General features: G+C 48.3%; 2 protein-coding genes and 1 pseudogene across 2 annotated transcripts; 2 read left to right on the top strand and 1 right to left on the bottom strand.

Moving 5' to 3' along the window:
* Positions 1–6,243: 6,243 nt before the first annotated feature.
* LOC124658807 (protein IQ-DOMAIN 6-like) lies at positions 6,244–8,374 on the top strand. The gene is made up of 5 exons (XM_047196826.1): positions 6,244–6,312; positions 6,815–7,108; positions 7,195–7,422; positions 7,518–7,655; positions 7,730–8,374. The coding sequence occupies exons 1-5, from the start codon at positions 6,244–6,246 to the stop codon at positions 8,318–8,320; spliced, it is 1,320 nt and encodes a 439-aa protein (XP_047052782.1). The 3' UTR covers positions 8,321–8,374.
* Positions 8,375–22,546: 14,172 nt separating this feature from the next.
* On the bottom strand, positions 22,547–29,980 carry LOC124660186 (protein PHOSPHATE STARVATION RESPONSE 2-like). The gene is made up of 9 exons (XM_047197981.1): positions 29,758–29,980; positions 28,881–29,531; positions 28,258–28,459; positions 28,101–28,177; positions 27,979–28,018; positions 27,837–27,894; positions 27,083–27,152; positions 23,107–23,311; positions 22,547–23,024 (listed from the first exon to the last, which is right to left on the bottom strand). Exons 2-9 carry the CDS (start codon positions 29,469–29,471, stop codon positions 23,005–23,007), a joined length of 1,263 nt encoding a protein of 420 aa, XP_047053937.1. The 5' UTR covers positions 29,472–29,531; positions 29,758–29,980; the 3' UTR covers positions 22,547–23,004.
* Positions 29,981–32,396: 2,416 nt separating this feature from the next.
* Positions 32,397–57,045, top strand: LOC124665127 (annotated as a pseudogene).
* Positions 57,046–71,753: the final 14,708 nt, after the last annotated feature.

The raw sequence follows: 71,753 nt of genomic DNA, 5'->3' as shown, positions 1-71,753 counted from the left end.
TTCCCAACGGACGTGTCAATCACACGCATCAGAGGCCAAGTACTCGGGTACTTTATTTCAGCCAGATGAATAGAAGCTAATCCTTTAAAGATTAAAGCTGTCCTTGACATGGAGCTTCCCAAGAGTCTACATCAGGTGCAGCAACTGGCAGGACGATTAGCAGCTCTTAGTAGATTTATTGCAAAACTGGGAGAAAGGGCCTTGCCATTCTATCAGCTGATGAAAAAATCCGAAAAGTTCGAGTGGATAGCAGAGGCACAAGATGCTTTCGACAACTTGAAGAAGGTTTTGTCAACCTCTCCCGTCCTCGTAACTCCACAGGACAGGGAGCCAATGCTGCTCTATATAGCTGCAACTGTTCAAGTCATCAACACTTTTCTCGTCGTCGAACGCGCAGAAGAAGGAAAAGTCCATGGCATACAATGCCCCGTCTACTACCTTAGCGAAGTACTCACACCAGCGAAACAACGGTACCCTCACCACCAGAAGTTGGCATATGTCGTGTGGTGGACAGCACGAAAGTTACGGCATTACTTCGCGGAACATCCGATTATCGTTGTCACCGAGGCTCCATTGAAAAACATACTCACCAACCCAGATACCACAGACAGAGTATCTCAATGGGCTATCGAGTTAGCACCACATGACATTTCTTATGTTAATCGAACAACTATCAAGTCCCAGGTCCTTTCAGATTTCTTGGTTGATTGGATGCAGTCGCAAATCCCGGCCGCACCCGACATGTCAGGTTCATGGACGATGTATTTCGACGGATCTAAGCGAAGCACAGGCGCAGGAGCTGGAGTAGTGCTAATCTCGCCACAAGGAGACAAAATTAGATATGTGCTAAGGATGAATTTCTCATTACCAACAAATAACGAAGCAGAATACGAAGCATTATTACATGGTATGCATATGGCCAAGGCATGTGGAGCTACTCGTTTGGATATTTATGGAGATTCAAACCTTGTAGTTCAGCAGTCGATGAATTTGTGCGACGCTATTAGCGACAATATGATTGCTTATCGCAAGATGTACCAATCAATGGAAGCTATTTGAAGGTTGCGAGTTAAAACATATCGGCAGAGTTAACATCGAGGAAGACGACGCTTTGGCTAATATCGGCTCTACATGCTCTTCTATTCCAGATGGAGTCTTCTATGTAGTAATTACTCAAAGGTCTATTAAAGTAAAAACTTCGACACCTCCAGAAGTATCGGTTACTGACCCGGGGGCTACGCTCCAGGAAGCTGCCGAAGATATTACTGATGGATCTAAACATCAAGTTCTTCTTCTTGAGCCTTTATGGACTGAACCTTTTCTGGCATATTTGATGGAGCAGCGGTTGCCAGACGATCCAATAGAAGCTAGACGCATCGTGCGACGATCTAAAGCTTTTATCATAATGGATGGTGACTTTTATAAATGAAGTATCTCTCGCATCTTCCAACGGTGCATCGCCATCAACGATGGAAAGGCTCTCTGTTGCGAGAAATACACGAAGGGACATGTGGTTATCATGCAAGCAGCAGAGCACTTGTAGCTAAAGCTTTTAGGGTTGGGTTTTATTGGCCAATAGCAACAGCCGATGCAAGAGACCTAGTTCGGAAGTGCGATCCTTGCCAACATTTTGCACTAAAGCCACATGCACCTGCCACGGATCTAATGACAATACCTTTGGCCTGGCCCTTTGCGCAACGGGAACTAGACCAAGTTGGTCCACAACCGAAGTCATCGCCTGGTGGTCATACTCACCTATTGGTGCCAGTTGATAAATTCACCAAATGGATTGAAGCCATACCAGTCACCAATCAGACAGCCAAAACCACTGTCAAGTTTTTCAAAGGAATAACTTGTCGTTTTGGTGTGCCTCATGGCATCTTTACAGACAACGGAACCAACTTTGATTCTAAGGAATTCCATCAATTCTGCAACAGCAATGGTATCAAGCTCAAATTTGCTTCACTTGCACATCCTCAGACCAATGGGCAAGTGGAAAGGATCAATGGCCTAATATGTGATGGCATTAAAAAACGCCTCACAGGTGCATCTGAAGCTTGGGTTGAAGAATTACCATCAGTATTTTGGAGTTTACGGACTACACCAAATAGATCAACGCAATATACTCCCTTCTTCCTTGTCTACGGAGCTGAAGATGTTCTACCTGCCGACGTTTGCTTTGAAGCACCTCGGGTGGCCGCATATAGAGAGACAACCTCTGTTCAAGCACTGCAAGATGTTGTAGATCTTCTTGATGAGGCTCGAGACATCTCCTTAGCAAGAACAACATTATATCAGCATGCGATACGGAATTACCACAGCCGAAGAGTTCGCACTCGAAGTTTTAGCATTGGTGATCTAGTACTAGATTGAAGCAGGAAAGAACCCTAAAACTTGAATCTCCATGAAAAGGACCATTTATCATCACTGAAGTTATCCCAAGAGGAGCTTATTGCCTCAAGAATCCTACTTTGGGAAAAGATGTTGGGAATCCATGGAACGTCGCACACTTGCGACGATTCTATGCGTAGGACTCGACCTTTTTCTTTCTTACATTAAAGGCTTCTTAGCCAGTTACGTATTATGAATGAAACTTCTGGTTCAGCATATATGATTATCTCCTCACCTGAACAAATGTTTGGGATCTTTTTTATCGAGTACTACTCCCATCGGGAGCTCCGATTAACAACACGTCATAGCTTACCCGACAATACTCGGGGGCTGCAGGAATTATTACAATATCGTCATTGACTACTACTTCCATCGGGAGCTCTGGTTATCGACGTAGCATGGTTTTTCCGGCAATACTCGGAAACCATAAGTTCTTATCAAAAATAAATTCCATCAAAGCCTCAAATAAACATGCGAGTGATGCAATTGGTGGAAATAATACAACATATGAAAGGCTCATGCGGTGCACCGTGTTACAAAGCCGAATAAAAAGCGCATAATTCCCTCGTTTACTCGAAGGGTGTCGCTCTTACAAACGTACACACGACTCTGCAAAAATTGCGATTACTACAGGGTCGTCGAGTGAGCAAACTGACCTGATCACTCAGTTGCCTTCGACGAAATACAAAAATATTTCGGCTGAACTTACGGTCCATCGATTCACAATGATGTTAAAAAAGAACATCAAATACACACAATGTTACTCCTTGCAACGCAAGGTCATCTTTAAAAGGGGGTGATTCTTACAAAAGCACACTATGTGCAAGAATACTTAAAGAATTTCTATCATGACAAGGTCCCTAGATCTTCTTGATTCTTCAAATCTCTTTCGGTACCTGCATCCATCCTAGAAATAATAATGTGAGCAGGATGCCTAAGTATGGGATAGTATTGATCTAGTCTCACATTAGCATTGGCTATGGATTCTAAATCCATGGTCGGATGACATGCTAAAACAGAGGCAAGTGCAAGCTCGGCTCCAGCAAGAAGTTCTTTAGGTACCAAAGATCGAATTCTGACTAGAGTCTTGAATCGATTGAACAAAGCTGATAGAGTCTCGGGTGCTGGATCCAAAGGAAACATGGTCTTCCATACTATGGTTAGATGAGCATGGTATTTATCGAAGTAATAATGAACTTTCTCATCTCGATACTCGAACTTCGCCACGATTACAACCTTTGTTCTATTTGACCACAATTCACATTTCGGGTGAGAGATGTCGGTCATCACTGCAATCTTCTCATGGATCCGCTTATTTTCTTCTGATTCATCGGAAGCAACAACTTTTGAAGGGAAAGAACAAGTCAGTAGAAGATCATTTACAGAAGTTTCAATAAAACAAAAAAAAGAGGTGGTTGACTGCTTACAACTTAAGCTCTCGGTAGCCACATGAAGGCGATCTAAAGCATGTTGTTCGACAGCAGCAACAATTTCGGTCTTCTTCACCAATGCTGCCATAGTATGAAGACCAGTTATATCTTTATCCAGTCGGGAAATTTGATCGTGCAGACGACGCACAAGTTCTGATTCATCGATAGCTGAAGAATGTAAAGAACTCTCAACTCATGAATAAGTCAAAGGAGTCTGCAACAAAATATTTAATATGTATCCTCAGAAAATCATCAAAGGAAAAAATATTGAATGTAGAAAACTCCCATCGGGAGCTAGTAAAAGCATTTCATTCAAAAAGTTATAATGAAAGTTAAGTGCCGACAATAGAGTCAGCGCAATTCATTATCAGCCGTGCACTTCTGAACTAATGAGAACCCTCACAGGCCGATGCAGGCTTTCTTGTGCACATGAAGAACACAATCTTCATGAACAACTCCTTGTTCATCCTAAATCGGTGCCGAAACTCATTTGGCGTATGGGTTGTGTTGTCGGTGAAATAGTCAGAGTCAAGCAACAACGCACAGACTTGCCGATGCCGGTCCTTGTTCCCCGCCTTCCCAACCCTCAAACCGCCACGCTGAGGCGCGCTAACGGGCGTAGGTGGTTGCAAAGGCGGAGAAGGTTGGCCACCATCAGCAGTTGTTCTTGCCGCTCTACGGTGCATTGGCTTCCTCCTACAGGTACAGCTACGCCATCATCTCGCTGTCGTTGTCGATCGCAGCAATCCGCCGAACACCTTGTGGGCGGTGGGTGTCGGGGGAGACGCCGATGCTGATGGTAGGTGCAACAACCTGACAGTGCGAGATGGCGGAGGTGTTGGCGTTGGCTACAACGGCGGTTTCTATGCGGGCAAAGGCTGGACACGTGGGAGGAGGTAGCGATGGCGATTCAGAGGGGTGGAAGGCCAAGCGGGTGAAAAATTGACGAGTTTAGCTGCTAAGAGGGTCTCGCGGAGTGAAATCCTACGTGGATGGGAGTGCTGACGAATCCAACTCAGTCCTTCCGCTTAGGAGTTGGCACATGGTTGCCGACGATTGTATTGAGCTCCAAAGATAGTCGGCTACCTTTGAGGCGCGTCGGTGTAGCCCAAAAACATGTCAAACCTCAAATCACTATTAAAGTTGTTATGGTGTACGCGGGTGAAGATGCTCTAAAGAAAAAGAGAATTGGGACGGGGACCCTCTATCCCGATGACCATTCAAAAAACAGCGAAACCAACTGAATACTCCAAAATCTCCAAATCCACGCCCAAAGGCCCACAAGATCACAAGACTAGCAAGAACAAACTGGAAAGGAGAAAAAACCCAATTGACTCACTGGTCCATCTCATCTCCCTCCAGCGACTCTGCAAACCCCAGGAGGCGCAAGCGCCAAATCGCGAGTCGCTGCAACAAGACCACTGTATCCGCATCCCGCAACGAAACGCAAGCCCCGGAAAAGTTTGCCGGAGCCGGCCAGTCGTCAGTCACTCGGTCAGTCCACTGACCAATAAACACACCGGCTCCAGCTTTTCTTTCTTGCACTCAACTCGCCGTCTCTCTCTCACGCGCGCGCACAGACTCGGCTTTCGCAAGAACCAAAAAAAGGTTAAAAGGTTCGCGTGCCTCGCTGCTGTGTCGCTCTGTTTCCGACGCCACAGAAAAATTTGGAACGAGGGAAGAGAAATACTGTATTCCTATGGATGTGGCACAGATGTCATAGCGCCACAGACCCACAGTGAAGTGAAGGGAGAATCCAATGCGACGAGACTGATGGGAGGGTGAAAAACCTACTCGCGAAATTCACATAGGATCCTTCTTGTGCTTCCAAGCCCCCCAACCACATTTGCCACTGCCACCGCCTCTTGGAAGCATACATTTATTTCCATTTTTTTACTTACACTTTTGTCCAGTACACTCTTGGAGTATTTATCTGTGCACGTGATTAGCGAGTAATTAAACGCTTATTAGTGGTGGTCGTGGTCGCTGACCAGTACTACAAGCTGTCACTCGCTGCTGAGCTCTCTGTCACTGTGGCTTTTGCTAGCTGCATGCGTGCGTTGCTTTGGCTGGCTTCTTCCCTCCATTTCGAATTTCAAACTCCCAGCGCTTTGCGTTCCGTTACCCAACGCTCTTCTCGCCCAGGCTCCCACTGCAAAGCCACCCCGGCCGGGCGGCGCTCTCGCACGCGCAACGCACAGACCAGTCTGTCTCTTGGCACTTCCTCTCTTCTCTTCTCTTCAATCCGCTACCACCCTGCAGGACAATCCCACCCTGCACCCCTTGGTCTTGGACTCTTTGTCTCCTTGTTCTTGTTCTTGTTCTTGTTCTTGGCGCAAACCTGCTTCACTCTGCTCGCTGTGGCGTCCCATTTCTCCCCGGCTGGTGCTGCTTGAGGTCTTGGCGAAGGGGGGTGGAGGAGATGGGAGGGTCCGGGAAGTGGGTCAAGTCGCTCATAGGGCTCAAGAAGCCGGACAGGGAGGATTGCAAGGTGAGGCCACTCGCATCGCCGTGTTCTTGGTTTCTCGAGATTCGATTCTAATCGGAGGTTCTTGTTCATGAGCGAAAGATTTGGGTTTTATCCGAGCTGGAATGGATGTGGAGAAGCATTCTGCTTCTTTGCAGGTTGCAGAGGTTCTGATTTCATTTCTCGCTATTGGCTTAGCAGCATCTAGCACGGGATTTTGAGGTCATGTTTTTTTCCCAAAAAAGATGCACAAAGAACACCAAGATTGTTCTCTCTTCTTCTTCCTCGAATGGCAAAAAATCCACTGCCGAAATCTTTTCCCACTAATGGCCACTCAAATGTCTCTTTCATTGCTGCGTCACATGCCTGAAGATCTAAACAACAGTGCTTTATTTGATTTCCTTGACTGTACTTTGCTGAATACGAAGTAGGGTTATGCACTGCTATGATTGGCTCATAATAAATATGATTCTTTGTAATCTCCTCCTCCTGGGCTATTCTCATCTCAAAATTTTCTGCCCTACAGAACAAGCTGCAACTCCCGTCTATCCATGGAGGAGCGGGCAAGGGCCGGAAGTGGAAGCTGTGGAGGAGCTCCTCCGGCGACCACGGTTCCCTGTGGCGCGGCTCCAAGGGCGGGAGCCACAGATCCGCCGCGGCGTCCGAGGCCTCCGACGACGCATCCTCGCTGGCCGCCGCCGCCGCCGACATGTTCTCCGCCGCACTCGCCACCGTCGCCCGCGCGCCGGCCAAGGACTTCATGGCCGTCCGCCAGGAGTGGGCCTGCATCCGCATCCAGACCGCCTTCCGCGGATTCCTGGTACCACTACTCTCCACGCCTCGTCTCTTCTCGGGTTGAATCTGCAGGGTGAGCTGAACGCTCTGCACCTGTTTGTGTCTGTGCAGGCGAGGAGGGCGCTGCGGGCGCTCAAGGGGCTGGTGCGGCTGCAGGCCATCGTGCGCGGCCGCCAGGTGCGCAAGCAGGCGGCGGTGACGCTCCGGTGCATGCAGGCGCTCGTCCGCGTGCAGGCGCGCATCCGGGCGCGCCGCGTGCGCATGTCCACCGAGGGCCAGGCCGTGCAGAAGCTCATCCAGGCACGCCGCACCAAGCTCGACATCCTCCGCGAAGCAGAGGTTACATCTCCTCCATTTCTCTGTCTTGACATTGTCTACTGCTCTTCAAGAATCCTTTTTTCATGTGTTTGACTGGACAAATTTTGAATTTTCAGGAAGGATGGTGTGATAGCCAGGGAACTCTGGAGGAAGTGAGGGTGAAGCTGCAGAAGCGGCAGGAAGGAGCAATCAAGCGCGAGCGGGCTATCGCCTACGTCTACTCGCAGCACATCGAAGGCATTCCGAAATGCAATGTATGAATCAATCCTCCGCCAAATTCTAGAACAGTGGTACTTCTGAATGAGCTAACAATATTTCTGTTCTGCAGCAACCCAAGAACAGCAATGGCCGGTCCAACCAGTCCGGTCTCCTGCTCAAGCACCAGCACTGCGACAAGAACAACGGCAGCTGGAGCTGGCTGGAGAGGTGGATGGTGGCGAGGCCGTGGGAGAACAGACTGATGGAGGAGCACAACCAGACCAACACAACCAGCTCGCCGGACCTTGTGCCCTCCAAGAAATGCGAGGATTCCTTCGGTGCTCTAGGGGACTTCTCTGAACCGAATTCAGTGAAGGTGAGGAAGAACAATGTGAGCAAAAGGATCAGCGCGAAACCGCCTGGAACGACACACCATCAGCGGCTCAAAGCTCAGTCGATATCGTCTCTGAGCACTGACTTGCACAACGATGAGAGCTCTGCATCATCGTCGTCATGCTTTGCGTCCACTCCGGTATCCTTCTCCACCTTGCTCACGCCGGAGAAGACCGATGGCAGCACCAGGGCGAGGCCAAACTACATGAGCTTGACGGAGTCCATCAAGGCGAAGCAAAAGCCTTTCGGTGCCCAGAGAACAGCGGTATCGAAAGCTTTAGATGATAGGAAGGCCTTGAGCGTCGACTTGAAGGTTGTGAAGGCGTAAACCTGCAATGTTCATCGGATCTCCAAGAAGAGATGAAGCCAATTTTCTAGCTCTCTCTAGGTTGTTTTTGGGTGGGTTGCTCCATCCTTCGGTGTCTTAGTGCTGCATTCTTGAGCTGCATGTTTGTTGCTAGTTCCATGTTCAACATCTTGTTGTCATAGTGCCTCATCTCAGGGCAGTCCTCATTGTCATTGCCAGTATCTTTGTAAGATAGTTCTTTGACTGAAAAAATATTGTGTGGATTTGTTTTTCCGGGTTGTGAAATATTACTAGTGTTCTTGGCTTATCATGGTTCTTTGCAATATAATGTGATCTTAAACAAGACTCTCAAGTCAGTGTTGTATACATATTTAGGGCTTAGAGCATCTCCAGTCGCGTCGGATTGAGCGTTTGGGGACGTGTTTCGTTCGTGCCGCGTTTGGGGACGTCGCTCCCCAGTCGCGTCCCCTAAACAAAATTTCGGAAATTTTAAACTTAAGCGAGATTCGATTAGATTCGTCCAAACTTACATAGATTCGAATGAAATTTGAGTAAATTTAAACTAAACCTAATCTAGAAGTACTTGCGGCGGCCGGAAGTGTCGTAGTACTGCTGGAAGTTGTACATGTCGTCGGTGACGACCTCCTGCTGCTCGTCGACGGGCTCGTCCTTCACCAAGCCGCTTGGTCCTGCCTCGCCGTCGTCGGTGAGGTCCACGAGCGGCTTGCCGGAGTCGCGGATGGACATGGCGATCGCCATGTCGAGGTCGCCCTCCGTGCGTCCTTGTCGTTCATGGACGCCAAGCACGCCGCCCGCAGCCCCGGGCGCCCTCGGGGTCGTCGCCGCGCGCCGCTCGTACTCCGCCGGCCAGCACCGCCGCGCGCGCTTCCTCCCGCTCTCCTCCTTCACCTCCGGCTTCGGGATGAGGAGGGCGCCGCCGCGCCTCTCTTACTGCCGCCGGCTGCCGCTGCCGCCACGCCTCGTGTTGACGGGCGTCGCCGATTCCTCCTTCACCTCGCGTTTGGGGACGCTGTAGTGCGCCGAGCGGTACGACGAGGACAGCGTCGTTCGGGCCGGTCCTGAGGAAGAAGAGTTCGAGGAGGACGAGTACGTCGTCCTCCTCGGCTGCCATTGCGGTGGTCCTCCATGAGGAGACGGTGGCGGTGACAACGGTGTCTCCAACCTTGGAGCGCCGTTGCGGATGCCGCGGATGACGTTCTCGAGGGTGCGCCCCGGAACGCCCCAGAACAGGGAGCGGCCGTCCTTGTTCCAGCTATTGGGCCCGCCGACGAGCCCGTGGGTGCTGTACATCTCGACGTCGTACTTGGCTTGGAAGTACGTCTTCCACCAGTCGTCGTTGTTGTTGGCCGCCCATGTCGGATCCGCCCGCTCCTCGGCGGTGAGTTGAGCCCGCCGGGCCTTGATGCCGTCCCTCCATTGGTTCGTGCCCGACTTCGGCGGCGGCAGGACGCCAATGCCGTTCACGGCCATCTTCCAACCGCCGCTGCTTGGCAGCCGCATGTCCGGCGGGACTGGATATCGAGCGTGGTACAGCGCCCACGCCTCCGCCACGGTTAGGCTGCCGCGGCCGAAGCCGTTCGTCGCGGCGATCTTGCGGGAGGACGAGGTCGATATTTTTGGAGTGGCGAGGAGAAGATCTGGGAGGGGGGAGGCGGCGGCGACGAGAAGGTTTGGGAGCGGTAAGAAATTGGGACGAACTGCAGGGCGTCTTAATGTATAGCGGCAGACGCGGGTAGTTGCACACAATAACGCCGGCACGAACGGCCACGCGGCCATGCACGACGAGACGCGTCCCTGCGTCGCCTGGGAAAACAGGGACGCCATTAACGTCGCTTGACCAAAGGTAGGCGACGGGGTTTTAGCCTTCCGAGCCGCTGACGCGTCGGGTCCGCGTTGCTTCGCCTCGCTTTTCGTTGTGTCCGGCGTGCCCGGAGCATCCCTTGTGGGGCGGGGACGGGCTCGGGGCGCCGGACACCGTATCGGGACGCGCCGGACAAAATTGGGCTTTGGGGGACGCGGCTTAAACCGTTTTTTGGTTCGGCGCGCTCCAAATTGCTTTGAAAGACGCTTTGGGAGATGTGACTGGAGATGCTCTTAGATTCCTGAATGATGAATTAGGGTCTGGTACTTTTGTTACCCACATGAAAGCTGTACTGGACAAGTAGGCAAATTGGGGTTTGAAAGACTACTATGATATTCTTGTGTACCCACAGAAACATATGGTCCTACTACTCCGACAGCTCGTGGTAAGCATGGCAACATACGAAATCCACTTATTATAGAGAAATTGCGGCCAGATGTCGTTTCATCACACGATGGCAATTGCCAAGACCAGGAACATTGACCTAGATTATTCCTGTTTACCTTTAGAAACATATGGTCCTAGTCATGGCAAAATAGGAAAAAAATCCATCTTCACAGGTTGGCAATACCAAGAACACTGCAGCAGATGCTCTGCTTAGTAATGTGCACCACCTAGCATACTTTGTGAGATAGTTTATGCCTCCCAGATGCCATTTTTAACAAGTAAGTATAAATCACCGGTTGGGCCTTAAATGGCCGGAATAGATTCCGTCCAGAAACTGACATGGTTTTAACCTTGTTTGACCTCCTTGGAGAATGAACATTGCTGTCGGAAAGGACAGACAAGCTAGGTCAAAGAACGTTGTTGTCCCAGAAAACAAAGCCCCTAGTGATCTAGCATCATATGCTAATACTAGTAGGCAAGTAACACTTGAGTTAACCTAATCAAACACCAAGAATGAGGGCACACTGTTCCTTAATCAGCTCCTTGTCAGAGTGAAAAAGAAAAAGAAAACAAAAGAAACACAATGTGGCCATGGAAGGCAAGAAAATGATAGTGAAGCACAGCTCCTTGTCAGAGTGAAAAAGAAATGCTCAGGGGCACACTATGCATCATGTCACTTTGCAAATAGTACTTACCAAAGTTTTTTGAAATGCTGGGGCTATCATTTGCAATGCTCATGCTGCTTGGGAATGCAAAGTGGTGGCCCTTTTGATACTGCGTCCACGCTGGCCCTGCCTGAAGGCTGAAGCCCTGAACTAGTGCCAATTGCCACAATCATGCTGACTGGATGGGCACAGGGAAATATGCTAAGCTGGGCACCCTCTTGGGCACACCGAGGAAATTGCATTGATTGTGCTCGCGGACGGATGCAGGATCTCGCTGTGGATTTCAGGACCACGGCATTGGCGTCTCTGTTGGGTTCAGTCAATGAATGAGTGCATCTGATGGTGCAGACGTGCTGCCTGGATTGAAGCAGAGGGGCAAAAGCTTGGAAGAAAATCCTATACGACCCTGGGTCGTTCGCTCCCTGGCTGGACCAAGTTTTGCGTTTGACACGTGGTGAAAAGGAATCTCAAAGCACTTAGCCACTTCCTCCCCGATTCAAGTTAGGCTATCTCCAGCGGCGCGACGCAAAGGGGCGTTGAGCGACCGTTTTCGTCCGTCGTGACCGAAAATGCGTCTGGGCTCTCCTCCAGCGGAGCGACGCAAAGTGATCGGCCGTCCGCGGCGATGCAAACCAGACCCAAATATGCGTCTCAGATGAGTCTCTGCGGATGCTGCGTGGACGCCGAAAGTGTCCGCTCGCGTCTGGCGGACGTTTCTTCGGGCCCGCCTGGCAGCGACCCTGCGTCGATGCGTCTTCTTAGGCGCGCCAGCCGACGCGCCGCCGCGTCGTCGCTCGGCCTGCGCCATGTTAATGGCGGTGCCTCGGCTGACGAGCGGCCGCCGCCCACCTCCGCCAACGAAGTTAATGGCGACGGCACGCGTCCCGCGGCCGTCTCCTGTCTCCGGCCTATATAAAGAGGACGCGATTTCTTCTTCCTCATCCACTCCTCCAAGCAAACCCTAGCCGCCACAAGCTCCACCGTAGCGTCGCCTAGCTCTTCTTGCGACGCAGCCAAGCCCGCGAGGAAGTCCAAGCGGCTCCCGGACAAGTTCGTCGATGGCGTCGAGCCGGCGCAGCTTGCAGCCTACGCGAGGCCGCCCGCAACTTCCGCCGGTGGAATGTGGAGGTCTTGTTCGACGGGCAGGGCAAGATGTACCCGCACACGGGGTGGGACAAGTTCGCCCGCGACCTCGACCTCGAGCCCGGCCGCCGCTCACCTTCTCTACGAGGGTGATGGCGAGATGATCGTCAAGGTGTTCGACGACACAGCGTGCCGCGGGCACCACCACACCGGCGAATCCGGCTCGGACACCGATAGTTAGATCTTAGAGTGTTCTTTCTTTGTAACGAATATGGCTACGGCTGAGACGAAGCCAGTAGTGGAGGTTTCTGGATGTTCTTCCTCGAAAGAACCATCAGGGCCACCGTTACCAACTGGATTTTCCAGTTTGGGTGACTGGGTGTGCCCTCGTCGTCTTAGTAACACAGCCTAATGGAACACATCTCAAGATGTGTTACTGTTTGTCCTAGTAACTCTGTTTTGGACATGTAGTAACACAAGGAACCTCCACCACACTCATACCACAACGAGGAGGTCAAGGACGACAGCGACGACTACGTCGCGGTCGTCTTCCAGAAATGGTAGCCATGGCGGAGGACCGCAAGTTTGAGTACCCGTACAACATGACGGACGACGAGATCGCGAAGCTCGGCGTCCTCGTCTCCGAGAACGATCGACCTGTGCAGCCGCCGCTGCCCCGGTACGCCACCGGCTTCATGTCTCCGGCCGTGTCGGAGGATGAAGCCCTACGACCGGGCGCTACGGGACTCGGCCACGCCACAACCGCCGTCGTACAACCCCCGGGCGCCTCCACCGCCGCCACATCCTCGGGCGCCTCCACCTCCGCCACAGCCCTGGGCGCCTCCACCTCCGCCACAGCCACAATCCTGGGCGCCTCCACCTCCGGCACCACCGCAACCCTGGGCGCCTCCACCTCCAGCACCGTCGGCGCGCCCGGCGTATGTTCCGCCGGTTCCTAACTGGCCGTGGGTGGTACCGGAGCTCATCGTGCTCGACAGCGACGAGGAGAAGCAGTAGGCGCGTGCGTTTAGGGTTTATTTCCATGTATTCAACTATGTAAATTAAATTATGTTTTCATGTTATAGAAAAATGGAAATTCGAGCAAAAAATGCGTCTGCCGTTGGAGCCACCCACCGACGCAAACGGACGCGCGGTCGATTTTGACCATTTCGGCCGACGCAAATGGACGCACGCGAACATTTTCAGACGCTGAAATGCGTCGCGCCGCTGGAGATGCCATTAGTAGCTGTGTTTTGGGGAATTACAAACCATATGCATTAAGATTCATTTTTGCCAGGTGTCAGACGGAGAACTTGGTCCAGCCATGGAAGCGAACGACCCAGGGTCGTATAGGATTTTCTTCCCAAAAGCTTTGCTTGCGCATGCAATGGCGAGTGGACAAAGCAAGATGACATGAGATCTCAAGATGACATATCTATGGTCAACAATCTTACGAAATGTGATTGTACGGTGGTAGAAGTAAATAGTACACTTGGAGCGTAAAATTACTGAGGAAACTCGTTATCAAGATTATTTTTCCTGATATATCGATTAATTATAGAGAAAGCTCTGTCCAGGCGTTGCAGCTTCCTCTTTCCTCTGTTCCAGCATAAAACACACGGCTACACACCTTGCTGTCTCGGTAAGTTTTTCAAATTTGTTCCTATGCCTAGGTGGCATGGCAATGGCAGCAACGTCTCTCTTCGCCGTCAGGATGGTGGCAGATGCAGTAAACACAGCAGCGAAGGAGGCAATGCTGTCGCTGTAGCTGCTCCAGACCGGAGGCTCCTCCCCATATTAACTCATCATCCAACTTTCAAAAACACAACCTTTGTGGGCCAGAACACTTGAGTCTTGCCTGCGCTTAGATCGAACTTACAGTAGGAAGAGATTTCTGAAAAGAGGAGACGTACTCTTCGGAGTACTTGCCGCTTGATTAAACAGAACAATGCTAAACGGTACTAGTACTACGAAGGAGTAGTACGATGGATAAAGCTAGAGCCGGCCGACGAATCATCAACTTCTCATGGCTAACGGTGTCAACTCTAATGATATTTTACAGTCATCTTATATGTTGTGTCAAACTGTTTTTGCTTATAAACTGGATCACTCTATTCTATCTAATCGAATGGCGGGTACGGCATCGCATCCGGTGGTGAAACCGAAGCCCGAGCCATAGCAAGAAGCCTTTCATCTTCGGCATCAATGTAATCGCTGAGCAACTGAATCTGTTCCTTCCTAGCTCTTCCCCCCCAAGCGCCCTTGCGATATCGAATTCTTCTCTGATGGAGTTCAGGTGCCCTTGCATTAATTCAATTTTAGGCTCCTCTATCAGTACAGAAACTAGATAGACAGGATTGTCGGCCATAGCCATCAGGCTTATCAAGGATTTCGACAGCTGCAAAGTAAAACAGAACATCAGGACAACGTGACTATTAAAACTGAATATCGTATTGCACTTGTGTGGAGAAAGATCGGGACTGGTCATTTAGTACAAATTTACTGAATAGTCAAAGCGAAGAGCAAGTTACAAAGGCAGCGAAGAGCGAGTTAGAAAAGGAGGGAGGAGTTTCACTTACATTAACCAGATTTCCTCCCATTTCACAGGTTAGATATAAAATTTATCAAACTATTACATTGGTTTTGGAATAAGCACCAATACACACATATAGCCATTCGTTTCACAGTAATATATTAATGAAATTTCATACGATTGCAAATCTTTTCTCCTACATGGTCAATATATAAAATTAAGGTTCATTGAAATCGGAGGCGGTGCACTGAAATGCATATGCCTGATCAATCAAGATAAACATAAGATCATTTCATGTTGGACATGATCAAACTATCAAAGAGAACCACATCATAGACCCCTAGCAGAACTTATTCAAGAGATCGAACCTTATACGCACATAACTTAAGAAGTCTATGTCATTACATCAACATATGCTTCACTCGACCCAAACAGACAAGACATCTGTGATTTGTTTGCATAGCAATTAGTATTTCTTAATTTTCTCGAAATATCATATAAATATGCCATCAACTGTCTACATATATGGTTCTAGGGGCGAACAATCCTCATCGTGTCAACACTCTCTAGGCTCCAAGAAATAACTTCTTTATCCATATATAGCAGCTGATCTACAACCAAAGACTCGGAACATATAGCTTACGTCATTGCGCGGGAGGATCAAAGCAACAACTCCCGCAACATAAATCTAGCCATATGTTCCGAGCTTATCAACGTTATGTGCCCTACGTTGATTGTGCGGGAGGATCAATGTAAATCTAGCCAACATCCAAAACCCTATCAACGTTTTATGCCTTACGTTGTCATATTTAAACAAAAAAAATTGTGTATTCGAGAACCACCTGATTCGAGAGCACGATAATAAGAGAAGAAACACAAGAAAATGTTTTGACAATGCACCACCATACAAAACTCCTGTTAAATTTTAAACTATGATGGCAATGCACCATCATCAATGAATAAAAATGTTTTTACAAGGCAACCGTATCCTGACATTGCAGTACACTAAATATAGCCCACTAATGCATGTAAGCTCCCAAGAATTTTTCTTTGTTTTGTTGAGGAGAGTTTATCAAAGCATCAAGATCGTAACGAGGAATACTGAGCCTCTATCCAGGATACAAGTTTCCTAAAAAACATTCAAGATGCAACAACTACGGTAGAAGTTTGATTCTTCGCTTTAGACAAGCTTAGATAACAAAGTTTTATCTCTTAGTAAATCGAATATTTGCCGGAATCCATTTTCGACTCAACGGACTTGTGGCCTATGACACGTCAAGTGTCAAGTCTGACAAAAATGTTTTTTTTTTGAGAGTACGCGAACGCGTACCTTACTTTTATAGAAGATAGAGTATATATACAAGAGAGGCATGCTGTGACAAACAAAGCAAACCAAGCACCTCCCGAACACACGCACACAACTACTCTCTAACCATTATCGAACACTCCCTCCCCTACCCTATGGGCCTGCCTAATTAGCCGAAACTCCTCCAAGATTCGAGCAACCAAGGTATGAACCGTGTATTGCCTCTGCATGTTGTGAAAGCAGTACGCGTTCCTGTTCTTCCAAACTCCATGGCAGACGGTACAAACCAAACCGTCAAACCATCTCCTATCCTTGTAGCTGAACCTTGCCCTCTCCCTAGTCCACCAGCTTTGAATCGTGCTATCCGTCGTGGGAATCTCGAAATTTAACCTGAGGGCCTGGCGGCAGAGATGCCAGACCTCCCTAACGAACACACATTGCACCAGGATGTGCTCGGCGGTATCTTCCTCTTGGAGGCACAGAAAGCAAGGGGACGAGTGTGCTTGCAAGCCGTGCCTCAACCTCCGATCCGAGGTCTAGATCCTATGCTGAGCCGCCAACCAGACAAACAGTTTACTCTTGGGCGTACCCTTGCTCTGCCAAATGATTTCCCCCAGCCCCCACCTGATGCTCCCCTCCATCATCATGCTATAAGCCGAGCTCGCTGAGTACTCTCCACCACTCGTCCAGGGCCATCTGAAACGATCTGGACTGTCCACCTCTCTCTCCACCGAGGAGACAGCCTAGCCGAGGCGAACGCATTCTCTAGCACCCAGTGGTCGCTACATTACCCTGGATGTCCATTACCCAACGGTTGTTCTGCAAAGCTTGCTGGACAGTTCTCGCATTTTTAGCTCTCGTAGAGATGTGCTGCGTAATCCCTGGCGCGAACTCACTGGCCGACCGACCGTGTATCCAGCGGTCTCTCCAAAACAGAACCTCGCTCCAATACCAGCCTGAATATGCACGAGACTGTCAAACGCCTCTCTCGCCTGTGCGTCCTTGATCATCGGTAGCCCCTGCCAGGGCCTAGCAGGGTCAGTCCTCCTCAACCATTCCCATCTGATGCGCATTGCCAGGCCCTGCATTCTCAAATTCCTGATCCCAAGCCCACCAAATTTCTTTGGCTTGCAGATGCGGTCCCAGGCCACAAGACATTGCCCACCATTAGCTCTTTCCTTGGCAGCCCAGAAGAACCCCCTAAAGCTCTTTTCCAGCTCCTCTAGCACCCAGACTGGCGCCTCCGATATGAGCAGATGATGAATTGGTCTTGCTGTCATCACAGCCTGAACAAGCACAAGTCTGCCTTGTTTGGACATGAGTCCACGCTGCCAAGCCGGCATGATCTTAATGGCTGCGTCAATCATGGGTTGCCATTGTGCTTTGGTGAGTGGCTTGAGAGCTAGCTGAAGCCCTAGGTATTTGATCGGAAATTCTGCCATCTGGCAGTGCAGCACACCGGCTACCAGGTCCCGCTCATGTCCATCTCCTCTGATGACAGTTGCCGTTGTCTTCCTGTAGTTGACCCGGAGCCCTGTCGCCTCTCCAAACACCTCAAGTAGTTCTCGAGTTGTTACTAGGTCCGTGATCGTCGGCTTGATAAACAGAACCACATCGTCAGCAAAGATTGATATCCTCTGTATCTGTGAGCAATTCCCGACTGGCGCAAGTAACCCCTAGGCAGTGGCCCGACAAAACAGCATCGTGGCAACCTCCATAGCTAGGACAAACAGTTGCGGCGAGAGAGGGTCTCCCTGCCGTAACCCTCGCGCATGCATGATTTTCCTTCCAGGCGTTCCGTTCACCACAACTCGGTACTCGCAGTCCTCGAGGCAATGAGTATCCAACGTAGCCAAGCAGACTGGGAACCCCATTCTCTCGCAAAACCTCCAAAGAAAAGGACCACGATAACGAATCAAAAGCTCGGAAATATCCAATTTGAGAAGCACGCCGCTCTCCTCCGCCGTTGATTTTCCTTGCCACTGTCGCACCAGGATGAAGTTGTCATGCGAGTTCCTCCCTTTTATGAACGCAGACTGGTTAGGACTCACCAGTTGCTCCATCTTTGGTCTCAGGCGATTAGCCAAGATCTTGGAGAAAAGTTTTGCGAAGCTGTGGATTAAACTTATTGGCCTAAAATCGCCCACCTCCTGAGCATCCGTTTTCTTTGGAATCAAAGTGATTAGAGCACGATTCAGTTGCCCAAAGCCCCTTCCATCTCCAACATATAATTTCAGGATTGCCGCCATAATTTCCGGCTTGATAATAGCCCAAGATTTGTGGTAGAACGCACCCACAAAGCCGTCCGGCCCTGGCGCTCTATCAGCAGGAATTTCCTTGATAACTTTCCATACTTCCTCCTCCGAAAAAATGCCGCCCAAATCCTCCAGGATATCATCCTTGTTCGGCAGACCAAGAGCCTGAAGATCTAGGCTGAAGTCTCTGTTATTGATCTGCCCAAGCAGCCCACTGTATGCATCAAAGAAGATCTCCTCCTTTCTAGTCTGATCCGTGATCACCTCACCGTTATGCTTGATGGAAGGAATGAAGTTTCGTCTCCTTCTACCATTAGCCACCGCGTGGAACAGCTTGGAATTGGCGTCCCCATCCTTGATCCATCTCATCCTCGATCTCTGCCTAGCCATAGTCCTTTCCAAGGAAGACAAGCCCAACACCAAATGCTTGAGCGATCTTCTCAACCACCATTCCTGAGCAGTGAGAATTCTGCTGTCTTGTGCCGCATCCAGTCTGTGAATCACCAGATTAGCCATTGCAATCTGGAGCTTGATATTACCCACTTTACTAGCACTCCAAGCTTGCAGGTGTGTTGCCAGATTCCTGTAGCATTCATCTAATCTGCTGAAAGGGTCTGTAAACCTTGCATCACAACGCCAGCCCTCCTTAACAGCCTCTTGGAATCCTTCCAAATTGAGCCAAAAGAGTTCGAACCTAAACCTCCTTTTGGCATGATGGCCAGCATTCATCGATAAGTGTAGGGGAGCATGGTCTGAAACTGCTGAAGAGATTGCTTGCAACAGCGAGTTTGGGTAGTTGAGATCCCAATCAACAGATACCAGGGCCCTGTCGATCTTGGACAGCGTTGGCACCCTGCGCTCGTTGCTCCAAGTGAAGGTTCTACCATGCATATACACCTCCTTCAGTTCCTCTTTACTGACAAAGTTCCTGAACACAGCCATGGTCCTTCGATCCAGATTCTCATTATTCTTCTCGCACGCATGCAAAATCATGTTGAAGTCTCCTATGATCATCCATGGCCCTGGGCACAGAGATCTCCTGACCGATAGCTCATCCAGAAACGCTCGCTTGTCATGAGTATCCTGCGGTCCGTAGACCACCGTTAACCACCATCTCCCATCCTCCCTAGTGTGCACTTCCCCAGTAATGGAGTAGGAGTCGTGCGAGATATGTGTAACTTGCAACACCTCCGAGTTCCAGGCTACCAGGATACCACCACGGGTTTCCTCCGCCGGCAGATAATCAAACCCATCAAAGGACGGGCCTAGGCATTGATTAACAATAAAGCGGTCAATTACAGCCATCTTAGTCTCCTGCAGACACACCAAACTAACTCTAAGCGAATCTACCACCTCCCTCACTGAATCCCTCTTGGCAGAGTCATTTAAGCCACGAGGATTCCAACATAACACTTCAGGGTTTACTTCCATGGAAACAGAAGGTAACACTCTCTCCCAGATGCACGCCTACGCGCACACCCTGATCTCCACAGCGCCTTGGCGCTCCATCTCCTGGCGACTCGGCATTGTCTTGCCAAAGACCGAGGCCAGGACCTTGATGTGTTGTTCTCTCACCGGCGAGTCGAAGAAATGCTTGAATTCCTGGAGCGCCGCTTCATCCACGGTTAAGTCCGCCGGCGTGATGCCAAGTGCCTTAAGAAGCACAGTCTCTGCCGCCGTGGCCTTACGAGGTGGCTTGCCAATTGGAGTCGCAGGGGGTGCATGGTTCGTTCTGCCACTCCGGCGTGGTGTGTATGGTTCTGCCTCCGGGCGCAACACTGAAGCAGCCTGAACCTCACGCAGTAGTGGCGGCGCCAGGGTCTTGAGGATTCTAGCGCAAAACGCTTTCATACGCCCCAGAGCAACCACTTCCGCCTCCTTCATTGGTACAGCAGCTGGCGGTACCTCTGCCAAGATCATCTGCATGTTGCTGCCATACTCCAATGGGGAAGGCCCACGTAATTCTCCGGGCGCGGCTTCCCGCTCCAAGTTTGAAGCGAGGCCTCCTTCCTCACTGGGCTGGGTTTGCACCGTCGGCCCAGCCCCAGGCTCGAGGTCGGGAATTTGATTTCCCGCACTATCACCACATGACACAGCGCTGTCACCATCCTCCTTGTCGCAACTCGCACCCTCCGTCACTGGGCCCGCACCCACTGGAGCGAATATGCCAACGAGATCCTCAGATCCTTGGACCGTTGGTTCCTTCTCCAGCAGCTTTCCAGCCAACCCGTTGTCGCAAGGTGCAACAACGTTCTCCTGCTCCACATGCTGCCCCTGGTGGTCTTGTTCCACCTCGGGATCCCCAACTCCAGCCAGAGAGGCCTTGGTCAAAAGCTGGATTGTCGGCTCAGCCACGACCTCCTTCTGCACGTTGGTAGCTGGACTCCTTTGCACGACCTCCACCATTCCGCAATCGCCACGCACCTCCATTGGCGGAAGCCTCCAACTCGCCGATGGGGCCGCCGCCACCTGGCAGTACGATCTTGGTTGACCGGCCCCACCAAATGTTGACCGACTTCCTCCTCTCTGGTCCTGGACTCCCGACCGCCATGGCAGCCGCCTCACCGTCCGACCAGCCGCTCCGCCGCCGTACCCGCCAGGGGGACTAGGCATACCCTGGTCACTGATTGGCGACGCCGGCCACATGAGCAACTCCGGGTCCGGATCCTCCTCCACCGTGTCGACATGGATGAGCACCTTGTACTTGAGCATCAATCTCTTTCCCTCATCGGAGAAAGCACCCTCCGGTTCCGGCACCGCCAACATCCTCGCTGGCGGTATTCTGTCGAGATCGTCCGTCCATGCCGAAGCCTTGAACACCGACAGGTTAGCCCGCGATGCCGTCTCCGGCGCCACCTCGACGATGGCGCAGGACGTGCCCAGCAGATTCTGCACGACCTCCTGCTCCCACGCATGCGGCAGCACTCCTTCGATGGCCAGCTGGACCTTAGTCCTCCAGGACACTGATGAGGCTTGTGCCTGACGCGTCCATTGCCTGAGCAACAACCGAAATCCATGGTGAAGCACCTCCGGCCTCGACGAAGCTCTGTTCCTGAATTCCGCAGATGCAAACACCACAAGGAAATCCTCCGGCTGGAAGGAATGAACCGAGAATCCCCCCGCCGGAATCCCCAGCTGCTCCACCAGCGCCTCCTTGACCATTGCCGGCGAAACCGGCGGTCTGTCGCCGACCACGCACGCAACCATGGCAAACTGAAGCCTCCGTTCCAGATCCTGCATCCCTGTGGTGCGGCGCACCACGCAGAGAGCGGGTTCTTCCTCCCTTGCCATCGGACTCCGTGTACCAGATCCCTGTGGTGCGGCGCACCACACCGCCGTCGATGGATCCAACAGATTCCTCTCTCTCTGGCTCCCGACGGGCCAGCTTAGCCAAAGCTTGCCTCCTGAGCGCATCTTCTTCCTCCCCGGGGCTGCGCGGCCTCTTATAGTCCGCCGCAGGATGACCTTCCTCCGAGCAGCGCAGGCAAAGCTGCTGAAAGGTGCAGTCTTTCTTCTTGTGCCCCGGTCTACCACAGTTGAAGCAGCGCCCCCACCACGGCGACTCAGGTGAAGCCGACCATCTTCCAGCCGCAGCAGCCGCCCGCTGTTCAGCCTTGCGACGTCTCCACTTCGTCTTCCTCGAAGGCCCTTGTTCCTGCCATTCGAGCCTTTCCTGAACTGGGCGGCGGGCGGCTGTGGCCACCCCCGCCAGATCCCGCGCCGGGTGCTCCGGTGTTGCCGAGCGCGACGACGCCGTCGAGAGCCCCAGCCCTGAAACAATCGGACGCTCACCACAGCTGGCCGACGAGGCCGATCCAGGACTCACCGGCTGCCAGCGACGACCTCTGCCGTCACTAGCATGCCCGGTGCCTGAACCAGCGGAGGAGGGGCCAGCCATGGATCTTGCCAGGGGAGGGGGAGAGAGAAAGGGGGGGAGCGCCGGGGCCTCCACGGCCGGCGGCGAGGAGCGGCGGAGGCTACCTACCTACTTTCAGTGTGAGCTCGCGCATAATACCATCACGAACCTTGGCTCAGTAGACGACTTGGCACCTTCATAGTAGGCCAAAGGAGCACCGTGCCATAAGTTGAAGCTGGACACCTCGCACACATTCACTTCGTCTGGTCTACACCGCAGGTGTAGAAACTGGGAGAGTTTTTATTCCACTGTAAAAAGAAGTAAGAAACAAAGGTAAATAATATATTCCTAGCCGTATTTGGTACCATAAAGCATGTTCCAAACACACGAGGTGGCAGAGAATATAACAGACACTTGAACTAGTTCATGACCAAATGCCTAAGAAGCTATTGACTTCCTAACGACGAAGAAAGCAATAAGTCAACCCCCTCACAGCAGTAAATCAGTGCGAATTTGCTCGCGCAGCCTTCTGGAGACCTAGATCATCCACATAGCACGGAATCATCGCTGCCGTGTCTGTGGGTACTGTACAGCTAAACCTAGTTCATAGAATTGCTAAACTTCTTCCTCCACAAGAACAAAGACGACTTGATTTTAGTCCGACAGCAGCCAGTCGAATTGTCAAGCCAACTTCATGGCCAATGGGGTTCACACCTTGGGGAGAGCCTGGTTAGATCTTCATTCGTTATCACCTGGTTCTGGAACGAAAAGTCAAAAATCAAATAATCTACAATGACTCATCATAATAAACATACAAAAGCCTTTCGTCGATGATCGCACCTGCTTGCGCCGCTGTTCCATTTTGACTGTTGTTTGGAACATCCTTCACCGGAGAAGATTCTTTGGGGTCAGAAGATAACTTTGATCCTTCTGCTGAGGTCGAAGCATCCAGCACCTTGTCTGCACCTGGTTTGCATTGCTGCTCGATCATAATCTGAAGGCACTTCCCTTGCTCCTCAATTCTCAGCTGCAAATTTCTTTGGACCTGCAGTTGGCGTAAGGATGGAACCAGAGTAAGGTCAAGGCGCACTTTTCCGTGGCTAAATTTAACTCACAAGTTGTAATCAGCAGGCTTACCACCTTACACATTAACTCTCAACTTAGTTGGGCACTTATAAAAATTATTTATGAAAAACTAAATATCAAATAGAAATCTGGAAGTTTCGCAAATTACAGTTCCATATAAATTGTGTGATTTCATATGAAGAATCAGTCTGTTCTCACAGGAGTTCGATCTCATGTTCAGAGCTGAATGCTACTCTATGCAATCATGGGAGTGGGCTGGTCAGAATCTCAATAACATTGGCACAGCTAAAGAAGACAGGTTCCAAACGAGTTACATAAATACAGCATAACCTTTATACCAAGACACACCAGAATAACAGGTCCGAGCATACAAACAAGAACAGTATGCTCTGATCTGTACATGTGGGTGGCAAGGTTCTAGAGCTTCTACAAGTCCCCCCGTCTGAAAATGCGCTCCCACCGGCGCACCTAAGTTACTGCCGGCAGCTAACCCACCACAAAACTTTGTCCGGCAGTCCCAACTCACTCCAGGCTCTCGAGGAGGCTATTGGGGGCGCCAACATGCATGCCACGTTGGATTCTCTCCCATTTGGCCAACATGTCAGTCAAATATCCAACAGCCCCACTACTTCACTCTCCTCCCCCCTCTCCTTTTTTCTCTCTCACATGCCTCTCTATTGGAGACACCAGTGTGGGCACTACACCAATATTTGCCACCCATGTGCTGCAAGCGCTCCCAAAACTAGTCTGCCTGCGATGTTGCCAGACAGATTTTTGGGAGGACCAGTGGAGATGCTCTAAAAAACTTGGAACTTAAATTCAGCTCACCATTTTGTTATTTTAATGTGTACATGCACCAAAACTGACAACCTATCTATGGCTTTTATTCAGTTCCTGCATTCACAAGTGTGCAGACGAAGAGACTATCGAAAAGCTAACATTTGTAGTAAGGTTTAGCAAAAGGGAGTTGAAGCAAAATGTGATGAGGGAAGCTCACTGATAAAATTTGAAAAGAAGAGAGCCCTATGAAAATTTAGAAAAAGATGGAAATCCATGAAAAAATTGATAAATAGGCATAGAAAGCATGTATAACATCAATAAGGAACTGTGATATAAACTAGCCGACACCATCGAGCCATTAACTATTCTTGCTGATATAAATGACTTACCGAAAGTCATTTTGGTAACACTAACACATTTTTCTCCGAGCAGTTAAACAGCTCTCATTCCACTTAGTGCTTACACCATTTCCCGTGGATATGGACTTCCAATTTAGCTACTTTATTAGAATTAAAAATTGACGAACTGCTAGAGTTTCAATTTAGCTACTACCTCCGTTTCAAAGAATAAGGCGCACATGTATTCCAAGATGAACTTTGACCATAAAAATTGAGCAACAAAATCTTGGTTACATTATATGCAATTAGTATCGTTGGATTCGTATTGAAAATCAGTTTCTAATGATGCTAATTTTATATAAACAACCTTTATATATTTAACGTAAATCTTGGTCAAACAAAAAGCACGAAAAATGAGGCCGCCTTATTCTTTAAAATGGAGGGAGTACTTTATTAGAACTGAAGACTGACAAACTGCTAGCACTTAATGCTTGCGCCATCTCCTGTGGTTAGCCCCTCGGAGTTCACCATCTTTTTGTGGGACCCAGCCAATATATAAAAGTAAAGAAATATCTCTCACATGACTAGCCACTGTTCTGTCTAGTCCTTGCAACCTCCTCTCACAAAAAACCCCATCCCTACACCTTACCACCACTGCCGCTTCATTTGCCAACGGTGAAAGCGGTAGGTTCCTTCAAGCGGCGCATTGGTAAGAAAGTGGTAGAGGTAACAATATCAAAGGGGATGAAAACTTCAACAACTCCCATCAATGCCTGGCAGAGCATCTGGAGGCTATTGGTGCAGATGTGCATGGCAGCCACAGGAGGAGCGTGGGGGAGAAAAGATCACAGCAGCATAGGTTCAGGAACAAAGTTGCCACACCAGCAGTGAGCGGCTCCAACGTTGCGCCACATTGATGCTAACAGTGCAGTTGGTAGAGGGGCTGGACAGGCGTACATGACTCCAAGCAGCAAGGCTGAGCTGAAAGGAGAGCCATTTATACTGCCTTATCGCAAGGTTCAAAAAAGCGTTAAGCGTAATCGGTGCGGTGGCCTTCCGCTCAGCGCTTACGCGATTTATGCGTGCTTAAGCAGACTTAGTCAACGGAGTGACCAGAAACCAGGAGAAATCAGGAGTTGTAGGCCAAAGAACTAGCAGTACCTAGAAAAAATCCCAGCAGATTGATCCCAAATCAGGAGTTGTATCGCGGAGGAACTAGCCAAGCGCTCTGTTTCAGTCCCGCCGGCGCCGCCAGAAGCTTTAGCAGAGGAGGGGATGGGAGATGTGTTGGACAGGTCCCATATCAAGCTCTACCTCATAGCTTAAGCCTGCTACCAGGCCCAATTTCCCTCCCGTGCGCCCCATTTTACCGCGTGCAGTTCTCCGGCACTTGCACGCAAGCTCCCGCAGGAATTATTTCGGTCCACTTCGGCGGCAATTTTCTCCGTTGCAGCGCGCATAGTCGTGCTTAATTAATTAAGCGTTCCGCATAACCGCGCCTAGCGCATAGCTAACCGCTTAGGCCCTAAGCGATGCGGAGGGCCTACGGTTCGCGCATAAGCGTTCTTAAGCGTCCTCTTTTTTCCGCTTACTTGAACCTTGCCTTATCGTGCTGGACTCGATTCCTAGACATGATCTAACAAAAAACAACATCAAAGCCTTTTTCCCAAGCAAGTTGGCGTAGGCTAGATCTGAAACCCAGCAGAAAAAAAAGGAAGCAAAAAACAAGAACGAGATGGAAAAAGAGAGCCCTTTATAATGCCTTATTGTGCTGGACTCGATTCCTAGACATGATCTAGAGCTAGAAATTCTTGTTGGCGTTTTCCCTCCACTAGATACGAGATGCTCAAACTCCAAGGTTTCATCACCCGATGAGTTAACGAACTTAATAAAATACTTACTGCAATTTGCCCAGGAAAAACTCATCTACTCCCTACGGTTCAAAATAATTGCCTAAAAATGGATGTATCTAGGCATGTTTTAGTGTGTAGATACATCCAGTTTTGGGCAATTATTTTGAACCGAAGGGAGTACTTATAATTAAGTCAGACATTATTTGTTGCCATTATGTATATGTACTCCAAAGAATCTGATAAGTTGCAGTTTATGAGATTAAACTGTAGCTAATATGGTAGTTATCCTTTTCTGAAAGCATTACTTTTGTTCTTATCAAAGAATATTGAATTGAGCAGCATGCAATAGAGTAGTTTCGCACTTAACACACAGATAACAAATCTCAAATTGGACACATCCAAATTTAGACAAGATCATGTTGCAGAGCGAAATATAATGATGGGGAAACACAATAACTGTGTTACTAGCACCTCTAAGTTATACCAACACATGTACATAAAGTTGTTTTAAAAAACATTTGTACTGTACAAAATGCCTAAATATTAACTCATTGCAACTCCATGCACATAAAGATCAAAGGACAAAAAATCAGACAGAGTTAGTACTATACTATATGGTTGCTTCCTTATTTTATGCCAAAGTGGAGCTAACTACAAGAATTTCAAATGTTGAAGTCCTAGAAATACATATGCAATAAGATTGTAAAGCCTCCCCCAGCAGAAAATACACAAATTATAAAGGAGCAATTTGGTACTTGCCTCAAGCTGTTCATGGAGCCTCTTTTGAAGTTCTAACTGGAGACGTAATGCTTCAGTGAGATCAAAACTCCTGCAGGGATACAAGAACTAATGCTCAGGCTCCAACAGAAACAACTACTCCCTCCGATCCATAATAAGTGTTGGGGCTTTTAGTTCAATTTTTTATCCATAATAAGTGTCGGGGCTTTTAGTTCAAATTTGGACAAAATTGAACGAAAGCCCTGACACTTACTATGGATCGGAGGGAGTACATAATTTGCAGGTGGCTATCAGATTAGCTAAAACTGTAAGCCATTCCATATTTGCAATGAGAATTAAGCTAGGTATAGAGTTAATGAGGCAATTGGAACACATGAGGTTCGAAGGCCAAATCCATGTCACAGGAAGAAACGATGGATATGATACACTCGTCCAAGAAAAAAACAAGAGAGCATGAACACCCGTTAATGAATCACCTATAAGATGCTTTCTGCACAGAATATAATGCTGTAAACTGGTGATGAACAGTGATGACCTAACAGGACTACTGCTCAACAAAATGTCATCCATGTTAGTACAAATTGTTTGCTCCTTTTCCTTGCAACCAACACCTTTTTCATTAGAGTTAGTTGCGATGATAATATGATGGTATACCGTTCTCAATTCAGACATTTATGTATTGGAAAATGCAGGAAACAATTCAGTTTGCTCATGGCATGTGACACCAGTATCGTCAAAATAGGTTAATTGGGTTTCACATAGGTTGCAAACTTACCCTTTGAGGTCTATAGATGGCAACTCCTCTTTTGAGGCATCTAACCTTTCTGATGAACCTGAAAATCTCACATCGATGAACATGGTACAATGATTAAGAAACCGCTTTCAAGAAATCTACAGGGAAATGGAAAACGACATGCCTTCAGATAATTCTGGTCTATATCGGGCAGTTCTGTATTTCTGCAAAACAAGTCAACTCAAAATCAAATAGATAACTCTGGCTTGTCTCAATAATACTCAGCAATAGAGCTGACCAACAGACCTGAAGATGACTTTTTACATGATAAATGGTCAAATTATCTGCCTTCATTAGCTTCAGTACTCCCTTCGGAGTAGCTTCTGCAAGAATTATCAAACAAATGTCAAATGCGTGCATTTGATAAATGGAGCAAAAAAGATCAACATCAAACAATACATACTTTCACTGCCGCCAAGTATATTGACAGCATCCACAAAGCGCTCATGAAGTTCAGGAGTCCACCTCATGCGTGTCTTGGAGGTATTGGAGCTGGCAGAGGGTGAGGGTGCAGCAACTACAGATGGTTCAACAGATTGAGATGGAACTATTTGTAGGCTGGCTGATTTGTGAACTGAAGTTGATGGTTGCACAGGCGGCCCAGCCTGTTTCCAAGCATAAGTAAGTCAACACTTAGTCTCATGATTATAATATCAAGTGTAAAAGTGAAGAAAAATGATGAAACTGTATACAGAAAACAAATGAGCTAAGCATGTCCCAAATTTTAACCACCCAAGATATAAGCTTAATTTTAAGCTCAGCTAAAATCTGCCAGTAGGAGCTAAGCATGTTCCAAATTTTAACCTGAAACAAAATTTGTGATATTGTACATTATACGAAGAATGGGCTCCAACGGCAAACCTAGCAAAATTAATTCTTCAGTTCACACACAACTAGCATGTTTTAAACCAATCCTAAGCTTGACATCTTATTGATTTTAGTGCAGCTGCATAGTTTGTAAGTTAAAGAGGAGCAGCTGCTACACCTCAAGTTAACCCGCCAAAATGGCAGAATCAACCAGCATACCTGCGGTTGAGCTTTAGCAGCACCTGTGGTGTCAGCAATGTCCTTCCAATCATCGTTCATTAATTCTGTCCACCATTCAGTTTGCTTGGCAAGCTCATCTGTAGATGCAATAGGACTGATGGCAGTCAAATTGTTTCCAGCAGGGACACCATCAGAGTATTCAAGCATGATGTGGTCAGGGCACCATGCTGGTCCAACATCCATTGGAAGATCAGTGTAGGTAGGTTCAAGGCCTTCGTGATGCGATCCATAAACCATTGCTGAAGAACTTCCATTACTTGGCGTTTGCTGAGAAGTATAAGGATTGGCGCTGGTATATTGCTCAGGATTCGGAACTGAAGAGAACCTTACAGCCTGGGGCGAACACAGAGGGCCAACAGACCCAGTACTGGGGTGAACCTGCCCACGCATACGGGCAACACTACTCTGATGAGGTGGGAGAGGGGTTCTTCTCAGTTCTCTCTCCATCAGAACATTCTGCGCATCCGGAAGCCTCGGGAAGTTCTCATCCAGAGTGGCCGAAGGCAGAGGCGATGGCACAGTTACCGGGATTCCAGAAGTGTAGAACGGATTGGTGGTCATCCTCTCCATCTACAATCAGGCCCAAAGCCTTGGATTCGGAAATTCTCTCCTGTTCTAGGGCTGACGCACCTGCAGTAAGAGAACAAAATTGACCATCGATACGAAAGAAGCAAATTTGAGCACGAAACAGATGGATAATCATTTCAAGACATCATGTGAACCGAAGTCTCAATCGAATCCTCCAGGCGAAGAAAAATTGGAGCTTTTTCACAACAGCAGTACAACTGTGCAGGTATATTAATCTGTCCCAGGGGCGGATCCAGATGGTGCGCCAAAATTGGCGGAGGGCTCGTACCTCAGAAACCAATGGCCGAAATTGCCGATGGGGTTGAAGACGGCATGGACGCGCTGAGGTTGAACCTGGAACGGAGACGGCGGCGACGGGCGGCGGAGGAGTGGTAGGGCACGGCCGCCGCAGCTGTAGATGCCCGGATTGGGGTAGGTGATGCCTCGGGAAAGGAAGACGAAAGGTACAGGACGGCGGAGGAGGAAACCGTGGAACTGGATTTGGGGATTTTTTTTCCCCAGATGGGATTTTGGGGATTTTGACTTTGGATGGAGACGGAGGGCAGATTTTTTGATTAAAATGGAAGTACGTTGTAAAAGGGATATTTTATAATTTGCCACATTTTTTATCCTCTATTAATTGCCAAGTGACCATCACATGTCAGTGACAATGATAGAGGTGTAAAGAAAAGTATGGCAAATTATAAAATACCCCATTGTAAAAGGAAAATAATTAAGTTGTGAAAGGAAAACTGACCACTAGGCGGATACTGCAAAATGAGCCCGCATACCTCGGGGGTTTCTCTAACAAACGAAAAAATTGAAGTTCTTAAAAAATCCAATCTTATGTACTACATGTGTACACTCGAAGTTATAAAACCATGTTATAAATATGTGGGTCAAATGCTTGTCTCCGAGTAGCATATGTAGCGAGTTTTGATGTAAAGAGATGTACTTTGATAAAAAATAATTTGAAATACTCCCTCTAGCCACAAATTAGGTGTTGGAGGGCTAGTGTAAAACATTCTTTTTCTTTTTACATTTTGACTGTTTGTATTTCGAAAACGTCACCATCAAATCTCCACTGGAATCTTGCAGCCTCGCGGGCGCTGGCGGACTCCCGCGCTCGCGGCCGCAGCCCCATGCCGACGGATTCCCGCACCCCTCGCAACCTCCCGCATGCGGATTCCCGCGCCCCTAGCAACCTCCCGCCTGCAGATTCCCGCGTCCCTCGCAGCCTCCCGTCGGCGGGCCTCCCGGTAGAGCTCGCAGCCTCGCACCGCAGGGTCAACGGCCTCCCGCGCTCTGCCACCACTATTGGAGTTGCCTCTTGTCGCGCGCTGCTGGAACCCGCTGCCCGCCGCTGCTGGAGCCCCCCCATCGCCGCCACTGGAGCTCGCGGAGGACGGCCCAAAGCTATTGGAGTGGAGCAGGGCGGAGGTGTCGTGGGACTGGTTCAAGTCGGCGATCTTGCCTTCGTGGCCACCGAAGACCAACATGTTGCTGGAGCGCACAATATGGTGGATCAGACACGAGCACACCTTCTCGTGCAGATGTGGGAGTACTTGGTTTCTTCGGTTTCTTTGGAAGTTCTAAATGTATGGGTTCAACTTCAGTTTCATTTGAATGTATGTGAATATTGTTGTCATTATTTCAAGCACATCTTATACTCCAGAGAAGCATACCTCTCCCATAAACAATTAAACAATCAACTTGTTGTATTGAGTACTCTCCTACATATATCAATGTTCGGAAGCTAGAGTGAAAAAATCTAGTATTCTCGTGAAGATGTAGAATTGAAAGGAATTTTCACCTTCCTTTCCTTTCCTCGCGGAGACAATGACTTAACCAAGAAGTTTGTCTTTTTTGTGTGTATTTTTCTCTTTTTTATATATCTGTCGCTAATGTATGTATACAAATGAAGTATCAGATGTGCAATACAATTGAAATTTGGTAATGTATTTTTTGAGTGTTCAGTTGGGCATACACCTGCTTGTATCATGGTTCTGCAACTACAACGTGCCCGCTCTATCTAAAATCGTTTGCGATGTTTTTGTAAAGCTGATGATTCGCGTACTGTCTCCGATTGTTACATACGGGAAAGCACAACATACCTTTGTGCGGGCCTCTAAATCGCACACGGTTTCTTTGAAGAACGTGTGCAACATGGTGACCCGACGTCGCACACGGTTTCAGGAACCGTATAATTTATTTTGGCATATCGTCCACCCTCGCGTAGCGATGGTTAGGTTTATCGTGTGTGATATCCCATTTTAGCCGTGTGCGATGGCCCGATCTATACAAGTACGAGTTCAAACGTTTTCTTCCAAATTCAAACACTTCAACTTATGCTCAGACGAATTAGATCCAAAAAAGAATCCTCTAGGCTATTGCGACCGGCGGCATTGGGCCTACTAAGCGATTACAAGTAAACGGGCCGTGAGCGTTCCGCGAAACAAAAGAGGGCCGCGGAGTGAATCGCCCAATGGAGCTGGGTTTTCTAGAGTTTATTATTGTAGCCAGGCTAGAATAAGCCTGACGTGAGGCAAACTGAATTGCTAGCTAGGCTGCTGGGGTACCTTTCAATTCTAGCAAACGCGGATGAAGCTAGCAAGTGCAGCTATCGGCGGCACGTGTGCCGTGGACAACTCGAAAGAGTCGAACTCGCAGCCGCGGCCGCAGCTGATTCTGCGATTAGCAATTGCTGCTCATGCGAACCTGCTCGTCTGCATCTGGTGAAGTCCTGCTTAGTTTCGTCTCGTCCTAGGTATCCCAGCCAGGCGGCGGCGTGGCGCCGGGTGCGATTCTCTCTCGCCATACGTCGCCTCTTCTTGTTGGCTTGAAACCCAAACGCAAATCTGAGTGAACGTGCGTCTTGATCGCCTTGCCGGGGTGAAACAAAGACGGCGAGGGGGCTGCTCATATAACATGCGGCCAATAGATCTCATCATGGCCATGAAGCAAGTTCAGCGTCGCTGGCAAATCGAGCCCCGTAGTGAGCCGGCGAATCCAATAGCAGCTACGTCATTTGCTTCATCAGCGGCCAAGAGAAAGGCCTCGATCTCCCTGTCAACAAGCAGATGATTACTCCGAAGGCACCAAGGTAGCACGATATTCGGGGCCAGATCTTCCGGAAGACATCTAAAGGTGTATATGATGCCCCCCATAGGGGGCCTCACAGCGCTTTGGATTTTCGGCCGTCAGATCGAGCTGACGTGGCGCGATCTCTACCGTCGATTTCGTCCAGGGCGCGAGGCCCTCCCACGAACCCGCGTTTTATCCACGGGTCGTGTGAAAGCCCGCGCGGCCCGCTCTCACTCGCCTCGCACGTCCTCCTCTCCCCCTCGCGCCCCTCCCATCGCCGCCGCCGCCAGCTCCCAATCCCGTCGCCCCCTCCTCCTCCACAATCCCCTGCAACGCCTCCTCCTCCAATCCTCCCGCTCATCCTCCCCCAATCCCGTCGCCCCCTCCTCCTCCACAATCCCCTGCAGCGCCTCCTCCTCCAATCCTCCCGCTCATCCTCCCCCAATCTTCTTCCAATGGCAGCGCTGGCCTCTCTCGTCCAGAGCTCGGCCTCCGACGAGCGCGAGAGGAGGAGGCCGCCGCTGCTGTCACGGCCACCAGCCGCCTCACCGCGGAAGCAGCAGCAGAGCGCCATGGTCTTCCAGCGGCTGACGCGGGAGAGAGAGAGGAGGCGACATAGGAAGGAGGAGCTGCTGCAGCGTCCCGGTGGGGAAGAAGGCGGCCGACTGCTGGAGAAGAGGGACCCCCGGCGCCGAGGTAGGGCCTGGCCCGGAGATGGTGGATAGCGGCAGCGGGGACTGCAGCAACCCGACGTCGGGTGGCGGCGACGACAGCAGCAACGTCGGCTGCAGCGGCCCGGCGATCGCGGCGGAGGCCGCCTGGTGCGTCGGCTGCCACGGCAGCAGCGCCGCCGGTGGCGGTGGCCTGTAGGGGCCAGCCAAGTAGAGGTGGATCTCATGGACCGCGGTGGCGAGATCGCGGAGGGCTGCGGTGATCTCCGCCGGGGAGAGAACGGCGGGGACATCGGAGTGCAGCGGCGGCGGGTGGGAAGAACTCATTGGAGGGCTGGACATGATCGAACCCGGGAAAGCTGATACCAACACAATTGGCGACTCCGCTGGGGACGAAGAACAAGAACATATACACGATGAACACCGACCTCAACAATGGGAGCGACATCGACCCAGACAACGCCATCGCCATCACACTTGACGATCTGTCGGAAGGTGATCGGCGCGAGCTTGAACGGGAGGTTGAAGAATATATGGCTAGACAGATGAAACTGATGTTGGCCGGATACCAAAAGACAAGAAACGGCGTCGTCAAGAAGGTATATACGCCGAGTCCTTCCGATACACTCGGCGCTGAGGTAAAAAAGCCAACTGAAAATATTGTTCATTTAATTGATGTGTTGGTAGCTAAAAAGTTTGATTCTGATATGACAAATATGACATGCATAATTAAAGATGTAGATAATACATTTGATGAATTTAAGGAGCAGCTAGAAACTAGTATATCTGGTCATGCTCGTTCCGTATTGGTCCAGAGCAACAATCAAAATTCTGGTAGAAAGCCGATGCTTCCGGCCGAGAGAAGCAAGTTAATTAATTTACCTAATCATATCCATGCTTCCGGCGCGTCGGCTAATGTTGCACAGCAGCCTCACGTTTCTACAAAGTGGTAGAGGCTAGGGTTCTACCGGGTCTAGGGCGGAGGTTGTAAGGGTGGAAGTGAGGGCGGAGAGGTTGGAGAGCTCGGCGCCGGCGGCTGGGCGCCGTCGCGGAGGAAGGAGGCGGCGGCTAGGGGTTGGTGCGGCGGCGCTGGGATCTCCCGTCTCCCTTCGGGAGACGAGACAGTAATGATACTGAATTATTGTCTGATTAATCTCGAAGGGATACAAGTGTTTATATAGGAGGACGGCCTCCTCGAAAACCCTAATTTACTTGGGCTAAGCCCCTAATTTACTTGGGCTAAGCCCACAACTAGCCACTAATGGGCTTCCTGCGCGTATAGGTCAAACCGACCATAACATCTCTCCCCGCCTTCTCAAACAGCTCGTCCTCGAGCTGAACTTCTGGAAACTGCTGGCGGAGATCTTCAAGCTTCTCCCAAGTCGCCTCATCCTCGGGCAGGCCGGTCCAATGCACCAAGACGTGCCAAACCCCACGACGCTGCTGGGCCTTCAACACGCGAGCCACACTCGCCGGGGCAGGCTCGAGACGCCCATCCGAAGTAGGTGGAAGAGCTGGTGGTGCGGAAGGAGGGTCGCCCCGGTAGGCCTTCAGGAGGCCGACGTTGAAGACGTCGTGGAGGCGCGAGCCCGCAGGCAACTCAAGGCGGTAGGCGAGCTTGCCGATGCGCTCCAGCACACGGAAAGGACCGGCGTAACGAGGTCCCAACTTGCGCCCTGGAGCGCGGGTCCAAGGACTCGGGTCGTCCGGTGAAGAAGACGTAGCCGGACCCAATCGCCCACCGCAAACTCCGCCTCGCGATGGTGTGCATCGTAGTACTTCCCGGCCAGCCGCCGAGCCCGAAGAAGTCGGCCGGCGCGCCTCAGCCAGTATCTCGTCGCGGGTACGCAGCAGGTCATCCGCCGTCTCAGTACGGGCCGTGCCAGACGCATAGGGAAGCATCGCCGGTGGTGGCCTCCCGTAGACCACCTCAAAGGGAGTAGCGTGCAGCGCGGAGTGGTAGGACGTGTTGTAGCAAGTACTCGGCCCACGCCGGCCGGTCCACCCAAGCTCGTGGACGATCCCCGGTGAGGCGAGCGCAGGTACATGGCGATGATCTTGTTGACGACCTCGGACTGGCCGTCCGTCTGAGGATGAAACGCCGTGCTCATGCGGAGCTTTACGCCCGCCAACCCAAAGAGATCCCTCCAGACGTGACCCGTGAACACAGGATCACGATCACTGACGATGGAGGACGGAAACCCGTGGAGGCGAACGATGCCGTCGAAGAAGGCGCGTGCCACGGATGCCGCCGTATAGGGATGACCGAGGGCGATGAAGTGCGCGTACTTGGAGAAGCGGTCAACCACCGTGAGGATGACGGACTTGCCGCCAACCTTCGGCAGCCCCTCGATGAAGTCCATGGAGATGTCCGCCCACACCTGGGACGGCACGTCCAACGGCTGCAGCAAGCCCGCCGGACGGAGCGTCTCTGTCTTATTCCGCTGGCATGTGACACACGCCCGCACCCAGTCTCGCACCAGGGCGCCATCCCCTGGGATGTAAAAATCAGCGCGGAGACGGTGCAGGGTCTTCTGGACGCCCTCGTGACCTGCAGAATGCGCCAAGGACAAGGCCTGGTGGCGCAGGTCTCCATGATCCGGCACGAAGATGCGGCGTCCATGGAGGAGTAGTCCCTTGTCCAGGCGCCATGGCGCGGCCAGCTCGCCGTCGGCCAGGCGCGCGCGGCGCAGCTGCTGCGCATCCGCAGCCGTGGCAGTAGCGCGGCGAACCTCGTCGATGAAGGCGAAAGATGGCCCGGAGTGGATGCAGAGGGCTGCACCGACTGTGGGCGCGTCCGCAGTGTCGTCAACGTCTCGGCGGGACAGGCGTCGGCGGCCGTGTTGAGGCGGCCGGGGCGGTACTCGACGGTGAAGTCGAAGCCGAAGAGCTTGCCGATCCACCGGTGTTGCGGCACGGTGGAGAGGCGCTGATCCGGCAAGAACTTCAGGCTGTAGTGGTCCGTGCGCACACGGAATGTCCGGCCCCAAAGGTACGCCCGCCAGTGGCGCACCGCCTGGACCAGCCCGATCAGCTCGCGTTCATATGCGGCGAGCTTGTGGTGGCGCGCGGCGAAGGGGCGACTGAAGAAAGCGAGTGGACCCTCGCCCTGGTGAAGGACGGCGCCGAAGCCAATGCCGGAGGCGTCGCAGTCCACCACGAACGGCTCGTCGAAGTCCGGCATCTGAAGAACGGGACCCGTCGTGAGTGCCCGCTGCAGGGCGGCGAAGGCCGTGGCCGCCTCCTCGTCCCAGGAGAAGGCGTCGCGGCGAAGCAGGCGCGTGAGGGTGATACGTCTCCAACGTATCGATAATTTCTTGTGTTCCATGCCACATTATTGATGTTATCTACATGTTTTATGCACACTTTATGTCATATTCGTGCATTTTCTGGAACTAACCTATTAACAAGATGCCGAAGTGCCGCTCCTCGTTTTCTCGCTGTTTTTGGTTTCAGAAATCCTAGTAACGAAATATTCTCGGAATCGGACGAAATCAACGCCAAAGTTCCTATTTTCATCGGAAGCATCCGGAACACCCGGGAAGGACCGGAGGGGGGCCACAGGGCCACCAAACCCTAGGCCGGCGCGGCCGAGAGGGGGCCGCGCCGCCCTATGGTGTGGCCCCCTGTCAGCCCTCCCGCGCCGCCTCTTCGCCTATATAAAGCCCCCGGATCGAAAACCCGATACCAATTGACGAAACCCACGGAAACCCGCCGAGCCGCCGCCATCGCGAAGCCAAGATCCGGGGGACAGGATCTCTGTTCCGGCACCCTGCCGGAGCGGGGAAGTGCCCCGGAAGGCTTCTCCATCGACACCGCTGCCATCTCCACCGCCATCTTCATCACCGCTGCTGCTCCCATGAGGAGGAGTAGTTCTCCATCGAGGCTCGGGGCTGTACCGGTAGCTATGTGGTTCATCTCTCTCCTATGTAGTTCAATACAATAATCTCATGAGCTGCCTTACATGATTGAGATTCATATGATGATGCTTGTAATCTAGATGTCATTATGCTAGTCAAGTGAGTTTTACTTATGTGATCTCCGGAGACTCCTCGTCCCACGTGTGTAAAGGTGACAAGTGTGTGCACCGTGTGGGTCTCTTAGGCTAGATTTCACAGAATACTTATTCACCGTTGAATGGCATAGTGAGGTGCTTATTTATATCTCTTTAAGATTGCAGCATGTTGTATCACAATTTATCCATGTGCTACTCTAGTGATTTGTTATTAAAGTAGTTTATTCCTCCTGCATGTGTGCAAAGGTGACAGTGCGTGCACCATGTTAGTACTTGGTTTATGCTATGATTATGATCTCTTGTAGATTATGAAGTTAACTATTGCTATGATATATTGATGTGATCTATTCCTCCTACATATGCATGAAGGTGACAGTGTGCATGCTATGCTAGTACTTGGTTTAGTAGCGTTGATCTATCTTACACTAAAGGTTACTTAAACATGAGCATTATTGTGGAGCTTGTTAACTCCGGCATTGAGGGTTCGTGTAATCCTACGCAATGTGTTCATCATCCAACAAAAGTGTAGAGTATGCATTTATCTATTCTGTTATGTGATCAATGTTGAGAGTGTCCACTAGTGAAAGTCTATTCCCTAGGCCTTGTTCCTAAATACCGCTGAGTTACTACCGCTTGTTTACTACTGTCTGCGTTACTACTGCTGAGTTACTACTCGCTTGTTTACTGTTTTACTGAGTTACTACTGCTGCAATACCACCACCATCCACTACACGCCAAGCACTTTTCTGGCACCGTTGCTACTGCTCATACTTATTCATACCACCTGTATTTCACTATCTCTTCGCCGAACTAGTGCACCTATTAGGTGTGTTGGGGACACAAGAGACTTCTTGCTTTGTGGTTGCAGGGTTGCATGAGAGGGATATCTTTGACCTCTTCCTCCCTGAGTTCGATAAACCTTGGGTATCCACTTAAGGGAAACTTGCTGCTGTTCTACAAACCTCTCGCTCTTGGAGGCCCAACACTGTCTACAAGAATAGAAGCTCCCGTAGACATCAAGCACTTTTCCGGCGCCGTTGCCGGGGAGGAAAGGTAAAAGGCTCTCATACTACGGTCCCGGGTAAAGTATTTTTCTCGGCGCCGTCGTGTGTGTGCTCAAAGCTATTTCCTTTAGATCCTGCAATTGCATCTTGTTGTTTCTTGTTTACACTAGTTTGGCATAATGTACAAGAGTGAGCTTCTTATTCTATTTCCCGATTTAAAACATGGATTGTTTGATGCGAAAATTAAAAAACCTATGAAATCTTCTTTGCATGCTGGTAGTAATATTAGTATGAACGCTTTGAACACCATTGTTGACAATAATATAGAAAGTTCTAAGCTTGGGGAAGCTGGTTTTCATGATATTTTTAGTCCCCCAAGCATTGAGGAGAAAATTTTCTTTGATGATACTTTGCCTCCTATTTATGATGATTATAATGATAGTGGTCTTTTGGTGCCACCTACTATGGAGAGTGAATTTGATTATGATTACAATATGCCTCCTACACTTGATGAGAATAATAATGATAGCTACTTTGTTGAATTTGCTCCCACTACAACTAATAAAACTGATTATGCTTATGATGGGAGTAGTAATAATTTTGTGCATGAGACTCATGATAAGAATGTTTCATTTGATAGTTATATTGTTGAGTTTGCTCATGTTGCTACTGAAAGTTATTATGAGAGAGGAAAATATGGTTGTAGAAATTTTCATGTTACTAAAATGCCTCTCTATGTGCTGAAATTTTTGAAGCTATACTTGTTTTATCTTCCTATGCTTGTTACTTTGCTCTTCATGAACTTGTTTATTTACAAGATTCCCATGCATAGGAAGCATGTTAGACTTAAATGTGTTTTGTATTTGCCTCTTGATGCTCTCTTTTGCTTCAAATACTATTTCTTGCGAGTGCATCATTAAAACTGCTGAGCCCATCTTAATGGCTATAAAGAAAAGAACTTCTTGGGAGATAACCCATGTGTTATTTTGCTACAGTACTTTGTTTTATATTTGTGTCTTGGAAGTTGTTTACTACTGTAGCAACCTCTCCTTATCTTAGTTTTGTGTTTTGTTGTGCCAAGTAAAGTCTTTGATAGTAAAGTAAGTACTAGATTTGGATTACTGCGCAGTTCCAGATTTCTTTGCTGTCACGAATCTGAGCCCACTGCCCTGCAGGAAGCTCAGAAAATTATGCCAATTTACGAGCATGATCCTCAGATATGTACGCAACTTTCATTCAATTTGAGCATTTTCGTTTGAGCAGGTCTGGTGGCCTAATAAAATCCATCTTTACGGACTGTTCTGTTTTGACAGATTCTGCCTTTTATTTCGCATTGCCTCTTTTGCTATGTTGGATGAATTTCTTTGATCCACTAATGTCCAGTAGCATTATGCAATGTCCAGAAGTGTTAAGAATGATTGTGTCACCTCTGAACATGTGAATTTTTATTATGCACTAACCCTCTAATGAGTTGTTTCGAGTTTGGTGTGGAGGAAGTTTTCAAGGGTCAAGAGAGGAGGATGACATAATATGATCAAGGAGAGTGAAAGCTCTAAGCTTGGGGATGCACCCGGTGGTTCACCCCTGCATATATCAAGAAGACTCAAGCGTCTAAGCTTGGGGATGCCCAAGGCATCCCCTTCTTCATCGACAACATTATCAGGTTCCTCCCCTGAAACTATATTTTTATTCCATCACATCTTATGTGCTTTTTCTTGGAGCGTCTGTTTGTTTGCTTTTGTTTTTGTTTGTGTTTGAATAAATTGGATTACATCATGCTTGTGTGGGAGAGAGACACGCTCCGCTGGTTCATATGAACACATGTGTTCTTAGCTCATAATATTCATGGCGAAGTTTCCTCTTCGTTAAGTTGTTATATGGTTGGAATTGGAAAATGATACATGTAGTAATTGCTATAATGTCTTGGGTAATGTGATACTTGGCAATTGTTGTGCTCATGTTTAAGCTCTTGCATCATATACTTTGCACCTATTAGTGAAGAATACATAGAGCATGCTAAAATTTGGTTTGCATAATTGGTCTCTCTAAGGTCTAGATAATTTCTAGTAAGGTGTTTGAACAACAAGGAAGACAATGTATAGTTTTATAATACTTGTAATATGTCTTATATGTGAGTTTTGCTGTACTAGTTCATACTTGTGTTTGTTTCAAACAACCTTGCTAGCCTAAACCTTGTATCGAGAGGGAATACTTCTCATGCATCCAAATCCTTGAGCCAAACAACACTATGCCATTTGTGTCCACCATACCTACCTACTACATGGTATTTCCTGCCATTCCAAAGTAAATTGCTTGAGTGCTACCTTTAAACAATTCAAAATTTATTACCTCTGATTTGTGTCAATGTTTTATAGCTCATGATGAAGTATGTGGTGTTTATCTTTCAATCTTGTTGGGCAACTTTCACCAATGGACTAGTGGCTTCATCCGCTTATCCAATAATTTTGCAAAAAGAGCTGGCAATGGGATTCCCGAGTCCCAAATTAATTAACAAAAATAGACACTCCTCCATGGTATGTGATTGTTGGACGGCACCCGAAGGATTCGGTTAGCCATGGCTTGTGTAAGCAAAGGTTGGGAGGAGTGTCATCATAATAAAACTAAAATAAAAAGGCACTCCTTCATGGTATGAGATTGTTGGCGAGCACCCGAGGATTCGGTTAGCCATGGTTTGTGAAAGAAAGGTTGGAAGGAGTGCCACCCAAAAATAAAATAAAATGGGAGCCGCTCTTTGAAGGTTTGTCTGGCAAGGGGGTTAGAGTACCCGCTACCATTCGTTGACAACAACAAACACCTCTTAAAACTTTATTTTTATGCTCTCTTTATGTTTTCAAAATAAAAGCTCTAGCACAAATATAGCAATCGATGCTTTCCTCTTTGAAGGACCATTCTTTTACTTTTATGTTGAGTCAGTTCACCTATTTCTCTCCACCTCAAGAAGCAAACACTTGTGTGAACTTTGCATTGATTCTTACATATTTGCATATTGCATTTGTTATATTGCTTTGCATTGACAATTATCCATGAGATATACATGTTATAAGTTGAAAGCAACCGCTGAAACTTAATCTTCTTTTGTGTTGCTTCAATACCTTTACTTTGAATTATTGCTTTATGAGTTAACTCTTATGCAAGACTTATTGATGCTTGTCTTGAAGTGCTATTCATGAAAAGTCTTTGCTTTATGATTCACTTGTTTACTCATGTCATACACATTGTTTTGATCGCTGCATTCACTACATATGCTTTACAAATAGTATGATCAAGATTATGATGGCATGTCACTCCGTAAATTATCTTTGTTATCGTTTTACCTGCTCGGGACGAGCAGAACTAAGCTTGGGGATGCTGATACGTCTCCAACGTATCGATAATTTCTTGTGTTCCATGCCACATTATTGATGTTATCTACATGTTTTATGCACACTTTATGTCATATTCGTGCATTTTCCGGAACTAACCTATTAACAAGATGCCGAAGTGCCGCTTCCGTTTTCTCGCTATTTTTGGTTTCGAAATCCTAGTAACGAAATATTCTCGGAATCGGACGAAATCAACGCCAAAGTTCCTATTTTCATCGGAAGCATCCAGAACACCCGGGAAGGACCGCAGGGGGGCCACGAGGCCACCAAACCCTAGGCCGGCGGGGCCGGAGGGGGCCGCGCCGCCCTATGGTGTGGCCCCCCGTCAGCCCTCCCGCGCCGCCTCTTCGCCTATATAAAGCCCCCGGATCGAAAACCCGATACCAATTGACGAAACCCACGTAAACCTGCCGCGAGCCGCCGCCATCGCGAAGCCAAGATCCGGGGGACAGGATCTCTGTTCCGGCACCTCGCCGGAGCGGGGAAGTGCCCCGGAAGGCTTCTCCATCGACACCGCTGCCATCTCCACCGCCATCTTCATCACCGCTCGCTCGCTCCCATGAGGAGGGAGTAGTTCTCCATCGAGGCTCGGGGCTGTACCGGTAGCTATGTGGTTCATCTCTCTCCTATGTAGTTCAATACAATAATCTCATGAGCTGCCTTACATGATTGAGATTCATATGATGATGCTTGTAATCTAGATGTCATTATGCTAGTCAAGTGAGTTTTACTTATGTGATCTCCGGAGACTCCTCGTCCCACGTGTGTAAAGGTGACGAGTGTGTGCACCGTGTGGGTCTCTTAGGCTAGATTTCACGGAATACTTATTCACTGTTGAATGGCATAGTGAGGTGCTTATTTATATCTCTTTAAGATTGCAGCATGTTGTATCACAATTTATCCATGTGCTACTCTAGTGATTTGTTATTAAAGTAGTTTATTCCTCCCGCATGTGTGCAAAGGTGACAGTGCGTGCACCATGTTAGTACTTGGTTTATGCTATGATTATGATCTCTTGTAGATTATGAAGTTAACTATTGCTATGATATATTGATGTGATCTATTCCTCCTACATATGCATGAAGGTGACAGGGTGCATGCTATGCTAGTACTTGGTTTAGTAGCGTTGATCTATCTTACACTAAAGGTTACTTAAACATGAGCATTATTGTGGAGCTTGTTAACTCCGGCATTGAGGGTTCGTGTAATCCTACGCAATGTGTTCATCATCCAACAAAAGTGTAGAGTATGCATTTATCTATTCTCGTTATGTGATCAATGTTGAGAGTGTCCACTAGTGAAAGTCTATTCCCTAGGCCTTGTTCCTAAATACCGCTGAGTTACTACCGCTTGTTTACTACCGCTGCGTTACTACCGCTGAGTTACTACCGCTTGTTTACTCGTTTTACCGAGTTACTATCGCCGCAATACCACCACCATCCACTACACGCCAAGCACTTTTCCGGCACCGTTGCTACTCGCTCATACTTATTCATACCACCTCGTATTTCACTATCTCTTCGCCGAACTAGTGCACCTATTAGGTGTGTTGGGGACACAAGAGACTTCTTGCTTTGTGGTTGCAGGGTTGCATGAGAGGGATATCTTTGACCTCTTCCTCCCTGAGTTCGATAAACCTTGGGTATCCACTTAAGGGAAACTTGCTGCTGTTCTACAAACCTCTGCTCTTGGAGGCCCAACACTGTCTACAAGAATAGAAGCTCCCGTAGACATCAGAGGGGCGCGGCGATGAGGCCGAAGTCCTGGATGTATTGCCGGTAGTATCCTGCGAGGCCCAAAAATCCGCGAAGAGCTCGTGGCGACTGGGGCGTTGGCCAGGCGGCGACGGCAGCGACCTTGTCCGCGTCCATCGCGACACCGTCGGCGGAGATGACGTGGCCCAAGTACGGGACGGAGGTCGTGCCAAGCGAGCACTTCGAGCGCTTGAGGTGAAGACGATGCGCTCGAAGCTCGTTGAAGATGATGGCCACGTGCTGCAGGTGCTCCGCCCAAGATGCGCTGTAGATCAAAATATCATCAAAGAAAACAAGCACAAAGCGGCGTAAGTAGGGGCTGAGCACGTCGTTCATCGGAGCCTCGGAAGGTCGCCGGTGCGTTGGAGAGGCCGAACGGCATCACCAAAAACTCGTAGTGGCCATGGTGAGTGCGGAACGCCGTCTTGGCGATGTCGTCCGGGTGCATGCGCACCTGATGATAGCCCGAGCGCAAGTCGAGCTTGGTGAAGAAGCGCGCGCCATGTAGCTCGTCCAGGAGCTCATCCACGACGGGGATGGGGAACTTGTCCTTGGACGTGACGGTGTTGAGGGCGCGGAAGTCGATGCGTAAACGCCACGTGCCGTCGGGTCTTGCGCACAAGGAGCACTGGGGCGCAGAACGGTGACGTCGAGATCCGGATGATGCCCTGTGCTAGCATGACCGCCACCTGGCGCTCGAGCTCGTCCTTCTGCAGCTGGGGGTACCGGTATGGCCGCACAGCTACGGGTGCCGTGTTTGGCAGCAGGTGGATGCGGTGGTCACAGGGTCGCGATTGAGGGTCATGAGCAGCTAAATTCGTTTATTACAAGTTATTACAAAGGGCTTTTTGGTGCTCCAGAGGAAAGCAATTTCTCGTTGGATGAGACAAGAACGGAGGATATCCCCCAAGTCTCTCAAGCGGAGAATAATTTTCTCACTTCGCCTTACTCGAGGAGGAAGTAAGAAAAGCTGTCTTCCAAATGGAGCATAATAAAGCCCCCGGCCCCGATGGTTTCCCGGCTGAATTTTATCAATCTTTCCGGGATGTCATCAAGGCTGATTTGCTAGCTCTTTTTACTGGATCTCGCATGTCTGGGCAGCTAGAGCTTTTTAGGCTCAACTTTGGTGAAATTATCTTATTGCCCAAGGTTAATGAGGCAGAAAGGATTCAACAATACCGTCCTATTTGTCTTCTTAATGTGAGCTTTAAAATATTCACTAAAGTTGCCACGATCCGATTAAATTCGGTGGCGGATCATGTGATTAGGCCCTCTCAAACAGCTTTTATGCAAGGACGGAATATTCTGGATGGGGTTGTAGTCCTCCATGAAACTGTTCATGAATTGCATAGAAAGAAGTTGAATGGCGTCATTTTAAAGATCGACTTCGAAAAAGCATATGATAAGGTCAAGTGGCCCTTTTTGCAACAAACTCTCGTAATGAAAGGTTTCTCTCGGTGAGTGGTGTGCGTTAATCAATAGTTTTATCTCAGGAGGAAGTGTTGCCATTAAAGTCAATGATGACGTGGGCAAATACTTCCGGACTAAGAAAGGACTAAGACAGGGAGATCCATTATCACCCATGGTATTTAATATAGTGGCCGATATGCTTGATGTCTTGATTGAACGTGCAAAGTCCGAGAGCCGATTGAAGGGGTTATTCCTCACCTGGTTGATGGAGGTTTATCCATTCTTCAATATGCCGATGATACAATTCTTTTTATGGATCATGACATAGACAAGGCTCGAAACCCGAAGTTAATTCTTTCGCGTTCGAGCTTTTGTCCGGTCTGAAAATAAATTTCCATAAGAGTGAATTGTTTTGTTTTGGTGAGGCCCAAGATCATGTTACGAGTATTCTGAGCTTTTCGGCTGCGGCCAAGGTCAATTTCCAATTAGGTACTTGGGAATTCCGATTCACTATCGGAGACTTACCAATGCTGAGTGGAAATTGGTTGAGGAAAGACTTCAGATTAGATTAACTAGTTGGAAAGGCAAATTGCTGTCCTTGGGAGGAAGATTAGTTCTCATAAATGTGGTACTGAGTAATATGGTACTATATATGATTTCTTTCTTCCAACTTCCCAGAGGAGTCTTAAAACGGTTGGATTATTTCCTATCAAGATTCTTCTGGCAAGGGGACTGCGAGAAGCGTAAATATCGGCCGGCTAAATGGAGTGTGTCAGTGTCGGCCCAAAGATCATGGAGGACTTGGTATTCAAGACCTCCGGATCAAAAAATAGGGCACTTCTCGGTAAATGGTTGTATAAACTACTTACCGAAGAGGGCATATGGCAAACACTCCTCAAGAGGAAGTATATTGGCTCAAAAGCTTTATCTCAGGTTATTTGGAAACCAGGAGATTCACATTTTTGGGCTGGTCTTATGGAAACAAAGAAGTTTTTCTTTCCATATGGCTCTTTCTCTATTAAGGATGGATCGGAAATTCGTTTCGGGAGGATATATGGTTGGGTAACACCACGCTCCGAGAACAAGTATCCGGCATTGTACAATATAGTGCGCCACAAAAGCGATACTATCGCTAAGGTGTTGGAAGACTTCCCACCAAATGTGGATTTCAGAAGAAGTCTCATCGGTCTCGGACAAACCTCGTGGCGGGAATTGTTACAGCGTCTTGAGTTAGTTCAACCGACGCAGGGACCGGATGAATTTCGGTGGAACCTTACCGGGAATGGTACATTCTCGGTGGCTTCCATGTACAATGCTTTAATTCAGCCAGTAACTCCCGGTCGATAATAATTCAAAGATTTGGAAGATGAAAATACCGCTGAGAACAAAAATCTTTGCATGGTATCTTCGTCGGGGGTAATCCTTACTAAAGATAATCTTGCCAAACGCAACCGGCATGGAAGTAAAAAGTGTGTCTTCTCGTCATCAAGACGAGACAATTAACCACTTATTCTTCCAATGTAAGTTAGCTAGGTCTATATGGTCAGCCGTCCAAATAGGGTCTACCTTATACCCACCACGTAGTGTTGTCAATTTATTTGGCAACCGGCTCAATGGTGTGGATGTTAGGTTTAAACGTCTTATTAGGATGGGAGCGATTGCAATTATCCGGTCGCTATGGCTATGTAGAAATGACAAGATTTTCAATAATGTTTCTTCTTCTTTTTTGCAGGTCATCTACCGATGCACGGCTTTGCTCCGCTCATGGATACCGTTGCAGCGTGTCGAGCACCGGGACCTCTTTACGGAGGTGTCTTCACGGTTGGAGGATACGGCGAGGGATATTTTTTTCCAACATGGGTGGCAGCGTGACCTTCGGCTAGATCCTCCTACCTAGTATTTGTTTCTGTTTTTTGTACTTTTTTTATCCATTTGAACACCTTTCTGGTTTTGTAACGAATTTGTGTGCGGCTGTGTGCATCTTAGTTATGCAGAGGCCGGGTCTATTGCGCAAGTAATAAAGTGCCCATTTTTGAAAAAAGGAAGGAGGAGCTAGCAGAGGAGGTGGAGTGGCAGCGGTAGGAAGAGGTGGCCTGGAAGATCTCCTCCTTTTAAAGGGAAGGCCCATGGCCCTGCTTTATAAATAAAGCACGCGAACAAAGTAGCGATACAAACTCACACCCCAAACTCAAAGACTGATGCCTTAGTCATTACAAACCAACATAGAAATCCAGTCTCGAAGGACGACTACACACACACGGAGCTAGAGACGTCATCCGGAGGAAGGTGCATGATGTGCCGAAGAGCTGCTCATCCTCCATCGTCGTCGCGTAGCCGCCGTTGCAGCCTCCTAACCTCGTCTAGTGCCGCGTCCAGCAGCGGTAAGTCCCTCGGTCTGACTCGTAACCCTCCAACTCGCATATGAATAGACATTTTGAAGAACGCGTCAGCCAGGGTTGTTGATCAGGGATCCCTCAATAGCAAGCTTATTGCGGATGTTCCAGAGGGCCCAACATTGGGCCGCAAAGGTGTACCAAGCTATCCTACGGAGGCGACCCGTAAGGCCATTCACAATGGCCGTGAAATCCGCGGCCCCAGCCGGGTTCCAAGAGCAGTGCAGGAGTTCTCTAATTCCCGCCCACATGAATTTCGCTAGGTGGCAGTTGAAGAAAATGTGATCGCACGTTTCCCATTCCCCGCAAAGGGCACAGCTGCCATCCGAGGGCCCCCGCCTCTTGACCAGCTGATCTCCCGCTGGAAGCCGGCCTCGAATGAGCTGCCATAGGAAGACACGAATCTTTGGCGGCACCTTGGTGCGCCAGACCTCCTTGAAGTGAGCGACGGCCCCGCCCTGGGACAGCCTACGTGACATGGAGTTAGTGGAGTATTCCCCGGAAGGTTCCAATGCCCAGCGGATCTCGTCCTCCCCGGGTAGAATCGGAGAGAGGTCAAAGATCCTGCAGAGGTTCTCCCATTCCACCGTCTCCTCAAGACCGAAGGAGCGTCTGAATCTGATATGCCAGCCTTCATTGTCGCGGACCCCTTCCACAGTGGCGAAGTGGTTGTCACAACAAGCAAAAAGGCGGGGAAAGGTCAGACGCAAGGGCCCCGTGCCCGTCCACCGCTCAAGCCGTAAATAGGTACGCCTCCCATTGCGCACCTTGTGCTTGGCTCCCATCTTGAAATACCATTTGATCTTCCGAATGGCATTCCAAAACTGCGATCCCTTAGTAGGCACCGCAGGGGAGAACAAGTCGTGATTGCCTGTGTACTTGGCCTTCGAGCAGGTACCGCCCACGGCCCTCGCTGTTCTGGTAGATCTTCCAGATCCACTTGAGCATAAGAGCAACATTCATGAATTTAGTGTTGAGGATTCCCAATCCTCCAAACGCCTTTGGCTTGCACACCGTAGCCCAATTAACCATGTGGTACTTGCGCTTGGGTCCTACTCCTTCCCAGAAGAAGCGGGAACGGTGTCGGTTCATAGTCCCATGAGTCGCGTCATGCAGAAGGTAGAGACCCATAGCAAACAACGGCAAGCTGGAGAGGCAGGAGTTGGTAAGTTCTAGCCTCCCCGCAGAGGCGAGAAAAAGACCTTGCCAGGGCTCAACCCTGTGACCAACCTTGTCAGTGAGGAAATTCCAGTCTGCCACCGTTAGTGGCTTGTCACTCACCGGGAGACCAAGGTATTTGAACGGCAAGCTCCCTAGCTTGCAGTTCAGGGCGTCGGCAAACTTCTGACGCTCCTGGTTGGTGACCCCTGTCACGACCACCTCGCTCTTTGCGAAGTTGATCTTGAGACCTGACATGTTCTCGAAGCAGAGTAGCAGGAGTTTGAGGTTAGCCACTCCGACGTCCGAGGGTTCCATAAGGATCAGGGTGTCATCTGCATACTGCAGGTGGGTGACACCCCCGGGAATCAGGTGAGGCACGACCCCCTGGAGGTGCCCGGACTCGCTGGCCCTGGCAATGATGGCCGCTAAGGAGTCCACCATGAAGTCAAAAAGAATCGGGGATAGAGGATCTCCCTGACGCACTCCCCGTGCATTCCGGAAGTAATCCCCAATGACGCCGTTGACATTGACTGCAGTTTGTCCACCCGAGACCAACTGCATCAAGCGATGTACAATCATAGGGGAAAAACCTTTGCAGTGGAGCACCTCCCTCAGGAAACTCCAACTGACACGATCAAAAGCTTTCTCGAAGTCCAATTTGAGGAGGAGCCCCCTCAGATTTTTAACTCTGAGCTCATGAGCAATCTCGTGGAGCGCCAGCACTCCCTCGTGCAGGCTCCGACCCTTGATGAATGCCGTCTGACTACGATCGATGGTCCTAAGCGCGATGGGGGCGAGACGTGTAGCATAAGCTTTAGCAAAGAATTTAAAGATAACATTGATAAGCGCGATAGGCCTAAACTGCTTGATGTTGTCGGCGCCCTGAGATTTAGGGATGAGGGAGATAACTCCATAGTTAAGGCGTGCGACGTTGATCCTCCCAAGGACAAAATCATTTAGCATCTGAAGAATAGGAGCCTTAAGGGTTCCCTAGAACCTCTTAAAGAAGAGCACAGGAAGGCCGTCAGGACCCGGCGCCGAGTCAGGTTTCATGCTAGCTAGGACCTCATCTAGCTCCTCCCCCGTGAAGGTTAGCTCTAGGGCCCTGTTCTCATCATCGCCAATCCTATGGGACACCGGCCAGAGGTTAGGTGCCAGGGAGAAGACCCTCTCCTCTCCCTCCGTTCCCATCAGGCCATGGTAGAACTGGTAGACATGGCCCATCATGTCTTCCTGGGAAGTAAGTTCCCCCTCCTCCGTGATGAGTCTGGGAATCATACATTTCCTTCGCCTCCCGTTGGCAAAGGCGTGGAAGTAGGCTGTGCAGGAGTCACCTTTCAGGGTCCACTGTAGCCTACTCCGCTGACGCTAATACTCCTCTTCCATCCCATCCAGGTTGACAACTTGGTCCTCAAGAAAATATCTGAGGGCCCAGCCGTCGTCGTCGAGACCCGTCGAGTCCGCTGTCCTATCCAGCTCCTGGATCTGGGAAATGAGGTCTACCCTTGCCTGACGCCGCAATTTGCCAAGATTCGCCCCCCACCCTCGGAGATGCTGTCTAAGGCATCTGGCAATGCATTGCCAGAGGTCAACAACTGCGACGATGCGGCCCCAGCGCAAGGATGCAGTGCTCAATCTTCCCTTTGACCATGTGGTCAAACCCAGCCACCCTAAGCCACCACGATTGGAAAGTGAACCTAGAAGCCCTTCTGACCCCGTTCTCCCCATCATCAAGGAGGAGGGGGTTGTGGTCAGAGCCGACCCTCGTGACAGCCAAGAGCGAGCATAGCGGGAAGATCTGCTCCCATGACGGGGAGACGAACACCCTGTCCAGAACGGAGCGAACCGGAGAGAGCTGCTTGTTGGTCCAGGTAAACCGAGCACCAGTCCGATTAAGCTCCCTCAGGGCAAGGCCGGCGATCATGTCATTAAACTGGCGCACCCTGGGCCAATTAATGTTGTTATTATTCTTGTCCTGCGCACCCCTGATGAGGTTGAAGTCACCACCCAAGATAAGAGGGTGCTGGCAGGCCTCAACCTCCGACACCAGCTCGTCCAGGAACTCCCTAGTCCTGGAGTGGTCCGCTGGGCCGTAGACAAGAATACAAGTCCAGATGAGCCTCTTGCAACGATGGAAGATGTCAGCGCTAATGAAGAAGCTTCCCTTCCTCCAGGTCCCTACCTCGAAGCACTCATCACGGAAACCAAGCAGCATCCCCCCGGAATGACCGTTGGCCGGCACCCAGTTCCAATTGAACTGACCGCCTTGTTCAAGACTCCGCAGCTCGGCGGTGGTGAAGTCCTGTCTAACCGTCTCCTGAAGACCAAGAATGTCGATTCTCTCCTGTTGCATATAGTCGCGTAGTTGGGTGCGACGCCCTCGTCCCCCGAACCCGCGCAAATTGTAGAAGAGAGCTCTCATGAAGACGAGCGTCTCTTGTACTGTCTCGTAGAGACAGCGCGCACAGAGGCCATAACACACTTCCTCAAGGGGCGAGACCGCGTCTCAGCCGACGTGATCTTGGCCGTAGCACGCCGAGCCTTGGCCCGCGAGGCCGACGCGGAGGCCCCTGCCTCCGGTGGCGCCGGTTCCTGGACGGACTGCGGCAGCGCCGAGCCCTCCTCCGAGGCCTCCCCTCGGGCCTCAGACCCGGCCGCCGCCTCAGCTTCCCTAGCTAAGCGGCAGACAGTTTCTGCAATAGCAGCCTGAACCTTCTCTTTTGCCCGAAGATCTCCTCCTAGAAGCCCCTCTCCATTATCCTCTGGCTTGAGGCCCCCAAGATCGTCCTTGACAAGCACGAGTCTGGCAAGGGTACCCGCTGCCTCCTCTGTAATTTCTCTGGTCTTAGATTTGCCTCTTCCCTCTCTCGTCCACTCCCTATAATTTTCCATCTTTTTAGTGTAGTATTTAGTTTTGTAATGCATAAAAGGTGTTTGAGGAAAATCCAAATAAGCTATAGACATGCCCGAGTCACAACCCCCAACCAAAAGATGGTACAGTGACAAGACAATTGATGTTTATTCTTGCTTGCTGCTCATTTTTGCAGTTTGGACAAGGATGTGAGTGAGAAAAGTCACAAGAAGAGGATTTTTAGGAGCATGGAGACCATGAACAAAAGGATGATTTTTCTCCAGACTACATATTTGATGAAATGCAGGCACATGGCTTCTCTTATTTTCTTTTATCCATGTTTTTCTATGCATCTTATTCACCATGGTGATTCTATATGCAAGTGGTAAGTGCCAGGTTTTAGCAGTAGTCATATTTCGCATGTACTCCCAAGCCTCTACATAAGTGCTCCTCAGGAAGCTCGAGCGCATCCAGTAGCGGCATGGTCGTCATACTGAGCCGCTGCGAGTACCACTGCGGCATGCCATACCCTGGCAGCAACAACAACCGGCATTGGTGAGGACACGAAGCCCTTTGATGACCAAGTTGCCTGCATTCTAGGAGTCTGGCTTAATTATCCATTTGATTTCTTTCGCTCACCAATGCATACATGTTCGCTGCTCATCCGTGGTTGTATCCCATCTTACTGGTAATGTATTGAATGAAATATTTTGTTTTTCTATGTATATGCAGTATTCCATATGTTATGTTCTTCTGATCTCAAATATGACTTTTCTTTACTTGAGCTTATTAGCGTGGGCACAGGTACAGGTAGGAAACATGTAAGCAAGGAGAGGACATGAGAGGAGGAACTAGAAAATGCCTATTCGATCATGGTTAGCTTTCTATATTTTTATCCATTATATTTTTAACATTTCTATATTAGCTAAGAGTGAATTCCCAATTCAGTATAGCATGTGTTTTGACTTTCACTGATATTTGTAATATAGTGATCTTTTAATCAATGTATGCTCGAGAGCAAATAGGAAGGGTAATAGGCGAACTAATTGGACAGAAAACATTGACCGTCCTCCATAATCTGAATCTTTCAAATAGCATGTGTTTTCTATTTGTTTACTAATGTTCATATAACACTATATTTTCAAAATGCATGCTGCAGTATGAATTAGGGTTATTAAGTTACCTGTGTGTTCACAGTATATAATTATTCTCCGTGGTAAGGGTAACTACTCTAATGCTATTTAAATAGCCAGCTTGGCTATTACAAAGAAGCTGCAAATGGTTTTTCTGAATGCTCAATCCGTATTGCTCCTTGAAGTGAAGATTTTAAACACACATTTGCCTAATTACTCTGTACTAGAGATTAGTAGTGCCCGCTCGATCGATCCTCTCTGAACTCATACAACTATATTTGTATAAGGTATAATCCCGTGACATATTTACTTGGAACTAGAACCTCATGTTTAGTTAGAAGAATAATATAATCATATTGTTTTGTCATATGAAATACCTCATGCTTAGTTATATGAAATATATGATCATATTGTTTGTCATAGGAAATACCTCATGCTTAGTCATAAGAAATATATGATCATATTGTTTTGTAATACCACTAGAAAAACTCTTGATATAACTTCTACCGAACCACTTTTAGAGACTATCTGCGTTGTATGGATTCTTAGTATCCCTCGTAATTTATCTTGGTTTAGAAAACCTGTCTAGAACTGTGACCATATTGATAATTAGGCAAACATGGAAGCCATTCTCTGCTAAACCTGAAAGTAATTGTAGGCTGTACCTTTTCCATTATGACAAGAGTTTTAATCCTAGAGGCCATTTGATATTTGTTGCAGTATTACTACAACTCAATTTGTTCACAGCTATACTGGATTCTGAAACCAGTAACTCCATATTCGTTGTTTGGTACAAAATGTTTTCATGATCAATGAATTTTTGCTGTATATTGCTTGCCAATTAGATATAGCTATTCATTGCTCCAAGTTCCCACCTCTCCCACTGTCCACTGTGTCAAGCAGACCGCTGTTCTGTTACCTTGATTTTTCCAGGCGCCCCCTCCGTTTTATCTAGGAGGAAGTAGAGGATAGGTCGAGCGCTGCCGGCGACACACCAAGATGAAAGCACGTGGCGTGCAACGGCTCCAGGGCGACAAGAAAGTAGAGCGCGAGCGATAATCTCTCAGGTTGACCAGGCATCAAGTTCGTAGAAATGACGGGTAGCTAGTTTTCAGTGCCAACGGGGATGGCACTGCAATCTGATGGTTGTCTGTTTCCGGATGCAATGAAGTCAGTACCTTGCTTTCTCTTCACAGGCTGGTGGATTTAAAGCTTACATCTAAAAATAGTTTGCTGATAGTTTCTTAAATTTTCAAGTGTATTGAAGAAAAGTTTCAAGTGCAGAGTGAGATACTAAAATTATTTGCAGTTCAAGGTATATTCTCGGCACAACTGAGGTGACATCATTTAAGTTGCAAAAGAGTTTCAAATGGCCAAAGGAAGCTATATCAACAACACTTCGTAGATGCACACAAGGAAGAGGCTTTATGTGTTGTTAGCAATGTTAAGTCTAATGACTTGGGGTTCTATTTCATTTCATGCGTTTCATTAACATTGTACTTTTCCAGGAGGTATGTATATGTTTTCTTTTCTACTTGGCTTATTCATAGCTCTAGATTATGTTTGTCTACAGAGATGACAGTAGTTTAGTTTACAAGTTTTTTCCTTTTGCGATGTACACATGCCCTGCGTGGTTGTGGGTACAAATCAATATGTGTGAGAAATATTGCTACATCTTCCATAAGTATACGATTTTACTATTATCATCTCTACATGATTAGGAGATCACAAGAGGAAGCTATATTATCATCTGTGGGCATTTGATTTATTCTCTATGATTTAATTAGGAAAGGAAGGTGCCGGGTTTCACTCAAAAGTCCAGGCATGCTTTCACTCAAATGATCTTTCCGTTGGGTCAATATGAAAAAGTTTTTGGATTCAATACAGATTAAACTTTCGTTTTGCCTATATTGTTCTTCCATATTAGGACCTAAATAGGCAATTTGACTATTTCTGGTGCCTACTAATTGTTTGATATATATGCAAGTTAATTGAGCACAAAGATCTTGGTGGTTGCCAACTTAATTTATGCATAACAGATCCTTTTGTTTATGTCTACACGGTTGACTTTGATGGTTTGCTAATTTATGTACACTAATTTTTGTGGCTAATAAGATGATTGTTTCATTTTTAGCATTGGATGGGGCACAGGGCGTCCATTACTACATTGTGCGGACAGATGTCAAAGAGGAGAAGCAGCTGGACGCTGCTGCTGGCTTCATAAGCTGAAGAGCGTTTGACCAGTACCAAGGTGTCAATGCCTCCTTCCATCCCTTCATTTTTATATACAGTAGTAGAATGTTTCCAACTACGCCTCAGCTGGGCGTTATTCTCAGCCCTATGGATAAGTGTATTCTCAGCCCTCTAGATGAAACATATATGTACTTCTGCTTACATCAAAGTTGTGTACTTTCATTTACAGATGAATACAATATTTTTGTTTCTGATTGCATGTTGGGATCCAAAAGAGCTCCAAACATGTTAAACAAAATAGTGCCTCATATTTCCCAAACAACTTATCACCTTCCTTACAATTCAATTCCTAGAAAATTTGAGTCTTGGAGCTAATTTGTTTCCTTGGATCGTTTCTTTGGATGTTTAGATACATAATCTCATGTGAGAAGGGGAAAAAATGAATGTTTGTGTGAGAAGAAAAGGGTTGAGTGAGAAGGATAGGAGATCCAAAAAATATTTCAGCTTGCATCATAAGAATAAAATTTATTACTTCCAATAACTAAGAGTGAAATTCAGAAAAAAGAGTGAGATTCAAGAGTTACGCAAATTTTTATCTTAATTACTTCCTGTAAAATCTGAAAAATGTATTACTGTGAATATTAGCACTTCATGAAAATATTGGCACCTATTTTTATCACTGTGAATATTGGCATGAGCTTCACGGGATCGTGCGCCAAGGCGCACATCTAAATCTAGTATGGTGTAAAATACATGCCCTGCTACCGCTGCGAGATGCCGCGCGAGCTGGTCGCGTGTCTCGGCAATTCTTACGTTGCTGGAGACGTCGCCCCAACCTCACCTTGACCGAGGAAACACTGGGCTTGACTTGTGGAGGGGATAAACAAGATAGGATTTTCACCAAGATAGTCGATCGGATTATGAGAAAACGCTCAGGCATTGGCCTGAAGACATTCACGCTCCACGACCATGGTTCTAGTACAAGTCGTCTCAACCGTTGGCTTGAGACTGCTGTTGCTCCAGGGCTGAAAGAACTTGTGCTTTCACTGTGTCCCGTGACCCGGTATCCGGTGCTCGAGGCAGAGTACTCCTACAACTTCCCGTGCTCACTTTTGTCCAACGGAAGTGGGAACTCGATTAGGAATCTACACCTCACCGGTTGTGCCTTCCATCCTATGGCTGGACTTGGTTGCTTGAGAAATCTGCATCTGCGTGATGTAAATATTACGGGGGATGAGTTGGGCTGTTGGGGTGCCTTCTTTCCAATTCTTTTGTTTTGGAGAAGCTGAATCTCGTACAATGATTTGATAGAAATTTGTTTTTCTTTTCCTGTCTCTATGATTTTGATTTTCGATGAATGAGCCTGTGGTAATGCTTTTATCTCTATTCTATAAATCTAAAAAAAAAAAAAAAGACATATTAGGGCTATACGGATTCGAACCGTAGACCTTCTCGGTAAAACAGATCAAACGGATTATTATCGAAATGATTCGAACTGTTTCAAAGACCCAACATGCATTTGCGTGAAGATACCATGCCTGCTAAACCAGCTCAAGCACCTACAAGTGTTTGCATGCACAGCACTGGAAGTGATAGAGAACAAAGCTCCAAATCTTTGCACAATTCATATTGATGGTGCTCTAGTCGGAGTTCCTTTGGGAGATTCATTGCAAGTGAAGAACCTGGATATATTGTGTTCCTTTGAGTCTAACCTTGTTCATTATGCTTGTGCCCAGCTTCCATGGCTTATGCCAAACCTTGAAACTCTTGAGATATATTCGGCTGGCGAGGATTTTCATACACCAATTCTGCCTACCAAATTTCTGCACCTCAAGCAATTGGAGATTTATCTTGTATCTACACGAGGGGCCTTTTCCCCAGTTTATGATTATTTTTCTCTGGCTTATTTCTTGGACGCTTGTCCCGTCTTGGAAACCTTCACATTGGCTGTATCACAGTATCGCATGAAGCATGATTCAATATCCGGAGATTGCTCGAATCTGAGACAGATGGTAGAGCACCATCATGTGAGTGTCAAGAATGTGAAGATCATTGGCTTTTGCTCTGCAAAGAGCATGGTTGAGTTGACTTCATAAGCGGATCTAGCATCCCTCCAGCCCGGGCGGCCGCCCAGGCTTCCGGCCGGCCGCCCAGGCTTCCGGCCGGCCGATAGGCTTATTTTCGTTCGTATTTTACATGTATTTGATATAAAATTAGCACACTAAGCCTATTTGCCCAGGCTTCAAAATTTTCCTGGGTCCGCTTATGGTTGACTTGCCATATTCGTGATAATGCAACATCGCTGGAGCATCTTACGTTGGACACCATATATGACGGTGGCGATGAAAGTATCGACATGTTTGCTGTCCATGAAGTTGGTGATTGCAACCGCATAGTAAGGCGCATGATCGTGGAAGCTGACAAAGCCCTTTTTGGCTATCGAAAAGTACATTCTAGGGAAAGTTCCCTCCAAAATTAAGCTAAATATTAAGAAGCCCTGCAGCCGGTGCCATGTCGTTAAATGATGACAATTATCGAATGATTCACTATTTAATGTTAGATGGGTTGTGCCTTTTCCGGTAGATGTTTAGGCTTTCCCTAATTAGGCAAGCTGTGGAAGTACCTCTTCTCGGATCAGTTACGTGTAGTTTTTTCTTCTCCTGGAATTTCACTTTCGCTGATCTGTTACAGCACACTGTTGATGGCCTGAGACCCGATCGAGTCATCGTCAGTTCGTCAGCAGAAGGCCACCACCACTGGACACTGGGGCCTAGCTAGAACCTGAAGCTTTGCCCGCACTGATATCGAAGCCACAAGCTTGATTAAACAGAACAACGTCAACCAATTAGCTTTGGAATGGCGCCCCCACGTGTGATTGATCCATCGATCGAGACGGCGCCAACGTACGTCGTGACCAGTGCGGGCGGCGAGTCGCCGTCGGTTGTTGAGCACCGGCGATATGGGTACGGTTTGTGATCGCGCGCGAGCGGGAAATAGACAAGGCAAACAGCCTAGAATACGAGTATCTCTGGCGTAGAGTACAAGCGGCCCGTTGCCATCGGGGAGTCTCATCGGTCGTGTGGGCAGACCACACGGCGAGCGCCACGAACGCATCGGTACATCACCATATGATTTCCTCCGGGTTATTTGGATTTTTGCAGATCTCCTCGTGCATTGCATGCAGAAGCCACCGACAATGCTATTTTCGTGGTGGAGCTATTGTTTTTCTGTTAAATAAAACTCCATCTGCTTACAGAAGTGAAAAAAAAAACTTAAAAACTGAAATTCCAATCACAGCTTTTTTTTACCTGCATATCACACACTAGTAGAAACAAGGGCTTTGGTTTTTTGCCCCAAATGGCTTTTGCACCGGATTTGGCACGAACCGGTGCTAAAAGGGGTCATTAGCACCGGTTCGTGGTGCGCAGCCGGCCGAGAGACCTTTGCACCGGTTTGTGTTACGAACCGGTGCAAATGAGCTATCTTTGCACCGGTTCGTAACACAAACCGGTGCAAAAGCTTCGTCGCCGGGCATGTGTCGGCCGAGGAACCTTTAGCACCGGTTCGTGTTACGAACCGGTGCAAAAGATAGACCATTTGCACCGGTTCGTAACACGAACCGGTGCTAAAGGTCCGCAGCCCTATTTCAGCTCAGCTACCCGGCCAAACAGCCCACTTCACTTCATTTTTGCTAGGAGAAGGTGTGTGTGTTGAGTGCTACCTTGCATTTCTTTGGCATGCAAACAAGGTGCTCGATGAAATGTCTGAGAGAATGAGTTCGCTTGATTTTACACAAAATAAAAATGAGATGAGGTGCCGGAGCGACACTTAAGCTTTCTCCTCTTTCTTTCCCTCCTCGATCAAGGTTTAAGCAACAACTTAACCCTTTCATTTGTACGGTGCTAATTTCCACTATTTATAAATATTATGATGTTTTGTAATTGTTTATTGATAAACTTAATTAATTATTTGATGTAGATGAACCGGCGGCAATGGATGTACGTTGACCGACGTCTACCCGAGTTCGGATCGGGCCTGGAAGAATTTATCCGTGTGGCTCGGGAAAACCCACGGGCGGATGGTTTTATGTGTTGTCCATGTGTTGATTGCCATAACTTGAAGCAATACCCTGAATGGCAAGTCATTCACTCACACCTGCTTTGGAAAGGTTTCATGCCCAGCTATAATTGTTGGACCAAGCATGGAGAAAGAGGGGTTATGATGGAAGACGACGAAGAAGAAGAGGATGATGATATGTACCCTAACTACGGTGATACCGCAACAGGGCATGATGAAGATGAAGATGCAGGAGGAGGTGATCAAGATGAAGAGGCATCAGATGAGCCCGTTGATGATGATCTTCGTCGGGCCATCACCGATGCACACGAGAGATGCGAAACGAGAAAACGAGAAGCGAAAGTTAAAGGGCATGTTAGATGATCACAAAAAGAAGTTATACCCAAATTGCGAAGATGGCAACACAAAGCTCGGTGCCACCACAGAGTTGCTGCAATGGAAGGCGAGAGGCTGGTATATGTGACAAGCCATTTGAGAAGTTATCGAAAATAATGAAGAGGAGGTTTCCAAAGAATAACGAATTGCTCGACGAGTACGTACGAAGCAAAGAAGGTTCTCTGCCCTCTAGGATTAGAGGTGCTGAAGATACATGCATGCATTAATGACTGCATCCTCTACCGCGCCGAGTATGAAAATTTGGAAAAATGTCCGGTATGCACTGCACTTCGGTATAAGATCAGGCGAGATGACCCTGGTGATGTTGAGGGCGAGCCCCCTAGGAAGAGGGTTCCTGCCAAGGTTATGTGGTATGATCCTATAATACCACGGTTGAAACGTCTGTTCAGAAATAAAGAGCATGCCAGGTTGTTGCGATGGCACAAAGAAGACCGTAAGAAAGACGAGATGCTTGAGACACCCCGCTGATGGGTCGCGAGTGGAGGACAATCGATAGAGAGTTCCCGGATTTTGCGAGATGACGCGAGGAACTTAAGGTTTGGCCTAAGTACGGATGGAATGAATCCTTTTGGGGAGCAGAGCTGCAGTCATAGCACTTGGCACTGTAACTCTATGTATCTATAACCTTCCGCCTTGGTTGTGCATGAAGCGGAAGTTCATTATGATGCCGAGTGCTCATCCAAGGCCCAAAGCAACCCGGCAATGACATTGATGTGTACCTACAGCCATTATTTGAAGAACTCTTACGGTTGTGGAGCAAACCAGGTGTACATGCATGGGATGAGTACAAACAGGAGTCATTTAACCTACGAGCGTTGCTTTTCGTGACCATCAATGATTGGCTCTGCTCTTAGTAACCTTTCGGGACGGACAAACAAGGGATACAATGCATGCACGCACTGTTTAGATGAGACCGAAGGTGCCTATTTGCATAAATGTAAGAAGGTTGTGTACACGGGGCATCGTCGATTTCTTCCAAAGAGGCACCCCGTCAGAAAGAAAGGCAATCATTTCGGAGGTGAGGCAGATCGCCGGGTGAAGCCTGAACTCCGTACCGGTGATGCTTTACTTGATATGGTGAAGGACCTAAAAGTAATCTTTGGAAAGGGTCCTGGCGGCCAATCTGTTCCGAATGACGACGTTACCGGACACGCACCCATGTGGAAGAAAAAATCTATATTTTGGGATCTACCCTATTGGAAAGTCCTAGAGGTCCGCTCTTCAATCGACGTGATGCACGTGACGAAGAATCTTTGCGTGAACCTGCTAGGTTTCTTAGGCGTGTATGGGAAGACAAAAGATACACCGAAGCACGGGAGGACCGAGTATCGTATGAAAGTCCCAAAAGACAAGCAAGAACAGGATTACAAGGATACGGGGAGTCGCTTAAGTCCCGCCGGCTACGCTCTTACCAAAGCGAGAGAAGGATATCTTTTTTGAAGTCCTTTACGGTATCAAGGTCCCGTCCGGCTTCTCCTCCAATATAAAGGGAATTATAAATATGGAGAAGAAAACATTCCAGAACTTGAAGTCGCATGACTGCCACATTATTATGACGCAGTTGCTTCCGGTTGCACTGAGGGGGCTTCTGCCGGAAAATGTTCGAATACCCATTGTGAAGCTATGTGCATTCCTTAATGCGATATCTCAGAAGGTAATCGATCCAGCTAGTCTTCCAAGGTTACAGAAGGATGTGGTGCAATGTCTTGTTAGCTTTGAGTTGGTGTTTCCACCATCTTTCTTCAATATTATGACACATCTCCTGGTTCACCTTGTCGAAGAGATTGCCATCCTCGGTCCTGTCTTTCTACACAATATGTTCCCCTTCGAGAGGTTCATGGGGGTCTTAAAGAAATATGTTCATAACCGTGCTAGGCCAGAAGGAAGCATCTCCAAGGGCTATGGAACAGAGGAGGTCATCGAGTTCTGCGTTGACTTCATTCCTGACCTTAAGTCGATTGGTGTTCCTGAATCGCGACATGAGGGGCGACTAAGTGGAAAAGGCACGCTAGGAAGGAAATCAATGATATGTAGGGACGGCAATTCTTTCACTCAAGCACACTACACAGTTCTACAAAGTTCCACCTTGGTGGCCCCGTATGTCACTGATCACAAGAATATTGTGCGCTCGGAACATGCAGGGCAGTCCGAAGACTCGGATTACGCATAAACATATGCGGACATTCGGCGGTTGGCTCCGAGAACATCTCATGAATAACAACAATATTGTAGATCAGTTGTACATGTTGGGCTGGGTCACCATCTTCGACTATAGTGACTTTCCGAGGGTACGAGATAAATGGAAATACCTTCTACACGTTCGCCCAAGATAAAAAGAGCACCAACCAAAACAGTGGTGTCCGCATTGATGCAACAAACACTAGCGAGTGGCCAAAAGGACACATATTATGGTTACATAGAGGAGATATGGGAACTTGACTATGGACCTTCTTTTAAGGTCCCTTTATTTCGGTGCAAATGGTTCAAGCTGGATGGAAAAGGGGTAAAGGTAGACCAGTCGTACGGAATGACAACGGTGGATACCAACAATCTTGGTTACGAGAGACGAACCATTCGTCCTAGCCAATGATGTGGCTCGGGTTTTCTATGTGAAGGACATGTCCTCTAGACCGAAGAAAAGAAAACATAAGGAAACGAGCTCATCCGATGAGCCAAAGCGTCACATAGTTCTTTCGGGGAAAAGAACCATCGTGGGAGTCGAGGACAAGACGGACATGTCAGAAGATTATAATAAGTTTGCTGAAATTCCGCCCTTCACAGTGAACATTGATCCAACCATCGCGTTAAATGCTGAAGATACTCCATGGTTACGGTCGAAGCGATCATAATGTACCTTGAGCTCATACTGTGAAGCGTTTGTTGTGATATGTATCAGTAACATTGGTCGTTTGAACTAAATGCAATTATCCAAGTTTATTATTTTTCTAGATACACATGTTTGCAAATTTATCCTCACCTACTGGTTGTTGGGTGTATATATAGTAGCAGCTTCCGAGCGGGACTTGCGGGAAGAGTTACTCGGGCGGTGTGTGCCTCCAGATAATCCCCTCCCCCCAGATGAAACCACCCCAGAAGGCAAATAACAGATAAAGGGGTATATAAACTAATCAACCGTCTTTAGCACCGGTTCCAGCCATTAACCGGGATAAAACGACAACGACTTTATTGAAATTTAACAAGATACGGTAACTAAACTTAAACTAAAATAACAACTTCTACTAGTTCTTCCGCGCATCCGTCTCGCCCTCCTCGGATGCCGCCTCCTGCCGTAGCTCCTCCTCACGACGACGCTTATGCATCTCCTCACTATCCGGATCCATCACACGCGGCCGCTTATGCGGTTCCCGGAGACTCTGCCTCTCAAATGCTTCTATGGTAGCCGCTAGCGCTGCCTCCTCCCACTCCTCTATCTCTGCGAGCTGCGGGTCCACCTCATCCGGTGCTGCCCTCCTGGTTGCCGCCTCTTGCCGCAGCAGCTCCTCCCACTCCTCTATCTCCGCGAGCTGCGGGTCCACTTCCACCGGCGGCGGGTGCGGCTTTGGGGGCATTGTGCAATGGGCTAGGGTTTGGTGATGAGTGAAATGGGAGACACGGGGGCGTACTATTTATAGAGGGCGTTTAGGCGGGAAATCTCCGCGCTGCGCGTCGTGGCGGGAAAATATCCCGCGCGGCGTCGTGCCGCAGAAAATGTCCCGCGCGGTGTCGTGGCGGGAACATATCCCGCGCGGCGTCGTGGCGGAAACCCGCGCAGCGTCGTGGCGGAACTCGATCCGCGCGAATCGGGGAAAAAAGGCGGGAAGAAAGCAAAAAATTTTAGCCAAAATTTGACCCTTTTGCACCGGTTCGTGGCTGGAACCGGTGCAAAAGGGTCTTTACACCGGTTCCAGCCACGAACCGGTGCAAAAGGGTCGCAGTATAACTGCCCCCGCGCGCCCCTTCTTCTCCACTTCGCGCGAGGACAGAAATACAGGGGAAACTCTGCCCAATTTTTTCCCCGGCCGCGCCGCCCGCCCGCCCGCGCCGCCCGCCCGCCCGCGCCGTCGCCGGCCGTCGCCCGCCGCCCGCCCGCGCCGTCGCCGCGCGCGCGCGCCGCCGCCAGCCCGCCCGCACGCCGCGCCCGCGCGCCGGCCGCCGCCAGCCCGCCCGCGCCGCGCGCCCTGCTGCTCGGCCTCCTCCGCGCGCCGCCGCCGGCCCCGCCACTCCGGCCGCGCGCCCGCCCTCCGCCTCTCCGCGCCGCCCGCCCGCCGCCTCTCCGCGCCGCCGCCGGCCCCACCCCTCCGCCGCGCGCCGCCAAGGTGAGGCCGCACCCCCGGCCCTCCTTTTTTTCTTTTTTAGTTAGATTTTAGTAGATTTTAATTACGGTTTTGTTAGAATTAGTTAGATTTTGTTAGATTTTTGTTAGGTTTTGTTAGAATTAGTTAGATTTTAGTTTTGTTAGAATTAGTTAGATTTTAGTTTTGTTAGAATTAGTTACATTTTTGTTAGGTTTTATTAGAATATTTGTTAGGTTTTGTTAGATTTTAATTAGTTAGGTTTAAATTTGTTAGTTTTAGTTAGAAAATTTAGTTCGAGATTTTAGTTAGGTTATTTAGTTAGAAAATTTAGTTATTTAGTTAGAAAAAAGTAGTAAGTACTTTATTAGTATGTGTTAGAAAAAAGTAGTAAGTACTTTATTAGTATGTGTTAGAAAAAAGTAGTAAGTACTTTATTAGTATGTGTTAGACAAAATTTAGTTAGTTTCATTCATATTCATAAGTACTTTATTATTATATTTGTTAGTTTGCATACGATGCCGCGGCCTCCGCGTCCTGGAGCTAGGACAGTTTTAGAGGAGATGCAGCAGATGGGGAAGTCCGGGACTGGGCTCCGCCGGGGTGGCACTGGGAGGTGTTATCTTCTGGGGCGCGCACCTTGGTGCGGAATCCGGGTCCCGTCGTCGACCCGGATATTCTCTGGTGGAGGTCTTATGGGCCACGTTCGTTTCAGAGGGAGCCGGCCCCGCCGGAGGAGGTAGCTCAGCGCATTGAAGCGGAGGACCAGCACGTTCGCCGTTACATGTATGCGTTAGACAACATGTATAGGGGCGGATGGAGCGTTATGCAGGGATCTCATGTTAGCTATGCTCCCGTTGTTGTTCCGTGGCTTTGGGGGCACACCCGAGCGCGGCTCGGGACCCGGTCGGCGCCCTCTAGGACCCGGTCTGCGCGGTTGAGTGTTTGTAGTAGTGATTGATGTATTATCGATCTATGTATGCATGTAACTGCACTATCCGCTTTCAGCACTATTATTGATCATGTATTGAGCATTATTCTTAATTACTTGTAAGTCTTTGCGAAACTTGTAAGTCTTTGCAGAATAATCTAGCTTCGTTGTGTTTATAGCATTAGAATAACTTTTAAGTCTTTGCGAAACTATGGAAAGAGACCTAGAACAAGAATACCTCGTCGAGGAGATTATCCGTGATGATGACGATATCACCTCTCTTTACCTAAACCAATCCGGCGAGGGAGACGAGCGAACCCGAGAGACGGCTCGATGAGGAAGATAAGCAAGACCACCGTGGAGACGACTCCGGTGAGGGAGAAGGTGACGACTGCGAGGAGAAGCTCACCACGCCGAGGTATATATATTAATTAACCAAGCCTACGAGATATGTGCATATACATATATTAACGTTGTTTCTTCTTTTAGACCTCTCAATCAACACACTCTACCGGCGAGAACTAAACGAGGCGCGGCCGAAAAGATGGAAGAGCATGAAAGGTGCGTCATCACGGAAATCGCTATAGACGGCGAACCGATTTCTCCCAAGGATCACGCAAAAAGTTTGTAAGTCAATGTGGAGTTATTGTTAGGGACACCATCCCGATCACCACTCAAGAATGGAAGAAACCTGCAAAGGAGGACGAAGGAGTTACTTACGTCGATACGAGATGCAAAAATCTGATGTTTAGGAAACTCATGGTAAATTTCACATTTCCGGAGCCGACTGACTACGATAGTGATAATAAAAGGCCGGACCACGAGGATCCCGAGTTGAATAGCATACAACGAAGAGTCAAGAAGTGGGCTCTTAAGAAGATGGCAACGCAGTTCAACGACTACAAGAAGAAATTGGACAACTCCTTTGTCAAGAAAAAGAAGACTCCAGATTTCAACGGCCCCTATGAGAAGATAAAAGACCACTGGGAGGCATTTGTGAAGTACAAGACATCGGAGAGGGCAAAGACAAGGTCAGACACCAACAAGAAAAATGCTGCTAATAAGATGTACTTCCATACCATGGGGCGAGGAGGCTACAAGGCTGGCAGACCTAAGTGGGAGAAATGGGAGAATGACCTAATTAAGAACGGGATCCAGCCAGAGGTACGGAAATGGAACCAGCGGTCAAGGGATTGGTTTTACGCGCATGGGGGCACGTTGGACGCACAAGGGTTCTGCATATATACACAAAGACATCGGGAAAACCCACTTCCCATCGAAGCCTTTAGAAATGCTGCAAAGGAAGTTGAAGAGGGGAAGTTCCGTCCCGAAAGAGAGAAGGACCAGCTCACACGCGCCCTTGGGAATCCTGAACACCCAGGACGAACACGAACCATACCAGGTGGCAAGCCGTGGTGTATTGGGTTTCTGCGAAACGAAGAAATATCCCGATAGAAGCCGTCGGAGGCAAAAGGATGTGGTTCAAGAACGCGTTGCTAAGCTAGAGGAGCAAGTGAGGATGATAATGTCGGGCTCGATCACGGTCACCCAACCTCAACCTAATCCGCGGATAGAAGAAGTTGCATTCGATGCTACCGGCCGGGGATCTCGGCGGAAGAGCAGCGTGGCTTCCACGGAGCTGCCTGGTGATGATGCGGATGTGGATCCGCGAGATGGCTCCTCCCTCCCCTGTGGATCCGCGGATGCCTTCGATCTCTACCACCGTGGACTTTATCACAGAGTCGACACCTTGTGAGCTACATTTCCAAACGATGGGCTACTTAACGCTCAAGGCGGCGATCGGCTATGTCTTACCGCCGGTGCACGATCAAAGATATCACTTCAAGCCGGTTCCACCTGGATACGCTGTTGCCGGGGTGGATCAAGTTATGGATGGGTATGGGCCGCCGAGGCTTGACCACCCTGCCGGTGAAGGGGATTTGCTAGAGCTGGGAGAGGCCAAGAACACTACGGTTCTATGGCGAAAGGAATTCATTGTGATTCCGGGTTGGAAGGCGCCAACAAGGTCTCCACCGAGCCAGCATTCTCCACCGATGCAGCCGTCTCCAGTGCGTGAGCCTTCCCCGCCGGCGCGTGAGCCATCTCCGCCGCCGCGTGAGCCTTCCCCGCCGGCGCGTGAGCCTTCCCCGCCGGCGCGTGAGCCATCTCCGCCGCCGCGTGAGCCTTCTCCGCCGCCCAAGTATAAGAGGAAAATTAGGCGGGCCGCTACGACACGGCTGAGTCGTAACAAATCACCGAGACGCAAAGAAGAGCCCCTCCCAAGAGTGCCTAAGGTTCCTCCCAAGAGACCTTATGACTATACAGATTGAGGAAAATGCCAAGATCGTAGCTGAACGAGCACAAGCAACAAATGTTGAAACTTAAAAAGCCCCGGCTTGAGCCGGAGCCAGCTATATCTCTGGAAAAGAAGTTGAAACTGCTTGAAGAACCTTCATCAACCTCGAGCCAAGTCTTTCATCGAACTATGACCGGTCTATTCGCAAGTCAAATGTGTTAGCAAAAGAGCGGTGGGAAAAAAGTAAGGTAGATGGGAAACCAGTTCCCCGGCTTGGAGCCCGAAAAACTCGTGCCCCCCGCTCCAAGTGTATCCCGATGTCCTAGCGTGCCTTGATCCAACGATGGTAAAACTATACAAAGATGAGGCGGATGCGGCCGGTATGAGTATTCCTGAGTACTTAAGCCGCATCGAATTCATGGCCACGGACGATGTCCAATTAGCATACCATTACACATACGGGGAACCTCTTGTCGAGCTGCGGAGTTGCCTAATCTATCAACACAGCTGCGAAGACTACATAATTGGTACTTGGATGCATGTAAGGACGGCCGAAGCTGGATCATGGTGGCAATAAGAGATGAGCACTACGGGCGAATTGACGTGATGAACATCGAATTTTGTGAATTATTTCAGTTATTCAACCAAGACGCCCTCGACAAATCTCTGCTGAGTGCATACTGTCTACGTAAGTATTATTTATGTAATTAAGTCTCTACCGCGACTCGTCCATTATTGCTAGCATATAACCATACTCTCACCTGTATTATGCGAGAATGAAGATTCGCGAATGCCGCAAGGGGCAAATCTATGATCTTGGGTTCGTTGACCCATATACCGTGAATGGGTATACTGTCGACAACTCTCCCAAGGACACGGAGAATAACTTGGTATATGTCTTAAGGAAAAACTCATACAAAAGGGCAATACTATTTCCTTACAACTTCGCGTGAGTGTTACTCGTCTTCACACATTAAATCTTTTTCGCTTACTCCATGTGTTAAGTGTAATTGATGAGTTATGCATATATATGTGTGTCCGCAGGTTTCACTATATCCTGCTAGTCATTGAACCCGACACCGGGATAGTAGAAGTCATGGACTCGAAGAGTAAACCCCTTGAGGCGTGGGGGGACATGGCTGATATCCTCCTCAAGGCTTGGAAACGGTTCACCAACAAGTCTCCGGGTTTAAAGAATAAAGAACTTCGAATAAAACATGTACCGGTAAGTACTATCGGCTAGGCCGCGCATCTCTTTGATTGTAGTTTCAATACCATTATTATCATCCTTGATTATATATATATTATTTTGATTGAACTTTGTTCTCGTAAAGTGCTTGAGGCAGGAGGACGGGAATAATTTATGCGGGTTCTACGTTTGCGAGTTCATCCGCCGAATACCCACCATAAGAGGGACATTTTGGAACAACTTGATGTAAGTAATTAAACAACATTCGTGGCTTTATTTTATCGATCACCTTGTGTTTCATTCACATACACACATATATATATATACTCGACCATCGTACCTTCTTCAAATTATTAGATCCAACGGTTGCGGAACGGTCTTCTAGCAACGGAGCGTGTACGAGCAATTCAAGAAGAACTGGCGGGGTTCTTACTTGAGCAAGTCATAGCTCCGGATGGAGAACACTATGTGGACAACCGCCAATATCAATGTTGATGTAGACATATATATATATGCATGAACGTGTGTCACTTTGATCGATATATGTAATACAATGGTTTCCTATATATATATATATGTGAATTGTCTCGCATTAATATTATACCGTATTTCGAATGGGGCAGAGTCTCGCCGCGGCGGTGTTTTAGTGCAATTCCCTGCCGCGGCAGAGTCTGCCGCGGCAGGGAAGGGCACTAAAATGCTGCCGCGGCCCAACCCTTTTGCACCGGTTCGTATTACGAACCGGTGCAAAAGCTCCCCCGCCGAGCGCCCCACAGCCGGCCACGTGGAAACCCCTTTAGCACCGGTTCGTAAGAGAACCGGTGCAAAAGGGGGGGGCCTTTTGCACCGGATGGTTTGCACCGGTTGGCCATCCGGTGCATATGGCCTTTAAAAACCGGTGCAAAAGAGCAGTTTTCCACTAGTGACAGCTCGAGAGACAATAAGTTACACGTTCTGGGTTGATACGAGTTCATCGTCTAATCTGAATTTGCTGGAAACTACAGTAAATTTTAATTTTCTAGTCAAGCGACCAACCGTATTTAAATTTAGAATTTCGTAGCATGGTAGATACACGATATATCTATACAAGTAGATGCTCAAGGATTTATTTTTTCTGCATTTTTAAATGGGTGATTTTTGGATTAGCTTACTAGGAGAACCCAATCGACGAGTCTTCCGCCACGGAATAAGTCGCAATCAGCCCACGAGATTCGACTTGCTACCGATACGGCGGGGTGTGGGGCACTCGGCGGCAGCGGGGCATGGTCGATGTGGCCGATAATGATGGCAGGAGGGTGCAGCGGATGTGTGGCAGAAGGAGGAGGAGGCACGGAGGAGGGAAATGAGAAACTTTCAATCAACTGCCTCTGTGCGGATAGATGTTGCACCGAGCAGCCCGCGAATAGGTAGTTCGGGCGGGGAGTTTTTCCGACGTGTGTAAAGAAATTACGGCCGTGCATGTTTGCTGGATCTTATACGTGCCCATTTTCTAAGAAAAACTAAAAATTGCCGGTTATTTTACAGTTTCGGCATGTTTATGGGATCTACTATAGAGCTCTAGTACATCCCACTGCCCTTAGAGGCCGACAACCTCCTGGCAAAAAAATCACATGAAGATTCCTCCGGAGCGTAGTGTTTTCCCTCCTGCTCTACTGAGCTTGCATTTTAGAAAATTTGGAACTATATGCCTGCATCCCGACCACCGACGCAATAAACATGATGCAAATGCTCGTGGGAGCTAATGTTCTGGGTTGAAGAAAACTTCATTTGCTTCAAGAAGTGGAAAAAAATCTTCAAAAACTGCAATTCGCAACTCGACAGACAAAAATAATAAGTATGGGCTGATATTGACGGGTTGAATTCCTAGTTTACTTCAAATTTGCAACCAATTATAGTGATTTTTTAAAAGTCTCGAGCTATCAAACAGATATAAATCTAAAATTCCATATCATTGTAGATACATATTATATCTAAGAAAGTATATGCTTATAGAATTTAGCATCTTTAATATTGCTGATTTTTGGATTAGGGTGTCCAAAAACCCAAAGATGGGGGCACCTAAGCTTTCGAACCACCGGTATGGCGTGACAACCTCCTCCGTACCAGCGCCTTGAAGGGAGGGGGCTGCCGCTGGAGAAGCCAGGAGTGTCGCAGGGGAGTAGGAGGATCCCACCGAGAGCATCTCCATAGCCACGGCGAGTCCCACGCGTGGTTCCTCCTCCATACCCCTTCACCAGCTTATGCTCCCTCCGTATAATATCATAAGTGACTCAAGTTTTTTTAGATCTGAAAGTATTTATAACTAAAATACATCTGCGTACAACCGCACCTTAAGTTAATTCACTTATTTACGAACGCAGGAAGTAAGAAAAACAAACTGGGTGAAACGAAGCACGTCGAACGCGTGCATGCGTGAACTCCTATTATGAGACATCGATGAGGCCGTCTGGAAATGTGGGACCGATGAAACCATCTGGATTAGGAGACCGATGCCACCTTGCCACACGTTATTACCAACATCGGTTTGTAAGCGTCGAAAAGGTGACGCCAGTTCAAAAGTTCGCCCGGGATCTGGGCAACGCGTCACCAAGACATGTACTGTACGTTTTAGATCATCTAGTGTCCGATGACGTTGGTGCGTGCGTGGTAACGAAGCAAAATGATAGATACTACCTCCATCCCAAGGCTTAAGGTTTACCCCATGGTGAGCTTGCGCGTCGATTGAACCCTTCTATCCTTCCTGGCATGCACTATATCTTGAGTTAGGAACCTCGCCTGAGAGCACAACCGCGGAACATGTTCATCGACGTGATTCCGGTGACCAATAGACAATTGCACCACCACCATTAGATTCCTTATCCACTTCTGGTTCGAATGGAACCAATACCGCGTCTTCTTGTGCCCTAAATCGGCGGCGCCGTCCCAGACTGCCCGCCGGCGACAAGCCGCCGGTGTTGGTGACGTGGCCGTTGGCCTGTTACCCCTTTGACTTGGTCTCCATCCGCGGGGCAGCCGACGTGGACCGAGGCCCACCTGTCTGTCCCTGGGGGTAACACTCCAACCGGTACGTTTAGTATTTTAGATTATTGCACAATTCCAGAAAATATCTACAACTTTATAAATACATAGAAAATTCATTTCAACTCATAAAAATACAAATGAGATATCAAAATACTCATAAAAATAAACTCTATCCATTAAAAGTATAATATGAAATTTATTTTAAATAAAAATTTAATTGTTTAACCTTTATTATTTAAGCCTTTTTTAATTCAATTAAAATTCAATAATTAGGAAAACTTTCTAAATTTAATAAAAATAGTTAAGTAAATAAAGAAAAAAGTAAAACTAATTTTCCTTCATCATTAACTTATTAAATTCTTATTAGAGGGATTTAAACCCTAAATAATAATTATCTTAATTATTAATGTTTAAAAAATAATAAAATGCCAAGTCCACTATTATTTTTATTTCAAAGTTATTAATAACTTTAACTTTATAATCAAGTTATTAATTTAAGAATTACATGATAAATATGAAACCCTAGTTCCATTATAAATAAAGTTATATTTTCATAATCTCATGTGAAACTCTAAAACCCTAATTCCATTAGGAACCCTAGCTCCATTATTTCATATGAACCCTAACTTGCTTATAAACCTAAACCCTAGGTTATACATGTGATCATGTTATTTTATTTTCATTCATAGATCCATAATTAGCAACTAAATGCTTGTCCATGTCCACATAAAATATAGGAGCCCTATCACTAATAAATTAGTATTTTATGTTCTCATCCAAATAAAACCAGATGATCAAGTAGGATCAACCAAGTGTAAACCCTAGTTCCTATTACCAATTCCATCATCCTTAGTTATCCATATTTAGTATCACACCATTGTGATAAATCCTAATAGCAACCATACCAATATTTGCCCTTACATACCCATACTCCACTAAACCCTACAAGTGCTAAAGAATTAGGAACCAACTATTCTTTACCTAGTGAATCCAATAGCAAACCCTAGACAACATCAACCATAATTGAAATA

The sequence above is a fragment of the Lolium rigidum genome, chromosome 6 (assembly GCF_022539505.1).
Source record: "Lolium rigidum isolate FL_2022 chromosome 6, APGP_CSIRO_Lrig_0.1, whole genome shotgun sequence".
In the NCBI taxonomy this organism is placed as follows: Eukaryota; Viridiplantae; Streptophyta; class Magnoliopsida; order Poales; family Poaceae; genus Lolium; species Lolium rigidum.
This window is presented reverse-complemented; position numbering and strand designations above follow the sequence as displayed.

Excerpts from the sequence above, each read along its gene's own strand:
- LOC124658807 (XM_047196826.1), top strand. The coding sequence starts at position 6,244 with ATGGGAGGGTCCGGGAAGTGGGTCAAGTCGCTCATAGGGCTCAAGAAG. Across the intron at positions 6,313-6,814 it reads CGGACAGGGAGGATTGCAAG|AACAAGCTGCAACTCCCGTC; the intron begins GTGAGGCCACTC and ends TCTGCCCTACAG. Across the intron at positions 7,656-7,729 it reads AAGGCATTCCGAAATGCAAT|CAACCCAAGAACAGCAATGG; the intron begins GTATGAATCAAT and ends TCTGTTCTGCAG.
- LOC124660186 (XM_047197981.1), bottom strand. The coding sequence starts at position 29,471 with ATGGAGAGGATGACCACCAATCCGTTCTACACTTCTGGAATCCCGGTA. Across the intron at positions 28,460-28,880 it reads CTGCTAAAGCTCAACCGCAG|GCTGGGCCGCCTGTGCAACC; the intron begins GTATGCTGGTTG and ends GCTTGGAAACAG. Across the intron at positions 23,312-27,082 it reads GGCTCCATGAACAGCTTGAG|GTCCAAAGAAATTTGCAGCT; the intron begins GCAAGTACCAAA and ends CGCCAACTGCAG.